At 39.1% G+C, this 72,089-nt stretch overlaps 5 protein-coding genes across 5 annotated transcripts in view; 4 read left to right on the top strand and 1 right to left on the bottom strand.

Moving 5' to 3' along the window:
* The window catches only part of mpp1 (MAGUK p55 scaffold protein 1), an 11,823-nt gene extending 11,122 nt beyond the window's left edge, over positions 1-701 (top strand). Inside the window, exon 12 of the mRNA XM_080040370.1 lies at positions 1-701. This exon is cut by the window's left edge and continues 98 nt beyond it. Coding sequence (XP_079896496.1) covers positions 1-79 — 79 coding nt within the window. The 3' untranslated portion in view covers positions 80-701.
* A 15,799-nt stretch (positions 702-16,500) lies between these two features.
* On the top strand, positions 16,501-30,211 carry LOC307260243 (vesicle-associated membrane protein 2-like). The gene is made up of 4 exons (XM_080040430.1): positions 16,501-16,595; positions 25,052-25,151; positions 25,476-25,634; positions 29,692-30,211. Coding segments are annotated over exons 1-3 (246 nt in total). The 5' UTR covers positions 16,501-16,593; the 3' UTR covers positions 25,620-25,634; positions 29,692-30,211.
* An 8,153-nt stretch (positions 30,212-38,364) lies between these two features.
* vamp2 (vesicle-associated membrane protein 2) lies at positions 38,365-43,341 on the top strand (the record flags this gene model as incomplete). The annotated part of the gene is made up of 5 exons (XM_080041478.1): positions 38,365-38,392; positions 41,957-42,053; positions 42,376-42,534; positions 43,011-43,062; positions 43,325-43,341. Coding segments are annotated over exons 1-5 (327 nt in total). The 5' UTR covers positions 38,365-38,390.
* Positions 43,342-52,703: 9,362 nt separating this feature from the next.
* Positions 52,704-59,068, top strand: pcolcea (procollagen C-endopeptidase enhancer a). Its single transcript, XM_080040553.1, has 9 exons — positions 52,704-52,976; positions 55,900-56,008; positions 56,104-56,362; positions 56,961-57,085; positions 57,213-57,349; positions 57,442-57,779; positions 57,870-57,947; positions 58,427-58,597; positions 58,720-59,068. The coding sequence occupies exons 1-9, from the start codon at positions 52,783-52,785 to the stop codon at positions 58,848-58,850; spliced, it is 1,542 nt and encodes a 513-aa protein (XP_079896679.1). The 5' UTR covers positions 52,704-52,782; the 3' UTR covers positions 58,851-59,068.
* Positions 59,069-64,164: 5,096 nt separating this feature from the next.
* tmem88a (transmembrane protein 88 a) lies at positions 64,165-68,320 on the bottom strand. The gene is made up of 3 exons (XM_080041142.1): positions 67,857-68,320; positions 66,093-66,403; positions 64,165-64,846 (listed from the first exon to the last, which is right to left on the bottom strand). Exons 2-3 carry the CDS (start codon positions 66,384-66,386, stop codon positions 64,556-64,558), a joined length of 585 nt encoding a protein of 194 aa, XP_079897268.1. The 5' UTR covers positions 66,387-66,403; positions 67,857-68,320; the 3' UTR covers positions 64,165-64,555.
* Positions 68,321-72,089: the final 3,769 nt, after the last annotated feature.

Here is a 72,089-nt window from a genome sequence, read left to right as displayed (position 1 = left end):
AAGCGTGAAGGGTTTGGAGGAGGCCTTGGAGCGCGCCATCTCCACCCCGCAGTGGGTGCCTGTATCATGGGTGTACTGACGGATGTCCAACACCGGTATAATACAGTTTTGTTTTTTTGTTTTGTTTATTTTTTGAAAAGCAGTGCAATATCACTCCTTACATGAAATTACTTAGTGTGATGTCCCACTTGTGTATGGGTTTATTTTTGTTAATTGTCACAGAGATTTTTTGCACAAGTGCAAAAAATAAGCAATATATTAAAAGGTTCATTTTCGAAAGCGAAGAACCTCACCAGGGATGTTTCATTTGATTGTTTAGACATTTGTGCTTTAGGCTTTTTGAGGGGTTAGGGGAATGTTTTGGTGCCACACACCCTTGTGATTGTTGGAATGTGAGTGAATGCTAACTAGGACCACAACTGTGAATGAAATCCTCACTGAAATGACAGGATTTTATCATTGTCTTAACATCATTTTATGGATTCAATATCCTCCTTTCTTTTTTTTCTTTTCTCACTAGATTGTGCCATGAATTGAGATTCTCAAACAGTTTGTTCATACAGTATGTGTAACTCCCTACACTACACCAAACATTTCAGTAAGTCACTTGACAACCTCACATCTCGTCTTATCAAAACTGTATACCTCATGGGGTACTGTAAAGGCACTTTTAAACAACAATAAAATTCTCAGCAACTGTTCCAACTGTGTCTTTGACTGTTTCATGTGGAAACCGGTTCTCCAGAGCCCTTCGGGAAAACTGTCAGTTATATGTCAAACCATGAAAAATTCCTTTGACTATATTCACAGACAGGAAATCATGGAGGTTTCCATGAACAAAGCTCGGAGAATTAACAGATATAAAAAGGGTGTTGTATTATTTATGCTATAGGCCTATTTACCATTACTCTTTGTTTTTTGGTAGCATTTTGCCAGTCAGTCTGTCCAGACTACTAAAGTAGAACATTTCTTAAATTTAAAGGATTTCAGATTAATCTATTTGTAGAATTTACGTGAGATGGAATTAACTGACCACAATACTATGTTAAACAACATGAATTTATCTAGTAGACTATTTAGTGTTTACTGTTCAAACTATTCCAAATGCCTTAAAATTCCTCTACTAAAATGTCAGACTTTGGACTCTGCTTCGGAGCAGAGAAATTGCGGAGGCAGGGGGAGGTTCATGTCAGCTTCAATTTTTCAGAAAGAGTCAGGGCTCAAGGCTTTGATCAATTATAGATCAAGACTTGGGTGTCTGAGCTGTACAATTCAAGAAGCGTACCTGTTTCTCCCAAACATTACAATTCCTCTCTCATTCACAGTGTGGGTGAAATAGTTACATGTTATACATGACAATTAAATGTTCACAACACAACAGCATTGCACAGTTTCCTGGTTGTGCTGGCAGAACAGTCTTAAATGAACTAAATCAAAATACGTTGTTAGAAACATTGTGTTGTGTTTATTCCATATGCCAAATTCATGAACTTGTGAACCTGAGATAATTGAATTAGAACTATTTTCTTTTTTTTATATTCAATTTAAGTGAGCATATTAAAACAAGTGGCTTAAATGAATGAGGCACACAGACTTGTGAAATTAAAACATGAGCAACTATAAATATGTGCTGTTGTGAATGACCTTGGGCTGTCTGTACACATATCTGCAATAACTTGGCATGCAGTAGCACATTTTTACAATTCTTTATTTAATGTGATTATTATTATTATTAGAACATCTCTTCAATTGATTTTTTCTGCCCTGAAGCTCTGAAAAGGAGAACTATAAAATCGGTTAGAAAAAATACGACACGACCTACAAAGTCAAGTTTTATTTGAATACACCTTTTGAAATTGCTGGAAAAGACTTGGTGATCCCAGCCTTTATCTCCACAAACACTGGTCATTGCTACATTCACTCCTTATGTCTGCTTAAAGCCCGAGTTCCCTTCCAACAGGCTTAGAGAATAAACAAGGCGTTTCTCTGCAGATAGAAAGTGAAGAGAGAGAGGACCGCCTCAGGGATGTTAACTGCCTTAAGTGCTCTAAGTTGTAGGAAAGTAAAGCTTTTGTGACATGCCAGCTGTACATTCTCCAAAATATCATTTGAGGTCACGACCATGAGGGGAGCAGCTATTTCTGCACCCATTTCTTTTTTTAAGCAGTTATCAAAGAAGCAAAGTTGCCCTATAGCACCACCATGTGGGCTCTGAGTATATACAATATCAACATCTGTCAATTAAAAGATACATCCTTTGAAACCGCACAATATAGAAATAGCTTGGGAAACTCTGTCCAATGAGCTTGCACATAAATGTATGTAATAATTATTTAGTTTCCCCCACAAAATGATATAAAAATATATTATCATAGTGTATATTAGTTATGTATAAGTAATCCTTCAAGTAAAGTGTGCAACGTGCATTGTTGCTGTGTCCCCAAAGAAAATATCTTGTTATGTGATTTTATTGATTCGGTGCTGCCTTTTTACAAGGTTCAATCCGTGATTTTCCAACTTACTTAATCGTATGAATAGTAAATCAATTATTTATTTATATCATTAGAGGCATAAACACTCGCATAAATAGAGAGTTTACCTAGGATCACAAATACACCTTTTATTATTCCTCAACAAAGAAAAGTACAACCTACATTTAGTCTTTCTGTAAATTAATTCATGTTACCCAAATTATAATGTACCAAAGCTTCCTAAAAGAAGCCTACATTCAAACAGTGTCATTGCTGACACAAGGTTCTAGGTTGATTCCTCTGTACAAACAACACTTCCCTGGAATTCCTGACGACAATACATGTGCTAATTTCCCATGTTTGAACACACTAGTGACTGAGTCGTACAAAAATATGTCTCTATCTGTTTAACCTTTTTAGTTTATCTTTCAACTTTACCATTATGTTGAACTTGCTTCATTGTCTTCATTATTCACTAGATGTCTTTTCCTCTTTCTCTCTTTCATCATTGAATATATAATATATTCTATCTATCTAAATGAGTAAACCACACGTGAACACACTGGTGTGTCATTATGGATGTTCATTCAAAGGATAACATGAAACAAAATTCTATTTTACACTGTACAAGAAAGTTGAATCCCATCCAGAAAAATAGATGGAAATGATTTGATCTAGCAGGAGTTCAATGGTGAGATCTACAAACTGACATGTGCCTTCAGCCTGTGTAATTTACTTGCGGCTACGGGGTAAAGCCAATTGCCATGTCAAGTTAGGTTTAGAAGGTTCACTGTGTTATTGTTTTTTTTTTACAGTGATTGGCTATAACCTAGTCTGGCATGACCACTTCCGCCAGCGTCTATTCGCTTGCGTCGAAAAGCTACGCAGCCCTGACGCAGCCCCCTCCTTTTCCGGTTGCTGGCTTTCCTCTATTGTGATCCCCCTCAAATTCGGAAACAATTCGCTCACAGTCAACCCGTGTGCTTATGTGCAGCGCTCTCTCTCTCTCTCTCACACACACACACACACAGGGTGTGAGAAGTCACATTACTGTAGACAGAAATAAAGTGTGGCGATACTTCGGGATAATAATATTGGCGGCGGCGGTCCGGGATGCATCCTAGCTTAGCCTAGCTGTCCAACTTCATTGTACAACTATCCCCGGGCAGAAATACCCTCATAAACTCTGGAAAATGAAGCGTGGGGGTTTGAATTGAGCACCGGACCTTATAACCAGCTAGATCAAGATCCGCCGTTCCCTTTCTTTGGTGAATTAGGGACTATGCAGCGGTGTTTTAGCGACGGGGAAAGATTCCAACGGCTTCCACTATCACCTAGCAACTCTTACGGCTACTTGCTGCAGTTGGTGTAGCGCTCACAACGTCAAAACCCTGTTCTGCCTGTAAACAGACGGACTACGGCTCTGACTACAGCGATAGGAGGTGGTGACATAAGTTCTCGAATGCTAAAAATTCTACTCGACCGCCGTAGCCGTCCTCTCAACCGCCGATGATAATGTTACCAGAGATAACACTACGTGGGTGGCTAGTTAACTCCGGTTAAGTTATCCCGTGAGCTCCTCGGGGGCTAAAGTGTATGGTGTCTTGACATGCTGGTTAGAAAGCAACACACTATGTATATTCCTTTTGTCTTTAATAGTTTTTGTGTGGCGTTTGCGGGTTTAGCCATTTCTCTGACAGTCTCTGGACGTGAAGACGTTCCATCAAAATAAGTCCCCCTCCGGCACTATTTTGCAGGACACCGCTGCTGCTTCCCGGGGTTAGCCCCGCCCTAGATGATTGTGATTGGTTTAAACAAATACGAACAGGCTAGCCCAGTTTCCCCCGGTTTCCCCACCCGAATAGACGGCTCTAAACAGAGTGCTTCCAGACCCTACTACTTGCTGTAGTTTGGTCTGGCTTTGCGAGACTAGCAATAACCTGACTAGGGATAGAACAAAGTATTTATCCTAACATCTGCATGGATTCAATGTATTATAGGAGACACTGAAAGTTATCAGTGCAATCAAAATTCTGTCTAAAAACGGTGGAACGTTTAAATGAAAATCGACACCGGCAGGACAGTAGGCTTAGTTGTAGTAAATAATACAAACCATTCAAAGATCAGTAGCCTATATATTGCTATTTTATCATGACTTTCATTATTTCTTGTTACAGACACGTTGGCGAAGCTTCTTCACATGAAATTACAGATTAAAGACAACTATCTACAAGGGCACTTCAGGGTCAAATTACATTTTTTTTCACACCAATAAATAAAGAAATACATTTAAATTATAAGTTTCAGAATTCCCTCATTGGCTTTGACTGCTGTTTTACAGAGATGGCTAAACATATGTTATGAGTCATCATACATTTATCATCATTTTATTCTACTATTTTTGTACAAAGGGTAAAGAGGAGTATGAATCATTCTAATGAGTTCAAACATTCTCAATCCATCCTTGGGGAACCAGAACACCCCTCATAAAGCCAAGCTATGGCAACATGGCATGTGCCTTAAAAGACCCTATGCTTACATGAATGAGGTTATCTCTGACCAATACAATGTATATCACCACATTGAAGGCAATGTAAATGAATGCCACCCGGAGATAATAGCAGCATTAGTCATTCCTCCAACAAAAGGTTGCATAGGTAGAGCGCTTTCAAGTGGGTTAACTCTCCACTCCATATTTACTATGAATGCTAATCAGGCAACCACCTCGCCACACCCCCTTTCGAGGAACGCCATTTTGTTGACACACAGACATGGCAGTCAAAGTAAGCAGCTTTATACAAGCTTTAAACACAAGTAAGACCACGACATGTAACGTGTGTAAAGGAAATGTGCGTAAAGTACCCATAACGACCCCCACATTGGCTATAAACAAAAACAAACTCGATGTCCCGGCCGTTAAAACGTTGCCTTTGAAGTCTCCGGACACCCATTTCAACATGAGACTCGCCGCGATTGGCGTCACAGAGCCATCTTTGTCCACCTAAGCCAGGCGTCTGTTTATTACACCTTCATTATCGCACGGACCCTGACAGCGCCGGGCCCCGTTATAGCCTGCAGGTGCCGTATATCCGTAGAACTAGGATGAGGAAGACGGGTTTTTGGTTAGTGAGGGGACGTATTTCAGAAGAGGCAGAGACGAGCAAGAATTCTATGGAAGATTTTATTAGACTTTATTGTCTGTGAAAGCAAAACAGTCTAAGAGCAGAAGACAATTGACAAATGTGTATCATGATTCACACGTATTTCACTATCCACAAACCTGTAATTTTTGACTTGCAAATATGTAGAACTGACTCTGAAAATACAAAGTCATATTTACGCATTTACAGATCCTTTTCTGCTTGTGAAAAAGGGTTTGCATATTTGTGGATTGCCTCCTGTGAGTTTGCCACATTATATTTTTACATAATTTTGTCAAACTTCTACCACCGAGATCTGTAGAACAAGCCTTACAAATGTTAAGTGCAATAATTTGTTTGTGTGTAATTGTGTTCTGTAAAGTTATATCCACACAAAGAAAAAGTGATTTGCAAATATGTAGAATTTAGGCTGTAAATGTGTATTTTAATTTAGCATAATTAAAAAAAAAAAATTATGCAAATAGTTTCACCACAAAAAAAGACATGTCAACTCCTATGTACGCATTTACGCAACCATTTCTACACGTGAAACTGGCTCTGCATATTTGTGGATCGCTTCCTGTGTGCTTACGGAATATTGTCTCATTCGTGCCGCAGAGATCTGCAAAATGAGGTCTGTAAAATGAGATCTGTATTTTGAATTCTGTAACTTTAGGTGCAGTTAGACAGGTCCACCAGCAGATGGTGAACTCCCGGCACAGCCTTTATATACTATTTATGGGCGAACCACATGGCCCCCTTGACCAATCAAAGGAGCTTGTTTAGGGGCGGCCACCTCATTGGTTCATTTGGAGGCCTGTCACGCAAACAGAGAAGCAAAAAAAAGCTCTCCACAGCTCAAGATCAGGCTCGAGTTTGTCAGACATTGTTCCTCGTGAATGAGCAGGAAAGCAGCTGGCTGCAGACTAGCAGAGCTGAGTACCGGTGATAAGAGAGGTATGTTGTTATGCTGACCCACCATTATACTATCATACAGTAGTTTGTGCGCTAGTCACCTGCGAGGGTAATCAGCATTTCTTGCTAGGCTATTTAGCGAGCTAGCTGACATGTTACAAGTGACTAAAGCATGATTATTTGAGTCTTTTGCCGTCATTTTTAGCACACAGACATGCCGCGACCCGCGACAGGCAAAGCTTCTCCCTTTCATATAATATTTCAATTGTAATACAACAATATGCCAACTAATTAGATGGTAATTTAAATGCAGGCTATACGTGTGTGGAGCAGTTAGCTCTAAAAAAACGTTTTACTCTTAGTAATATGTGTGTTGGTCACCTGTGTATCTAGTAAATGGTGTTATAGGGTTAAAGTGATAGTATTGTGAGCTTGGTGTAGTTAAAGAATTGCAGTAACATTGCCAAAGTATTGTGATCAGATGAGTTTCATGCACTTTGTATGCACTTCAGGGGAGATTGCCATTATAAGAATTTAGCATAGTAAAAAAAACATGATTAGCGTCAACTTGTTTATTTTTATATTATCCATAGTTTGCAAAGTAACACAAGCTGTCAAAGAAAGGTACTACAAGCCTCCCCCTGACTGTTATGGTGCCTTCAGCTGGACCTGCTTTTACATACAATAATGCTAAGAATACCAGGAGCCAGTACTGTAATGAGATTTTAATTACAACATGCATACTCATATGACACATGGTTGTGTAACCTATAATGTTATGGACATTATTGTAACAGAATGTATCTTTCCCCATTTAGGAAATGCTGCTGAATAGTTTTCTGGACTGGCTGCACTACAGTAGCCTGGCATTCCCAGACCTGCCACTAGGCGCTGGCAAATTAAATTTGCTGCGCGTGTTGGTCTGGACACGCTCCGTTGAAGCTTTATCAAGAAAGCCAGAAATCTGGCGGGCGCGCCAGAGCCCCTTATATGGTACTCTGGGGAGGACGTAACCGGATGACGACAGTGACGTGCATGCGACGTCGAAGCCGTGATAGTAAACATCAGAGATGGCTGCGGATATGTGTGAGTTTGAGACTGCTTTGGCCTCGACCCTTAACGATTTGGAAGACGGCACTCAAATCTTTCATTAGCAAGTAAGTGGAATGTTCTATTTTGCCGACCGACAACGGCAAACGTTTAATTTAACAGTTTAACAGCTGTTCGCTAAACGAAAGGGGCTTACGTCGCCTTGTGCATCGCTCTGATTGGTTGTAGTGCTATCCAACTGCGTGCAGTGGCATTTGAAATGCACGAGTAGGAGCCGCCCCTTGAGTTGGAAATTACTATTGATCGTCGCCAGACCCTCTATCGTTCAAGATATCAGGGTCTGGATTTCCAGGCTAGCACTACAGACCATCAAGCCCTGGACCTGGACCATCTCCAGTTCATACTGTCACGGGACCAAACCAACCTCAGTTCCCTCAAGCACATGCAAAGCACTGGCTATGTTAAAGCCACTACGAGTAACATGGCACGTTGGCGTCCCCTTTGGACAAAAGCGGTAGTATTTTTACGACGCCCGCTGTCGCAAAGCACGTGCCAGGCGCGTGAGGGTGAACTGAGAAGGGAGCAATATAGTGCATGTCCGTGTGTTGAAAGTGTGAGGACTCTTTTCGGCTCCGTGAGAGTGGTTTTGACACTGCATCAACTAATGCCAGTCACTGCCACACACACCTGATTGCAATGAGTTGAGCAGTGTCACCTAACTACTCTCTCTCACGGAGCTGAAAGATTACGTGTCCGACCATGTCCGACTCCTCACAGAAAGCGAATGAACGATAGACGGCAGTTAGTATGGATCACGATAAGGTAATGTGTTTATGTTGTTGTAAATAATTACTATTTCAGATAATGGTTATCTGATGATGGTGAAGCAAAGCAAACTTTGTGTTAGTACCAACCGCTCATTCATTTAGGAGTAAACACTGCAGTCTAGTTTCGCTCTCGTGAAATTGTCTTCACGTTGCTTGGCAACGCCCTCGTCCCCCGTAGCCTATATCACTCTCCCTTTTAGCTTTTCTTCATTGCATTCTCTTTTTTTTCTTTGATGGTTCAGCCCCGTTATCAGTGATTATGACGACAAATAACTGTATCAAACAAGGCTCCCGCTCCCCTTCCCTCACCTGGAGGGATAGGCTTCTCAATTCACGTTGCAGCGCCACACTGAAATCTGCGACCAATACGGATATGTGACCATAGAGCTTGCACGAGCGAACCGAAAATCGGACTGGGTGTGCGACCAGACCAAAAGGAGTAATAAAAACTATTTAAAAACGTCTTTCTTTGCACTGATGGTCTCGTTTGCTGTTAAAGGTAATTTATGATTATCAGAGGAAACATGAGGCTGTTTAAAAGATATTTAAATGTTACTCGTAGCCGCTTTAAGGGTCATCTTTTTCATATCCCTGTTAAAAAGACCTTATAGAAATCACAAGCAAGGACTAATGACAGTGCACTAACCTAATGCTCATTAATTGGTTATCCATGAACATTTTGACTTTATCTATTTTATATAAGTTGGAAAATTACAGAACTAAACATGTGAATGTATTTGTGAACTCATAACTTTGTTTTACTACTCCTCAGTTGTAGTTTTCTAGAGTTATCCAACCCCACTGTCATCATGCAGTTTCATAAACGATGGGTACATTCTCTGTAACTCCTATGATGACCGGGCAAGCGTAGGTTTCATGTTTGCATGTGGATGAAATGAGATGTTGCCTTTGAACCACCTCCACTCTCACGTCAGCCATGGGAATCTCCCATCCAATTCAGAATTTGACAAGCTATTCTCAGCTGCTCTTGGGACAGTGGAAGTGAAAACAACTAAAGAACAACACTAACAATGATCAAAGCACTGGAAACAGATCATTTAGTAACTGCATGCTACAGTAGACAGATGTTCTGCTAGTTTGAAAATATGGTAGAACAAAAGTTACTTGCTCTGACATGGCATTGTTAATGGGTGAAACTATTATTATTGCATACTTGTATTTTATTTGTTTTAGGTGCTAATTCGTTTTTGTTGCTGGGCCCGTTTCACAGTGTTACATTGCTTTGTCGTGTACTCCTGCCTGCTTGTTTATTTGATGTATTTCTTTACTTTTTATCCATTTCTATGGACCTATTTGTGAACCAAAAATAAAGATTGATTGATTGATTGATTGATTGATTGATTGATTGATTGATTGATTGATTGATTGATTGATTGATTGATTGATTGATTGATTGATTGATTGATTGATAGATATCACTTGAATTGGCACATACAGTATTTTGCTGGGAGTTCACTTAGTCAATTGGACAGACCAGATATCAGTACAATCAGAATATGTATTGATGTGATAGACCTTTTATATTGGTAGCTTTTCAGTGGTTATCCCCTCTTACAGCAAAAGTATGGGCTACAGTAATTAAAAGTGAGACACTGAAGGGGAATAGAATTATATTTTCATCTAAAAGATATCCTGAAACTTTTCCAGTTGATTACCTATATTAAATAAGCATTTTATGTATTACAATGTTCTCAGAAATATTTGCAGTTGGGCAATATGACTTATGCGTACATTTGAAAAAACAAAATCAAACCAAAATATTTTTTCTGGATGAAGCCAGTATGGATAAAGCCTTCAATTAAATAAAATAAACACTGTCTTAAAAATACCTTTTCATCATATTTTAAGAAGAAAATATCTCGTAAATCAGACAATGAACAACATGTGAACACATGCTGTAATAACCTCAAAAATAAAATGATTATGGAAAGTTTAGTTTATTGAAGTGTTTTAGAAGTTGATATTTTTGGTATAGAAGTAAAAAAGCTACTGTTGAGATAACCGGGAAAATGTTTACCCTGGAGATCCTCTTTCCTTCATTCAATCTGATATCTTGCTTGTGTCAGGGCAACTGACTTATAGTATAACAAGTAAAACATGTACAACAGAATTATACTATGTAATATTTACAAAACTGGCTCATATTTCAGTCAACATATGTTTTACTTGCATAAATGAACATGCACAGCAGCATTCAAAATGTGTCAACTTGGTATGTAATGTACTCCTTATGCTTGCACACAAATCAGCATCTTCATCCAACTCTGTGGGTCATTTGTGCAGCAGACTCTTTCCCACTGAGTTGGTTGTCACATGTTTGCATCTTGCACATTTTGGTGCACTTCAGACCATTATGGAGAATCTCTGGGTGTTTACACAACCTCACATACTTAAGAGAGGAACTCTAAGAGTGCATCTGCTACAATACCAGAGAGATGGACTTGGACATGAAGATTTTAAATTACACAATATATAAATAAATTCATCATTCATAGATGAAGTTGTCGTATTACATTTCTGAAAACATTGTAATACATAAAATGCTTATTTAATGTAAGTAATCAACTGAAAAAGTTTCTTGATATATTTTAGATGAAAATATAATCCTATTCCCCTTCAATGTCTCACTTTTAATTACTGTAGCCCATACTTTTGCTGTAAGAGGGGAACCACTGAAAAGCTACCGATATAAAAGGTCTATCATTTCATTTCATTTCATTTATTGTTTATTTAGCAGGGACAGTGCACAATATACAATTGAGCCAGATTATAGCCACATGGCTAATTTCCGTCTGTAGTCCCTGGACAGGAATTGGTGTTAAGCTAAAAACAAAAAGGATTAAAATGAATAATAATACAAGAATTTGATAATACAATTAAAAGGTGCCCAATGTGCAAATATAGGCTCACAATATTGCATGACCAAGAAGGCATATCTAGTTAAAAGAATACACCAAAACAAGATGTATAATAAAGTAAACATAAAACACCAAACATGAGATAAATGACTAAAAATGTTCACATCGCTGCCTTGTTTTTAGCCATTTCTTGAGACCTGATTTAAAACTACTGAGTGTGTTGCTTTGCCTAATACCTACAGGAATACTGTTCCATAGCCCTGTTGTTTTTACAGAAAAGGCACTTTGACCAAAAGTGGTCCTTCTAAACACACTTAATGAGTCCCCTCTAGATGATGCTCTTGTGTTGTTTTCACAAATTTCTTAAGAGGGGGGGGAGCAAGATCATTTACAATTTTAAAAAATAAGCAGCTGTTTGAAAAAGAAATACAATTGTCCAGACTAAATAAACCATACTTCTGTATGATGGGACAGTGATGGTATAAATTAGATTTTTTGTCCAGAATTTTAAGAGCCTTTTTATAGGATTTGCGAATCAGTGACAGGGCAGTTGTATTTGCTTGGGACCAGGTGGTCAAGCAATATGAGATGTGAGTTAAAATCATTGAGTGGAAGTAAAGTTTCGCTGCCTCTGTGGTCAACTGATTCCTTATTATCTTAAAATGTACGAGGTTCATTTTAACTCGACCATTGACCTTTTTAATATGTTTTTTAAAACTTAAATGGGAGTCAACAATGACCCCTAAGTATTTAAAATCCTCTACTACCTTGAGCCTTTCTCCCTTAACAAATATGTCTGGCTCTTGAGTGGTCTTTTTGCGTATAGTGAAATACATGCAAACTGTTTTTGACGTATTAAGTGTCAAACAAGAATTATCCAACCAGTCCGCTATCTTACTCAATGCTGCATTGAGTTTGTATGCTGCGTGTTGTTTTGTTTTTGCATATGCGTATATCACTGTGTCATCAGCATACATTTGAATGTTTACATCAGGACAAACTAAGGGAAGATCATTTATATACATACTGAACAATAGAGGGCCCAAAATGGAACCCTGGGGAACCCCTATTGAGCATGTATTTTCAGTGGACAGTATATCATTAATTCTGGTGCAATTCTTCCTACCTGATAGATATGATGAAAACCATTTAATTGTGTCAGTAGAGATGTTATGTGAAGACAGTTTAGAAACTAAAACATTATGGTTTACAGTGTCAAAAGCTTTTTTCAAATCCAGGAAAATTGCTCCAACTACTCCACCCTTATCTAAATTGGATTTCAATTCTTCCACAAAGTAGCAAAGAGCAGTATCTGTGGAGTGATTTGCCCTGAATCCAAATTGCATTGCATGCAGGGGAGCATGGCACAAATTAAGATGTTTGGTGAGTTGTTGTGGGACAACCCTCTCAGCTACCTTAGAAATAATAGGGAGAATACTTATAGGCCTGTAGTTTGCCACGTCAGTTGTCTCCCCGGCTTTGAAAATCGGAATTATCACTGCTTTTTTCCAAGCATCAGGAAACAGGCACTGTTTGATGGACATGTTTACAAGATGCGTAATGGGTTCGCAAAGCGCATTTGCATTATTCTTAAACGAGGAGGAATCAAAACCATAAATATCTTGGGCCTTAGACCCTTTAAGATTAGTTAAAATTTTATATATCTCTTCTTCATTTACCTCTTGAAGATTAAAAACTGGATGTTCATAGTTAAGTGTGGAGATAAGTACATTCCGATGACCAAAAGTTTTTGCTAATTGCTCAACTGACTCCTTAAAGAAGGTGTTAAAAGCCAGTGCAATTTCTCTATCATCACTTGAGATACTTCCATTAATATTTAGCTCAAGTGCATGGTTTCCTTTTGGCTGTTTTCTGGCCATTGTATTAAGGTGTTTCCATATGTGTTGGCCATTACCTCTTGCCTGGTTAATAAGGCCAATGAAATAGTTTGCTTTAGATTTCCGGAGCATGCTTGTTACTTTATTCCTCAGCCCTTTAAATATCCTATAATCACTATTCAATTTACTTTTTAGGGCAGTTTTAAGTGCATGATCCCTTTTCCTCATTAGGCTCCATAACTCATCATTTAACCAAGGTAGATTAGCTTTTTTATGCCCATGTATACATTTCTTAACGAATGTATCCTTCACACCACTAATAATGCTAGAGAAGAGTGTGCACTTGTCATTTAAAGGAATGTCATCATTTTTAAAATCACACCAATCTAATAGTTTTAACTGTCCCTCGAACAAGTGCATATCCTTCCTAGGTATTTTGTATGAAATCTTTTTCACATCACATCAATACATATTCTAGGGATGTATAGGATATAAAAAACACAACTATTATTTGAGCACACAGATTGTACTGATATCTGGTCTGACCCATTGACTAAGTGAACACCCAGTAACATACTGCATGTGCCCATTCAAGTGATATCAATCAATCAATCAATCAATCAATCAATCAATCAATCAATCAATCAATCAATTAATCTTTATTTTTGGTTCACAAATAGGTCCATAGAAATGGATAAAAAGTAAAGAAATACATCAAATAAACAAGCAGGCAGGAGTACACGACAAAGCAATGTAACACTGTGAAACGGGCCCAGCAGAAAAAAAGAATTAGCACCTAAAACAAATAAAATACAAGTGTGCAATATAATAGTTTCACCCATTAACAATGCCATGTCAGAGCAAGTAACTTTTGTTCTACCATATTTTCAAACTAGCAGAACATCTGTCTACTGTAGCATGCAGTTACTAAATGATCTGTTTCCAGTGCTTTGATCATTGTTAGTGTTGTTCTTTAGTTGTTTTCACTTCCACTGTCCCATGAGCAGCTGAGAATAGCTTGTCAAATTCTGAATTGGATGGGAGATTCCCATGGCTGACGTGAGAGTGGAGGTGGTTCAAAGGCAACATTTCATCCACATGCAAACATGAAACCTACGCTTGCCCGGTCATCCTAGGAGTTACAGAGAATGTAGCCATCGTTTATGAAACTGCATGATGACAGTGGGGTTGGATAACTCTAGAAAACTACAACTGAGGAGTAGTAAAACAAAGTTATGAGTTCACAAATGCATTCACATGTTTAGTTCTGTAATTTTCCAACTTATATAAAATAGATAAAGTCAAAATGTTCATGGATAACCAATTAATGAGCATTAGGTTAGTGCACTGTCATTAGTCCTTGCTTGTGATTTCTATAAGGTCTTTTTAACAGGGATATGAAAAAGATGACCCTTAACATAGCCAGTGCTGCGCATGTGCTTGAGGGAACTGAGGTTGGTTTGGTCCCGTGACAGTATGAACTGGAGATGGTCCAGGTCCAAGGCTTGATGGTCTGTAGTGCAGCCAGTCCAGAAAACGATTCAGCAGCATTTCCTAAATGGGGAAAGATACATTCTGTTACAATAATGTCCATAACATTATAGGTTACACAACCACGTGTCATATGAGTATGTATGTTGTAATTAAAATCTCATTACAGTACTGGCTCCTGGTATTCTTAGCATTATTGTATGTAAAAGCAGGTCCAGCTGAAAGCACCATAACAGTCAGGGGGAGGCTTGCAGTACCTTTCTTTGACAGCTTGTGTTACTTTGCAAACTATGGATAATATAAAAATAAACAAGTTGACGCCAATCATGTTTTTTTTTACTATGCTAAATTCTTATAATGGCAATCTCCCCTGAAGTGCATAAAAAGTGCATGAAACTCATCTGATCACAATACTTTGGCAATGTTACTGCAATTCTTTAACTACACCAAGCTCACAATACTATCACTTTAACCCTATACCACCATTTACTAGATACACAGGTGACCAACACACATATTACTAAGAGTAAAACGTTTTTTTTAGAGCTAACTGCCCCACACATGTATAGCCTGCATTTAAATTACCATCTAATTAGTTGGCATATTGTTGTATTACAATTGAAATATTATATGAAAGGGAGAAGCTTTGCCTGTCGCGGGTCGCGGCATGTCTGTGTGCTAAAAATGACGGCAAAAGACTCCAATAATCATGCTTTAGTCACTTGTAACATGTCAGCTAGCTCGCTAAATAGCCTAGCAAGAAATGCTGATTACCCTCGCAGGTGACCAGCGCACAAACTACTGTATGATAGTATAATGGTGGGTCAGCATAACAACATACCTCTCTTATCACCGGTACTCAGCTCTGCTAGTCTGCAGCCAGCTGCTTTCCTGCTCATTCACGAGGAACAATGTCTGACGAACTCGAGCCTGATCTTGAGCTGTGGAGAGCTTTTTTTTCCTCCTCTGTTTGCGTGACAGGCCTCCAAATGAACCAATGAGGTGGCCGCCCCTAAACAAGCTCCTTTGATTGGTCAAGGGGGCCATGTGGTTCGCCCATAAATAGTATATAAAGGCTGTGCCGGGAGTTCGCCATCTGCTGGTGGACCTGTCTAACTGCACCTAAAGTTACAGAATTCAAAATACAGATCTCATTTTACAGACCTCATTTTGCAGATCTCTGCGGCACGAATGGGACAATATTCCGTAAGCACACAGGAAGTGATCCACAAATATGCAGAGCCAGTTTCACGTGTAGAAATGGTTGCGTAAATGCGTACATAGGAGTTGACATGTCTTTTTTTGTGGTGAAACTTGCATAAAATCTTTTTTTTTAAATTATGCAAAATTAAAATACACATTTACAGCCTAAATTCTACATATTTGCAAATCACTTTTTCTTTTTGTGGATATAACTTTACAGAACACAATTACACACAAACAAATTATTGCACTTAACATTTGTAAGGCTTGTTCTACAGATCTCGGTGGTAGAAGTTTGACAAAATTATGTAAAAATATATTGTGGCTCACAAACTCACAGGAGGCAATCCACAAATATGCAAACCCTTTTTCACAAGCAGAAACGGATCTGTAAATGCGTAAATATGACTTTGTATATTGAGTCAGTTCTACATATTTGCAAGTCAAAAATTACAGGTTTGTGGATAGTGAAATACGTGTGAATCATGATACACACTTGTCAATTGTCTTCTGCTCTTAGACTAAACTGTTTTGCTTTCACAGACAATAAAGTCTAATAAAATCTTCCATAGGGTCCTACTACCCTAGGCTGCAGGGAAACGCCACAGTATAAACAAAGGGTGCCAGAGAGTAGAGAGGAGCACAGTATAAACAAAGGGTGCCAGAGAGTAGAGAGGAGCGCAGAAGGCAAATCCACCTCCCATCTGCATCCACTTAGCACGCGTTAACATTTCCAGCCCGGATTTCAGCACAGCTGTCCAGCCAATACTACCAGGAAAATGTAAGTAGCCTACAATATCGTGTAACAGCTCTTTTTTTTAAATCCCAATTTATGAACGAAATCCAGTTTTCGCCTCACGACTGTCGGCATTCTCAATTACGTTTGGCTGACAAACATATTTTGTCCGTGATTACGTTTTATTGAACATATTGCAAATAGGGGTTGGTGACGGGAGACGGGCGATTTATTATTATTTTTATATCCAACTGTTGTCAGAGCGGGAGTCTGGGCGGCTGCCTGAACTACACAACAACAAAACTAAAATTAATCTGTTCATATTTTACTTCATTCATTCAGCCTACATCGGGTCCCGTGCATATAGTAGGCCTATAGCCTAATAAATGATGAGGTCGGCGATCGATGTTCTGACATGACACAACTATTGTATCTTGTTATATTGTATTATATTATATTATGTATTTGTAGAGTTATATATTTGTAAACGTTAAAAAAAAAAATATATATATATAGTATATATACAGTATATGTATTTTTCTTTTATATAATTAATAATGGTAAATGAAGGTGTTAATAACGATGATTACTATTATTGTAAAAAGGGTCGGCATAATAAGCCTCGGCTTCAGCCTAGACCTTTTCGGCCATTATTTTTTTATTGATCGTATGTGATGTGCTTTGATGGACCGAAATAAATATACTTACTACTACTACTACTACATGATGGCCCCCTCCCCCATTGGGGGAAAACAAACCGCACGTGCACAGTTGCGGTCCAAAACAGCACAAAGAAAACGATCAGAGGTAAATTAATAAAAATTTGACCAACATACACAATGTCACGTTCCTTAACAACAACTCTGTCAGCTTGATAAAGTTAAACTACTGAACTGCACAGCCTGCAGGAAAAAAAGATGATCTCGTTCATTCAAACTAGGTCAGACGCACGCCCCTCTACAAACCAATCAATGTCGAGGAATGTCACGTGACGCGAAACGAGCCTATAGCGGCACTGCGGCAGCCCTGAGCTACGAAGAGCATAAATCGTTGTGAGATGATCATTGTTGTTTGTGAGAAATGAAACACAATCGTCACTCAGTAAATGTGCACGATGTAGTTTGATTTTTATCACATCTTTTTTATATCTCACCTGCACAATATGTTGCATTTTAAAAATGTTTTTATATTTTATATTTCTGTGGCCAATGTTCTTTGTTGTTTTTATTGTGCAAATAAATTAAATCTAATCAAAAGCATGGTGGTGAATTGCTTGTGTGTTTAAATGTAAAATTGTACAATCTTCACACTCTCAACATTGACACCTTTCCAGCAATGTATTCAGTTGGTGTTCTTTACAGCAAGGTTGATTTTCTGATCAATTTGAAGGCCCAATATGGAAAATTAAGCTTTTTGTTTGCTCACTTGTTTTCTTGGAAATAGTAAACCAAAAGGTGTGTCCTTCAGAGTTTATAATACAGAACCCATATGCATAATCTAAAATCCAGATAGGCGTTGTTTAAATATACCAGCATGGATGGATGGACTTATAGATGGATAATGTACTTTATTTATTGCCATAGGGAAATTGTAGCAGCAGTTATTGTGGATTGTATCAGGAATGACTTTCTGTAGTGGTCAAATAGCTGAAGGAGTAATGCTGTCCATCATCTTCAGCAGCTTGTGCATTATCATTCTCTCCTCAACCAACTATATGGGCTTAAACAGGTTAACAAGGATTTGCTCATGAAGTAGAGTCTGCTCTGTCCCTCCATGCACAACCTCCATGTTACATTTGCAGTCTGTTGTTGAATTAAATGCCCAGGTTTCTGTAGCCCTCCATCACCTCAACCTCTTCTCCCAGAATGGAGATTCAGCCTAGTCCTCCTGGTCCTTCCAAAATCCATATCCATCTCCCAACCTTGGTTACATTTAAGAGGTGTGTAGATCCTACCATGCCCGAACACTACTGTCCATCAGTTCCCTGTCCCTATACACTGTCCCGTGAACTGCACACAGAACTGACACACCTTGCATCTGCTGAATCATCTGAATATTTAATTAAAATAGGCCCATGTGAAAGTGACAGGTACTAATTGAGGTAATTGTAATCAATTTTTTTTTTATTCCCGGTAAAGGGTTTTTACTGGGAGTTTTTTTCTCAGCCGAGCTAAGGGTGTAAGGGCAGGGTGTCATATTGTATCATATTGTATCATATTGTATGAAATGTAAAGCCCACTGAGACAAATGTATTTGTGATTTTGGGCTATACAAATAAAACTGATTTGATTTGATTTGATTTGATATGTGAAATACAAAGGCAGTTTGGACAAAATAGGCTAGAGTCATTGGAAAAACTGTTATAGAGAGATCTTTACCTTATCATGCAGATTAAATCAGGGCGCTGTCAAGGCTTCCTCTCCCAATGCCACACCATAGGTCCAAACTACCCGGACCAAACCGCTCCGATCCGACCCGCTCTCGGTGGAAACGAGGCATTAGAATCATTCTAGAAACAGCAAGGACACAGTGTTGAACATTTAAAGCTTCGACATTATTCGACCGGTACTCCACAGACCGTCTTTTAGACGATTATATTTTCTAGACTGAGAAAGGCTTTGCCCCCTAGTTTACGTGTTATTTGCAACCTACAGCGGGGGGTGGGGATAGCCTAGCCTCCTACTGTATGTCGTCGAATATCGTGCGAGGGCGGACAGCTACAGGCTATCACACCATATATCAGACTGTTTGCGTCTTCAGGGGCAAATGAACCCTGTAATATTTCTCACATTTTCCTTTCTTTCAAATGAACATTAAGCACATATAGGGTGGGCTAAGGAAATATAGCTTGTGACAACCTCGTCTGTCAGTTTTTGCCTTTGCGGGAAGTAAAAACGTTGAAATAGCCTGGTGCCAACACACGACCTGTGGAAACATGCTTGTTGCTATATATATCGGAGGCTACAAGCATTATTTATTCATCGCTAAATTGTGGTCAGAATTGTCCATCCAAGTGTCTCAAAGTCTCAAATAAGAAGGAACCTCCCCGCCCTTGTCGTGTTAGCTTTCAATGTATTTACAGGCCCCTTCATGAAACGTGATGCTGTACAGGACATTATGTAGGCCTGCTGGCTCTGTGTATAGGGACGGATATCAAAGAAGAGGTGAGTGTCGTGTGTCGAGTTGCAGTTCAGGAACATAAAACAGAATGGAATAGTAAGGCGGGGAGCACAGATTCTGGTCTGGGCTGGTGTGGCGCTGTCCAGTGCTGAAATGTCGCTGTCCAGTGCTAAAGTCAGACAGCGTGCTTTTTCCTCACCAAAACACAATCTACTAGACTAAGTATATATATATATACAGTCAAGCCCGAAGTTATTTATACCCCTGGCAAATTCTGAATTAATGTCACCGTGTAGCCACCTGTTGACTTCATATAAAGAGATGCATCAATAAAAAGGATATTACTGCCCCATGTGCCATAAACAGTGCAGCATGCAGAGACAACTCTCAGATATGGTTTTCAATTCAATGTGAAGATTATGCACCCTCGTGTAACAGATTAGAAACATTGGCCACACCTGAGTGTGAATCTTCTCTTATGTCAATCCTTTGAATAAAAACAGTAGTAGGTGGTATTCACAGGATATGGAAGCTGGTGAGAAATCTCGTCACTCTTTCTAGATGGTTGTGGTGCCAGTTCAGAGGTGATAATAGCATGAAACTCGCTGCTGGCGTGCGAAAAGAGGAATACACTAATTACTAGAGGTGGGCATAGATTAATTTTTTTAATCTAGATTAATCTCATTGAATTTTGGAATTAATCTAGATTAAAATGGCTCATTTGAATTCATTCATAATATGTGTGTGCTCCCTAAATAATGACTCAAAGTAAGTCTTTGAGAACGTGTTTCTCAAGCCAGATGGCGCATCTGACCAGGGGCTCATCTCCTGTTTCCAACATGCATCACAAACTGCTTGAGGAAGTTGTTCTACTATGATAATTGGTGATGAAAATAAATAATGTTCAACAAATTCCGTTTTTTCCGTTTTAATCTCATGACTTCCGTTTTTTTACAATTAACACTCATTTCGTCATCAGAACGAGTGTCTAATTATTGCGAACAAATAATATTCTAACAATTTAATCAGATATAAGGCTAAAAATCACAACATTGCACTGTTTTTTGTGCTTTAAAAAAACGAAAAAACTAATTTGTTGGGTATAGGCTATAACAGAAAATAAAGCCATTAATTGTGTGCTTCAAGTGAAACATTAAATATTATTTTTACATAAATAATAAAGTCCTTATAAACTTTTCAAGAAGCTGGACTAGAGTGAATATTGGACAGGCTTTATAGGTCCATGGCTTATACCTGTGGGACAGCGCTTCACCTAACAGCTGGCTGCAACACCAACCTACAGTCTATTGTGCGACGGAGAGCTAGTTATCATTAGCATCAGCGTTAGCCGACAGCACGGCAACAGCTGAATAATGTAACACATTACACAAGTTACATGAAAACAATGGGCTGTAGACGCTAGAGTTATAATTGCGTGTAGGAAACATTGTTGAGACTGGAATTTCGTACCATAGCGGCCGTTCCATAATACAACACTCCCTTTAGCAATGGCTGAATATAAGACCTCCCTGTGCTGTGTATCTGCGGGAGCGAGTGGCATTAATAACTTAAAAACAGTAAACGTTTAACATGATTACGTGCTTTTAGATGCTTTAATCATATGCCAAATTTATAAACAGACCATATTATTAACAATAAATTAAGTTATGTACATGTCAGATTTACGTACATCGATACATTCATAAGTAAACATTGAATAGACAGATTTGTGAAGGGGGTTTGGCGCTGTGTGTTACAAATTCCTCCCTAGTTCTGCTTTAATTTCAACCGTGTTGTTTCCCTTTGCCTTGGAAATTGAATTTCACCAAAATAATGGCGAATTCCGTGACATTCCGTGTTAAACAGTAGATTCCGTTTTTATTGCCCAATTCCGTGATTCCGTCCGTGTTTTCGTTATCGCGGAAATCATAGGGCCCTACATCCGCGCTAAAATTCGCAACCCAACTTTGAGAATAGTGTTGTAAGAGTGGCGTAGCCCTTTTTGGGAATAGGGCATCTCACGCACCGTGAGATGCGTGTGCGCAGGTGGTGTGTGTCGTGGGCAAGTGATGGAGAGAGAGAGCGGCGGGTGTGTGAGAGAAGCTTCGCTCCTGCAATAAAGGCTCCTCAAGTGTCAACAACGGCCCCCGGCTATTATTACCCGACCAGAGAACGCACGGAAGGGGGTTCACCCCGACGGCGAACAGCCATCGGCCCTGGAGGGAACCATCTCCCCTGAGCCGAACAGGAGGTGGAATAAGAGATTAACGGCGATATTTTTTTTTATCGCCGATAAGAGTCTAGCGTTAACGCAGCACGTTAACGCCCATAACGGCCCACCACTACTAATTACACAGATCTTATGTAGGCTACTTAATTATTAGACAGTGAACGTCGACAAAACAACACAGTTCCTGCTTTGTTAACATGCTGTCACTTTTGAGTTGCAATCCCTCTAGATTCAATTAAAGCCTATCGGTCTATTATACATAGTTTTCTTTAAGACACATTATTCACCATTATAGCTATCACACAGGTAGCCTTGAGTGTTTTATACTGCCAATGCCAGCTTCTGTTAGGGCTGGTTGTCAGCTGATAGGACCACCAGCTCCACTAGGCCAACTATCCTAAAGGATTTGTTGCTGTTAGAGGATTAGTAATGTGTGAGCGTGTAAAGGTGACCTTTATACAGAGTTATGTCTCACATTAGCCTTGTAGTTTAGTTACAATGAAGGTGTATTAGTCAGATGATACAACAGCCCTTGTAATATTTCCAGTTTCAATTTCAGTTTTAGAAACAATTTCACTTTTTAATTATATTGATTTATTTGGATAAATATATTACTGATAGAAGAGAAGAGCACATGCTAACTTAAGCTAGCCTATTTCCTTCACACTACATGCTCAGCTTTAAGTAGTTGAAGCCTGTTAAACATTTCTCATTTGCTTTTTTGAATAATTGTGCTGTTAAGTTAATAATTTATTATGTTTAATAATATTTAACATCTAATGTTAAGATTTTTATTGATATTGAAACTAAGAAAATACAGGGCAAAGAGATATTAATATGTTAAGATAATCATATCTTATTTAAAATGGTTTCGCAATCAATCTATAATATTTTTGTGTTTGCTTTGTGTGTTTGTACATGTGTCTATTGTCCATGCCTGTGATGATATGCGGGGTTAAGTCTTTGTGCTAGTAGTTGTCTAAAGCAGGGGTTCTCAAACTTTTGATAGCTGAGGGCCAATTTAGGAACCCAACATTGGACCGAGGGCCGCCGAAGGAAAAAAAATTATAAAACTGAAATAATTTCAATGGCCAGCGTCTTTGCGTCTTTACAGTTTACATGTATTGGTCAGCATCCAATACTGTGTAATTAACACATTTAAAGTAATAAATGAAGGGCTAGGTCTCATTTCAACATTGGGGAACACACAATCAAAGCGGGGGTCTGGGGGTTGTCCCCCAGAAAAATTTGAGGTTCGAACACTTCATTTTGTGCATTTTGGTTAATTTTTATGCAGTAATTTGTGTCTTCTGCATTTATTTATGGTGGAAATATTAAGGAAAAGTCAACTCGCTCCCATTGACACACATCTAATGGAATATAAATCAAGGCACTGAGGCATTATGTATTGCATTCAAATATTTATTCTACTTTATTGTTCAAAACTTTCTACACATTGAAAACGTATCACCTTTTGGAGTGTTTTTTTGTAGGACTCACTACTCATGATGCAGCAGCAGTGTTAACTATTATGACACTATACATTGGAAATAAACAGGGTGGGCTATCAGCAGTCAACTAGGCAGATAGTTCCATGGCTATCAGCAGCTAGCTAATGTTAGTTTGTTAGCTAAACTTTAGGCAAAAGAGTTAGAAACCAGATAATGTTAGCATCCATCCTTAGACACTTGACCTAATCTAATTCACCTTGAATGTGAGAAAGTGCATCGTATTGGGCTTGACAAGCTCACTATCTAACAACTTACATTGGGACCACTACACTGCCTGCTGCACTGCGGGAGGCTGACCAGCCGTCTGCAACGAGAGGCAGATGCCAGCCAAACTTCGCAAGTTTAATAAGTGGGGAATGAATACAAACAATTAGGAGGGATATTTAAGTGTTTCGACCCCTGTACTGTTTTTACTGTTACGGGGGACGCATCCCCTCCGTGCGTTTCAATAAAAAAAAAATTAAAAAAATAAAAATACGATAATTTTTTTTTTTTTTTTATAATTCATAATTCAATCTGGCGGCCCGCGGGCCGCACTTTGAGAACCACTGGTCTAAAGTGTTCTAATATGGAAGTCACATGTCTCTCAAATTAGACAACTTTAACCCTTTACATGACTCTCTCTCGCTGACGTCAGTACTGGTGCACAGTGCATCCAAAGGACTAGGTCTATGCTGGGTTTGGATAGAACATGACACGACAGGTCAACTTGACTTTTGCAGAGCCAATAGTAGCTGCAAATATACAAACAACTGAGTGGGTTAAACTGCAAATAATCCAAAATAATATAGTTTTCAGCACACCAAGTAAAATATTTGTCAATTCGCTTTACCCCTTCCTTAAGAAACCGATGATTACCGATATAAAATATTATAGAGGAGGTACACATCTTAAATGACATTAGTGCAGTAGTGTATTTAAAATATTTGAGCAGTTTACTCTTTTGTAAACTAAATTAACTTGTTTTCACTAGAACATTTTCAACAGAGACAGGCAGAATAATGTATATTTATACATTTGGACAAATAGTATTTACTTTAACGGTTTAATATGAAGATGTATTAACATTCTTATTATATCTCCTCCTAATTTATGAGTTTACCAAGACAAAATACTCTCTTTTATTTTGAAAGTGGAGTTTTACAATGAACTGCAGGGATTTTTGAGCCAGGGTCTAAGATTGTGAAAGTGTTTGCTGGAAGTAGAAAGGAATGTCTGGGAAAGGAGCCAGGAACGGTCACAACGACCCTAGCAACAGTTTTGATAAGAACGACAGCTGCGTCCCTATCATATTATTGGGCTTAAGTAAGTGTCTCAGGAGCTGTAGCGGGGCTTTTCCTGCACGGCTCTCCAGAGGACTGAGTGATATCTGAGGTCCGCTCCTTTTCCCCGCATGTACCTAATCTGCTAGGCTGAAAGTGGGTAATGATTGTTTTGTGCAACGATTCAATAAAATGACCATTAGACCAAACTTCAGTATCCGGAATTGTTTCTTCTACCACAGAACCATTCTTAAAATAAAAGGTCCTGTGGGGTATGTACTATATGTTCTAGGTTTTTGTTTGTTTTTAAGGCTTTCTAAATGTCTTGTCGGATATGGTTTATCTAAGCACTCAACATGTGTATGTTTTCAACATTAGGTCTGCCCCAGCTGAAGCCCCTGCAGCAGATGCATCTACTCAACCTCCCAACCTCACCAGCAATCTCCGTCTGCAGCAGACACAGGCAGAGGTGGACGAGGTGAGTGTGCGCCTTACTGCAAACACAAACTCCTGTTGTTAGCCTCAGACATCTACAATCTCATCATTTAGAATCGTTCATTGGTCACTAACTGGTGACTCACAAACAAAAATCCACACAAACCATTGTCAGGGATGGGGGTTGACTCCAGCCATTTTATATAATGCTTGAAACCATTTTGCTTTTACATGAAACCTAATAAACATGTTTCAATCATTATCCATATGAAACAGTCTAGCTCCCTGCTGTCAGACCGCCACACAGGGTCTCTCTGTCTGTCTAGCTGATTGCACTACACTGCTGTGCGTGTCTCTTTTTACCCAGGTGGTGGATATCATTCATGTAAACAAGGATAAGGTTCTGGAGCGTAATAAGAAGCTGGCAAAACTGGACGATAAGGTTGATGCCCTGCAGGCTGAAGCCTCTAAGTTTGAGACCAACGCTGCAAAACTCAAGAATAAATACTAGTGGAAGAACGCCAAGGTGAGGACATGCACACAGGCTTTCTCCAAAAGCAATTTACTGTGTGTACAGGCTGCCATTGATGTCTGCCATGGTAGGCCAGGCAAAGTAACCCATTTTTGGGCCAAAAAACAGACAAATTGTAAAAGAATTTTTTTCAGCTCAGATAATTTCTATGAGGTGTCCAGAACAACATACTAAAAGTCCTATGAAATCCTAGTTGAGGAAATATGTTTAATTCTCATCAATCCGAGATGTGTGCCAATAAGGCGAAACACCAATAAATCCCAATAGGGCTATTTTTTTCCCTTAGTCCTATCAAAATGAAACTTTACACAATGAAAGTATCCATGAAAATAAAATAAAATTGTATTACAAGTTTCTTTGAAAATGAATTTTAATATGCAAATGAGCTATACACTAATCGTACATGCCCAAAATAAACCCAAATAGGCTTAATTTTTTCCTTTACTCCTACCACAATAAAACTTTACATAGTAAAAATATACTTGAAAAGTCACTTTTTTTGTATTACAAGTTTCTTTTTAAATGAATTTGAATATGCACATCAGCTACACAATTATTGAATATCCAATCATCCTACTGCCAATGGGTGATGGCAATGCTGCTTTTAGACTGGCCTCAAACCTGAAAAACTGCCTGGCTTACCTGCCAGGGGTGCCTCTCATGAATTAGATTTGTCTCTTCAAATGCCACTGCACGCAATTTGATAGCACTACAACCAATCAGAGCAATGAACAATGTGCCGTATTAAGCCCCGTTCATTTAGCGAACAGCGGGATTAACTGTTAAATTTAACTTTTGCCGTGGTCGTCTGCAAAACAGAATATTCCTCTTACTTGCTAATGAAAGATTGAGTGCCGTCTTCCAAATTGTAAAGGGTCGAGGCCAAAGCCGTCTCAAACTCAAACAACATATCCGCAGCTATCTTTGATGTTTACTATCACGGCTTCGACGGCGCACTGTCGTCATCCGTTTACGTCCGCCCCAGAGCACCATACATAGGGCTCTGGCCCGCCCATATCAGATAGAACCAATTGAAATGTAGCTCAGGATTTCTTGACATATTTAATGAGCTTCAATGGAGAGTGCCCAGACCAACAGGCGCAGCACATTTAACTTGCCAGCGCCTAGTGGCAGGTCTGGATTTCCAGGCTAGTGCCATTCCCTTTCCTATGCCAAATAGACGAGACGTAGAATCACAGCCTGACATGGCATGGAGAAAGAAGAGATTGTCACACACCTTGGGACCAAGTAACTCCTTTGTCTACTTTATGCACCATATCCGTCTTGTTTTTGTTGCTTTCTTTGGTTCTTGTGCCATAAACAGCTCGTGTGCATTCAGATCAGCATGATGCAACAAGAGTTCTGACAAGTCTGTGTCATCACCTACTGAGACTGTGTCTTTTGTTCTGGCAGAGGCAATAGCAGTTTGGACAATGAGCACATCTGCATCGTGCTTTGCATGGTTTGTGATATTCAATTTTTATCTTTGAAAATTGATTTTAATATGCAAATTAGCTATACTCTAATCAAATATAGGCTACCCAAAATATATTCGCATAGGCTTCATTTTTTCTTTTAAAGATCCAAGTGACTGCTGCAGATATTGCTGCAGTTGGTCGCATACACATTCAGTACTTTATGATTCCTCCTATGCGTGAACCTATTGTGTATCAGCCACTGGCTCTGTTGCCAGCAGATAACAAAGCATCACAGCTGGATGTTTTGTGGAAGACAACCCTCCTCCTTCACTCTCAAAGGCCATCATGGTCTGGTATGGTGCAGATCCTGCATCTTCTAGATTAACACCCTGGGAGAGCTTCAGTAACATTCCTTCCAATGATTGATCTTGATCCCAGTGATTAATCCTGCATATACTCAACATTGAGGTTTGTGGCAACTCAAGCTCTGCAGTATGATGTGACCCCTGTTCTGACGTTCGACCAACCCCTTCTGGAAAGCCTTGACCATTATAAGTTAACTTCTAATACAAATGTTTTACTTTTCATGTAGACTTTCATTGTGTAAAGTTTTAATGTGGTAGGAGTAAAGGTTCAAATTAAGCCTATGCGGATATAATTTGGGTAGCCTATATTTGATAAGTGTATAGCTCATTTGCATATTAAAATTCATTTTCAAAGAAACTTGTTAGACAAAAAATGGTGTATCACAAACCATACAAAGCACGATGCAGATGTGCTCATTGTCCAAACTGCCATTGCCTCTGCCAGAACAAAAGACACAGTCTCAGTAGGTGATGACACAGACTTGCTAGTACTCTTGTTTCATCATGCTGATCTTAATGCACACAAGCTGTTTATGGCACAAGAACCAAATAAATTAATTGATAGCTGTCCCCAGACAAATGTGCAACATCACATCTCTCTTCCTGAGATCCTCTGAGATTGTCTTTCCCTTTTGGCAAGTCTGATCTGTATGGGTTCACTTTGGTGGGCCTACACTGACCTGGTTTGATCTCTGTTTTATCTAGTGCCGCCCAATTTCTTTATTACATTGGTCCATTTCATCACAAATTTGGCCCACCTGATTACCAATGCAGCTCAGGGTTCACAAACTTTTTCACATACAAAAGTTGGCAAATATTTTTTTTAAATCTGTTTTAACAATTGATTTCTGGAAAAGAAAAATGTTTAATTGATAAACAAAAATCTGTTATTTCATATAAAAAATACTGGTATTGATAAATAAAATTCATAAAGGCTCAAGGGTTTCACATACTTTCAAGCAGCACTGTATGGTGCATAAAGTAGACAAAGGAGTTACTTGGTCCCAAGGTGTCTGACAATCTCCTCTATCCATGCCATTTCAGTCTCGTCTATTTGGCATAGGAAAGGGAATGGCACTGAAAAAAGTAAAAAATTACACTAGCTAAGGGAGGGGTTAATCTAATTCATGAGAGGCACCTGTTATACCCCTGGCAGGTAAGCCAGGCAGTTTTTCAGGTTAGAGGCCAGTCTAAAAACAGCATCGCCATCACCCATTGGCTGTAGGATGATTGGATATTCAATAAGTGTGGAGCTCATGTGCATATTCAAATGCATTTAAAAAGCAACTTGTAATACAAAAAAAGTGACTTTTCTAGTATACTTTTACTATGTAAAGTTTTATTGTGGTAGGAGTAAAGGAAAAAATTAAGCCTATTTGGGTTTATTTTGGGCGTGTACGATTAGTGTATAGCTCATTTGCATATTACAATTAATTTTCAAAGAAACTTGCAATACAAAAAATGTTAATTATCATGGATACTTTCATTGTGTAAAGTTTCATTTTGATAGGACTAAAGGAAAAAAATAGCCCTATTGGGATTTATTGGTGTCTCGCCTTATTGGCACACATCTCGGATTGATGAGAATTAAACATATTTCCTCAACTAGGATTTCTTAGGACTTTTAGTATGTTGTTCTGGACACCTCATAGAAATTATCTGAGCTGAAAAAAATTCTTTTACAATTTGTCTGTCGAAAAACGCTATTTTGCCTGGACTATGGGCTTTGTTCACAAGCATCATTTTGCTTGGACGTCAATATAACTGTGTCATTGGTTGCTTCGAGCTAGACATTCTACATCAAGGTTGGATTGCACAATGGCACAACGCCTTAGGAATCATCGTGCTGACATCAGAGTCAGCGCTGGGCAGCCATGTTAAAAACATCTGAGCCTGCTGGATTTTGAGGTCATTGTTGTTCATTTAGTTGTGGAGAATATGACGGCTGAGAAATTCATTTGTTAGCATAAACAATAATACAGAGAGAACTTTGGTGTTCTGTAAGGGTTACATACACTTCGTATAGTCTAAGGTTGATTTTGAATTGTGTTTTTTTGTGCTAGTTTTACAAATTATATAAGTTTGGCCAAAAAAATTTCTAATGGCTTTTTCTTAATTGTCACAGAGATTTTTTGCACAAGTGCATTGTAAGAAAAAATAATTCCAATATCATATGATGTTATAACCACCATCATTAATTGCATTTACTTTTATATAATCAAATAAAAATCATACAATTATAATGTGATCTAAATTTTCTCATTTCAGTACAGAGCATGGAGAAGGGAGGGAAGGCTCGAGCTTAGAAGAACGTTTGGTGAATGGTACAGGCCTGAGACATCTGACTAACCATAGATAAGAAGTAATATCCAAGGCTAGGAGCATAGTTTTACTTTTAACGAGAAGACAACGAGGAAGAAGAGGGATGTTCTCTGAAAACGCATGGCAACGAGATCAACCAATCAATAGACATTTTCAAGATATGTTAAAGAGACTCTGCTGTAGAGAGAGGACTCACTTTTTTTGTCCTGTCAAACTGCCTGCATCACCTGTCCTGTGATCTGACTTCATTAAACAACAACTGAGAACTGGAAACTTTTTCCAGTCATTCGTTATTTTTTACCTTCCATAATTCCGAACAAACGAACACGTATTATTATAGTTTTAATAAATTGGTGACCCCGACGTGATTCGGCGGAAGGCGGCACCTGTCGGTTGGGAAACTGCGGACCACTCACTCAAAAACCCTCAGCTGAAAAAGAAATAAGGTAAATTGAACACCTGTTGTATAAACCAAAGTTCATAAATTGACTATGCCAAATTTGTTTGAGTGATTGGGCCTGAGTTCAGACCTAAAGTTGAGTAAAATTCAGTATTTTTTGTAAATGAGCTGTTGTCCATGGGTGAAATCACAGGACGGCAAAAGCACTTTCCCTTCCTCTTTGTGTGTCTTCTCCTTTTTCCTGCATGAAATGTTGGCTTATTTAAACTTTCCCTAGTGCAGAGGCCATATAGTATGTTTTTGATAAAATTATTAAATTGTATATCATTTTTGGGTGCGTCCGATAAACTGCCTTACTGCTTTCATACAACAGGGTGTTGGCACTAGATAATTGTAAACTTATGGAAGTGAGGTTCTGTAATCCGCATTTTTAGCATGAAAATACCTCATATTTAGATGTTCCGAAGGCTGCTACGTAAAAGGGTATAGCCGGGGCCGTACAATGCTTGGATGCGTGTACAAAAGGCGGGTTCCTTAACGGGTTGTAGCAGGCTGAGCGGTGTAAAACGAATCTCAGATGTCGTCTGGAAGTTCCTCTCCCTGACAAAGTCTATTTCTCTGTTTTTCCGTAAATAGATAAAGTGAGTCCTTTAGCTAGAAATTTGTCATTGAAACAGAGAGGGACTGAAAGAGCGTGTTTTGCATAGTGGGGTTGGCGCTGCGTTATAAAATAACTTGTAAATTGATCATTTGCGTCCAAGTCGCACCTGGGTCACGACAGCTGTGGCGTCAAACATGCAGTTTAGCGGCTAAGTATGGTTGTGTGTGGACACTGTGCGTTGACAAGGTGTGTTAAAAAAGTAATTTGCTTAGGCGCAAACGTTGGCAGGGTGAATTAGCTGTTAGTTTCATTTTTTAGGGATATTTTGTTTTATGCGACCTCTGCATTCTGAGTATGGCTTTCCGTGTATAAAAATGCTGCTGTTTCAGTGATTTTACATATGGAAACCGTCTTAAATACTCTTCTGACTCTATATATATATATATATATATATATATATATATATATATATATATATATATATATGCCAGCATTTCAGTAACTGCATGTTTATGTAAATGTATAAACTACCTCATACACTCACACATAAACACACACACACGCGAAGCCTACGGAGTTGTTCTCGTTGATATGCGTGCAAGTGGCACTGTTTACATGGCTGGTAACTACAGTATTATCAGATTAAAAGGTTTAAATGTATTATATATGCCAGCATTTCAGTAACTGTATGTTTATGTAAATGTAAAACTACCTCATACACTCACACATAAACACACACACGCGAAGCCTGCGGAGTTGTTCTCGTTGATATGCGTGCAAGTGGCACTGTTTACATGGCTGGTAACTACAGTATTATCAGATTAAAAGGTTTAAATGTATTATATATGCCAGCATTTCAGTAACTGTATGTTTATGTAAATGTAAAACTACCTCACACACTCACACATAAACACACACACACGCGAAGCCTGCAGAGTTGTTCTCGTTGATGCGTGCAAGTGGCACTGTTTACATGGCTGGTAACTACAGTATTATCAGATTAAAAGGTTTAAATTTATTATATAATCCTTTATAGTTATTTCGATTGTGTCCCTTTTTAAATGTGACACTGATGTAGTTGAGCTCACAACCCCTCTCTAAGGTTTCTCTTTGGAAAAAATTTGTCCCAAGCTCTGGAAAATTAAAGGTGCACTCTGAAATGTTTTTAGGTGAAAACTAGGTCTAGTTAAAGGTTCCCCTTATTTCACAAGTTAAATAGACGCTTTGTGGTATTTCGTGTAATAAGGCCCAGTCAGCAGACACAGATAAATAGATAACATTAAAGGTGCACTAAGTTTTTTTTGTGTTTGTTTTACTTTTGTTTTCATTTAAGGCGTGGCCGGTCTTTCTGATATCTCAAATTAAAGGTGTTCTATTGGTGTCTTGATGTTAGACTCCCTTTTGGTGTGTAAAAGGTGTGATCAGAAATGTTTTGTGTAAAGTTTCGTTTAAAAAAAAAATCATCAGTTACACTCATCCTCTGTGTGTGTCGTCCCTGCTAGGTTACTCCCCTTCCTTATCACAAAGCCAGGAAATGTTGCAAAAGCATGCAGTACCCCCAGGCTTGATAGGCCCTGATACATATTATTCCTCTCAAATTGCATGACACAATTAAGCTATGCTTCATGGGTTTTATTTTTGCAAGTTTAGTAGTATACTATGCCTTTGAATTAGTAGCTTTTACTTGATTGTTGATGTTACTGTGTATTGTGTATTGTAGGTTTCGTTAACTTTTTTCTTTTATCCCTTTTAGGCCCCAGCCTTGTTCTAGTGGGCAGCTGTGTGGTCCTTATCTCTAGTTGAAAATCAATGTAATGTCTAATTGCATTTACTTTTGTCTCCTTTAAATTTCAGACTTTGAGATTCGTCACATATCTAACTAACTTAATTTTTTGTAAGCAAGTTGGCCCCTTGAAACTGGATAAAATTACAATAACGAATGGTTGGAATGGGTAAAGTACAGGCAATCAGTTTTACTGACACTGATTACTGATTGCCTGGCTTGCGCCAAGGTTAGACCCATTTTAGGTAGAGCCCCACTTAAACTGATTAATGAAACTGACCATGACGGTTTAAAATGTGTAATTAAACTGTTTAGTGTTGTTTTTACTCTGATAAATGTAAAAATGAGTCTAATATTTCCCTCTGTATCACTCACTGATTTTCCTTCCATTGTTGTGTATGTTGGTAATTACTCTTGTTGTTTTACTAGAACGTATTGAGGGTCTGATGTTTAGTATATTTACCTAATAAAGATGATTGTCAGGTGGACTAGACTTATATTGCTCTTTGTTCCTACATTTATTTAGCCTAATTAGAAATACATGACTACATATTTAAAGAGGGATTTGTAAGAAAAAATAATTCCAATATCATATGATGTTATAACCACCATCATTAATTGCATTTACTTTTATATAATCAAATAAAAATCATACAATTATAATGTGATCTAAATGTTCTCATTTCAGTACAGAGCAGGGAGTGGAGAAGGGAGGGAAGGCTCGTGCTTAGAAGAAAGTTTGGTGAATGGTACAGGCCTGAGACATCTGACTAACCATAGATAAGAAGTAATATCCAAGGCTAGGAGCATAGTTTTACTTTTAACGAGAAGACAACGAGGAAGAAGAGGGATGGTCTCTGAAAACGCATGGCAACGAGATCAACCAATCAATAGACATTTTCAAGATATGTTAAAGAGACTCTGCTGTAGAGAAAGGACTCACTTTTTTTGTCCTGTCAAACTGCCTGCATCACCTGTCCTGTGATCTGACTTCATTAAACAACAACTGAGAACTTGAAACTTTTTCCAGTCATTCGTTATTTTTTTACCTTCCATAATTCCGAACAAACAAACACGTATTATTATAGTTTTAATAGCATCCAAAAAAATAAGCAATATTCGAAAGCAAAGAACCTCACCAGGGATGTTTCATTTGATTGTTTAGACATTTGTGCTTTAGGCTTTTTGAGGGGTTAGGGGAATGTTTTGGTGCCACACACCCTTGTGATTGTTGGAATGTGAGTGAATGCTAACTAGGACCACAACTGTGAATGAAATCCTCACTGAAATGACAGGATTTTATCATGTCTTAACATCATTTTCTGGATTCAATATCCTCCTTTCTTTTTTTTTCTTTTCTCACTAGATTGTGCCATGAATTGAGATTCTCAAACAGTTTGTTCATACAGTATGTGTAACTCCCTACACTACACCAAACATTTCAGTAAGTCACTTGACAACCTCACATCTCGTCTTATCAAAACTGTATACCTCATGGGGTACTGTAAAGGCACTTTTAAACAACAATAAAATTCTCAGCAACTGTTCCAACTGTGTCTTTGACTGTTTCATGTGGAAACCGGTTCTCCAGAGCCCCTCGGGAAAACTGTCAGTTATATGTCAAACCATGAAAAATTCCTTTGACTATATTCACAGACAGGAAATCATGGAGGTTTCCATGAACAAAGCTCGGAGAATTAACAGACATAAAAAGGGTGTTGTATATGTAGTCTATGCTATATTTACCATTACTCTTTTTGTTTTTTGGTAGCATTTTGTTTATTAATCTATTTGTAGAATTTACGTGAGATGGAATTAACTGACCACAATACTATGTTAAACAACATGTATTTATCTAGTAGACTATTTAGTGTTTACTGTTCAGACTATTCCAAATGCCTTAAAATTCCTCTACTAAAATGTCAGACTTTGGACTCTGCTTCGGAGCAGAGAAATTGCGGAGGCAGGGGGGTTCATGTCGGCTTCAATTTTTCAGAAAGAGTCAGGGCTCAAGGCTTTGATCAATTATAGATCAAGACTTGGGTGTCTGAGCTGTACAATTCAAGGAGCGTACCTGTTTCTCCCAAACATTACAATTCCTCTCTCATTCACAGTGTGGGTGAAATAGTTACATGTTATACATGACAATTAAATGTTCACAACACAACAGCATTGCACAGTTTCCTGGTTGTGCTGGCAGAACAGTCTTAAATGAACTAAATCAAAATATGTTGTTAGAAACATTGTGTTGTGTTTATTCCATATGCCAAATTCATGAACTTGTGAACCTGAGATAATTGAATTAGAACTATTTTCTTTTTTTTATATTTAATTTAAGTGGGCATATCGAAACAGGTGGCTTAAATGAATATAGCACACAGATTTGTGAAATTAAAACATGAACAACTATAAATATGTTGTGAATGACCTTGGGCTTTCTGCATTTACAGATCTGCAAAAACCTGGCATGCAGTAGCACATTTTTATAATTCTTTAATGTGATTATTATTATTATTATTATTATTATTATTATTATTATTATTATTATTATTATTATTATTATTATTATTAAAACATCTCTTCAATTGATTTTTTCTGCCCTGAAGCTCTGAAAAGGAGAACTATAAAATCGGTTAGAAAAAATACGACACGACCTACAAAGTCACCCCGCGGGGTGGGGACGCACGTTGTGTGAAATTTTTGCATGACTACGTGTAACGGTGTGGGAGGAGTAGCAGCTAGAAAATGTGGCGGAAGAAATAAGGAGTAAGAAGTAAGTATGGTGGAGAGTAATAATTACGGGCCCTCAGTAAACTGAGGTCCCGTACTTAACAAGGCGTTTCTCTGCAGATAGAAAGTGAAGAGAGAGGACCGCCTCAGGGATGTTAACTGCCTTAAAGGCCTACTTCACCGGTTTGAATATGATGGTGTATTGAATTCTGAGATCCTATGTAGTATAAATGTGCGAAAAAAATTGAAATCGGTTCATCCTAGCCTGAGAAAAGGCAGAAAGAGTGTTTTTTTTAACCCTATATTTCTCTTTCTCGTGACATCACAGAAAGAGAAATATAGGGTTAAAAAAAAACTTACTTTGTAAATATTACTGTGATGTCTTTTACTGTGACATCACAGTAATATTTACAAAGTACGTTTTTTTTAACCCTATATTTCTCTTTCTGTGATGTCACGAGAAAGAGAAATATAGGGTTAAAAAAAACACTCTTTCTGCCTTTTCTCAGGCTAGGATGAACCGATTTTAATTTTTTTCGCACATTTATACTACATAGGATCTCAGAATTCAATACACCTTCATATTCAAACCGGTGAAGTAGGCCTTTAAGTGCTCTAAGTTGTAGGAAAGTAAAGCTTTTGTGACATGCCAGCTGTACATTCTCCAAAATATCATTTGAGGTCACGGCCATGAGGGGAGCAGCTATTTCTGCACCCATTTCTTTTTTTTAAGCAGTTATCAAAGAAGCAAAGTTGCCCTATAGCACCACCATGTGGGCTCTGAGTATATACAATATCAACATCTGTCAATTAAAAGATACATCCTTTGAAACCGCACAATATAGAAATAGCTTGGGAAACTCTGTCCAATGAGCTTGCACATAAATATATGTAATATTTATTTAGTTTCCCCCACAAAATGATATAAAAATATATTATCATAGTGTATATTAGTTATGTATAAGTAATCCTTCAAGTAAAGTGTGCAACGTGCATTGTTGCTGTGTCCCCAAAGAAAATATCTTGGTATGTGATTTTATTGATATGGTATTGATTATTCCTCAACAAAGAAAAGTACAACCTACATTTAGTCTTTCTGTAAATTAATTCATGTTACCCAAATTATAATGTACCAAAGCTTCCTAAAAGAAGCCTACATTCAAACAGTGTCATTGCTGACACGAGGTTCTTGGTTGATTCCTCTGTACAAACAACACTTCCCTGGAATTCCTGACGACAATACATGTGCTAATTTCCCATGTTTGAACACACTAGTGAGTCGTACAAAAATATGTCTCTATCTGTTTAACCTTTTTAGTTTATCTTTCAACTTTATCATTATGTTGAACTTGCTTCATTGTCTTCATTATTCACTAGATGTCTTTTCCTCTTTCTCTCTTTCATCATTGAATATATAATATATTCTATCTATCTAAATGAGTAAACCACACGTGAACACACTGGTGTGTCATTATGGATGTTCATTCAAAGGATAACATGAAACGAAATTCTATTTTACACTGTACAAGAAAGTTGAATCCCGTCCAGAAAAATAGATGGAAATGATTTGATCTAGCAGGAGTTCAATGGTGAGATCTACAAACTGACATGAGCCTTCAGCCTGTGTAATTTACTTGCGGCTACGGGGGAAAGCCAATTGCCATGTCAAGTTAGGTTTAGAAGGTTCACTGTGTTATTGTTTTTTTTTACAGTGATTGGCTATAACCTGACTAGGGATAAAACAAAGTATTTATCCTAACATCTGCATGGATTCAATGTATTATAGGAGACACTGAAAGTTATCAGTGCAATCACAATTCTGTCTAAAAACGGTGGAACGTTTGAATGAAAATCGACACCGGCAGGACAGTAGGCCTAGTTGTAGTAAATAATACAAACCATTCAAAGATCAGTAGCCTATATATTGCTATTTTATCATGACTTTCATTATTTCTTGTTACAGACACGTTGGCGAAGCTTCTTCACATGAAATTACAGATTAAAGACAACTATCTACAAGGGCACTTCAGGGTCAAATTACATTTTTTTTTCACACCAATAAATAAAGAAATACATTTAAATTATAAGTTTCAGAATTCCCTCATTGGCTTTGACTGCTGTTTTACAGAGATGGCTAAACATATGTTATGAGTCATCATACATTTATCATCATTTTATTCTACTATTTTTGTACAAAGGGTAAAGAGGAGTATGAATCATTCTAATGAGTTCAAACATTCTCAATCCATCCTTGGGGAACCAGAACACCCCTCATAAAGCCAAGCTATGACAACATGGCATGTGCCTTAAAAGACCCTATGCTTACATGAATGAGGTTATCTCTGACCAATACAATGTATATCACCACATTGAAGGCAATGTAAATGAATGCCACCCGGAGATAATAGCGAGCATTAGTCATTCCTCCAACAAAAGATTGCATAGGTAGAGCGCTTTCAGGTGGGTTAACTCTCCACTACATCCCTATCCATATTTACTATGAATGCTAATCAGGCAACCACCTCGCCACACCCCCTTTCGAGGAACGCCATTTTGTTGACACACAGACATGGCAGTCAAAGTAAGCAGCTTTATACAAGCTTTAAACACAAGTAAGACCACGACATGTAACGCGTGTAAAGGAAATGTGCGTAAAGTACCCATAACGACCCCCACATTGGCTATAAACAAAAACAAACTCGATGTCCCGGCCGTTAAAACGTTTCCTTTGAAGTCTCCGGACACCCATTTCAACATGAGACTCGCCGCGATTGACGTCACAGAGCCATCTTTGTCCACCTAAGCCAGGCGTCTGTTTATTACACCTTCATTATCGCACGGACCCTGACAGCGCCGGGCCCCGTTATAGCCTGCAGGTGCCGTATATCCGTAGAACTAGAAAGAGGAAGACGGGTTTTTGGTTAGCGAGGGGACGTATTTCAGAAGAGGCAAAGACGAGCAAGAAGTCCTACCCTAGGCTGCAGGGAAACGCCACAGTTTAACCAAAGGGTGCTAGAGGGTAGAGAGGAGCGCAGAAGGCAAATCCACCTCCCATCTGCCAGCCACTTAGCACGCGCTAACATTTCCAGCCCGGATTTCAGCACAGCTGTCCAGCCAATACTACCAGGAAAATGTAAGTAGCCTACAATATCGTGTAACAGCTCTTTTTTTTAATCCCAATTTATGAACGAAATCCAGTTTTCGCCTCACGACTGATGCTGGCAGGCTATCTGGGATTTGTGCTGTCTGAATGGTTTATCGTAGGCTGTATTTGCCCTCGAATAGCCCACTGAGGTTATTTTACCAGTGTTAGTTGGTCACTATGCCATTGCTAGATATTGGCATTGAATATCATTTTGCGCTTCTTTTTCTCAGATAATATGAGCCTAACGTAAACGTAGAGGCTAACGCATCGGCCTAACCTTGGGGTAGACCGATGTATTCGGGTTTATCTGTTATTTAAACATAATTGTCCATATTTTTCGCTGTTTACACGGTAGACGAGCTACGTGCTTTTCGCGTGTCTCTTTTATTGAGTCGTCTCGCGCATTTCGCCGAAGCAGATCACGCACGCATTTTTTTTTATTATCCAGTTCGGACTGGTTTGATTTGAAAAGGACACCGTCCGTGCGATTACCCAGGGGCTAATTAAAGCCACATTTAGAAAACATTATGTAGCCTACAAACAAATCCTTCATTATATCCTCAATTAACCATTTCCAGGCCTTCATTTTATGTGTCGCTGAAACCACAGGTGACGATTAGAATCATTCTAGAAACAGCAAGGACACAGTGTTGAACATTTAAAGCTTCGACATTATTCGACCGGTACTCCACAGACCGTCTTTTAAACGATTATATTTTCTAGACTGAGAAAGGCTTTGCCCCCTAGTTTACGTGTTATTTGTAACCTACAGCGGGGGGTGGGGATAGCCTAGCCTCCTACTGTATGTCGTCGAATGTCGTGCGAGGGCGGACAGCTACAGGCTATCACACCATATATCAGACTGTTTGCGTCTTCAGGGGCAAATGAACCCTGTAATATTTCTCACATTTTCCTTTCTTTCAAATGAACATTAAGCACATATAGGGTGGGCTAAGGAAATATAGCTCGTGACAACTTCGTCTGTCAGTTTTTGCCTTTGTGGGAAGTGAAAACGTTGAAATAGCCTGGTGCCAACACACGACCTGTGGAAACATGCTTGTTGCTATATACCGGAGGCTACAAGCATTATTTATTCATCGCTAAATTGTGGTCAGAATTGTCCATCCAAGTGTCTCAAATAAGAAGGAACCTCCCCGCCCTCGTCGTGTTAGGCTTTCAATGTATTTACAGGCCCCTTCGTGAAACGTGATGCTGTACAGGACATTATGTAGGCCTGCTGGCTCTGTGTATAGGGACGGATATCAAAGAAGAGGTGAGCGTCGTGTGTCGAGTTGCAGTTCAGGAACATAAAACAGAATGGAATAGTAAGGCGGGGAGCACAGATTCTGGTCTGGTGTGGCGCTGTCCAGTGCTGAAATGTCGCTGTCCAGTGCTAAAGTCAGACAGCGTGCTTTTTCCTCACCAAAACACAATCTACTAGACTAAGTATATATATATACAGTCAAGCCCGAAATTATTTATACCCCTGGCAAATTCTGACTTAAAGTTACTGTATAGTAGCCACCTGTTGACTTCATATAAAGAGATGCATCAATAAAAAGGATATTACTGCCCCATGTGCCATAAACAGTGCAGCATGCAGAGACAACTCTCAGATATGGTTTTCAATTCAATGTGAAGATTATGCACCCTCGTGTAACAGATTAGAAACATTGGCCACACCTGAGTGTGAATCTTCCCTTATGTCAATCCTTTGAATAAAAACTGTAGTAGGTGGTATTCACATTGATATGGAAGCTGGTGAGAAATCTCGTCACTCTTTCTAGATGGTTGTGGTGCCAGTTCAGAGGTGATAATAGCATGAAACTCGCTGCTGGTGTGCGAAAAGAAGCATACACTAATTATACAGATCTTATGTACTTAATCATTAGACAGTGAACGTTGACAAAACAACACAGTTCCTGCTTTGTTAACATGCTGTCACTTTTGAGTTGTAATCACTCTAGATTCAATTAAAGCCTATCGGTCTATTATAAATAGTTTTCTTTAAGACACATTATTCACCATTATAGCAATCACACAGGTAGCCTTGAGTGTGTTATACTGCCAGTGCCAGCTTCTGTTAGGGCTGGTTGTCAGCTGATAGGACCACCAGCTCCACTAGGCCAACTATCCTAAAGGATTTGTTGCTGTTAGAGGATTAGTAATGTGTGAGCGTGTAAAGGTGACCTTTATACAGAGTTATGTCTCACATTAGCCTTGTAGTTTAGTTACAATGAAGGTGTATTAGTCAGATGATACAACAGCCCTTGTAATATTTCCAGTTTCAATTTCAGTTTTAGAAACAATTTCACTTTTTAATTATATTGATTTATTTGGACTGATAGAAGAGAAGAGCACATGCTAACTTAAGCTAGCCTATTTCCTTCACACTACATGCTCAGCTTTAAGTAGTTGAAGCCTGTTAAACATTTCTCATTTGCTTTTTGGAATGTTGTTGTGAATGCTGTTAAGTTAAGTAAGTTATTACGTTTAATAATGTTTAACATTTAATGTTAATATTTGTATTGATATTGAAACTAAGAAAATACAGGGCAAAGAAATATTAATATGTTAAGATAATCATATCTTATTCAAAATGGTTTCACACTGGCAATCAATCTATAACATTTTTGTGTTTGCTTTGTGTGTTTGTACATGTGTCTATTGTCCATGCCTGTGATGATATGCGGGGTCAAGTCTTTGTGCTAGTAGTTGTCTAAAGTGTTCTAATATGGAAGTCACATGTCTCTCAAATTAGACAACTTTAACCCTTTACATGACCAACATCAGTGTAGTAGCAGATAAAAGGCTCTTGCAGATTAGAAATAGAGAGTTCACATGCAGCCTCATCAAGGAAAAATTCTAGTCCCACTATAAAACTACATTAAAATGTGATATTACTTTTGTTTGTCCTTAGTAAAGAGCTAGGCTCAATTCCTATTGTATTTTAAAAGAGCCATGTCTAGGTAATTGATGAGTCTTGTATCGCTACTGAGTTGGCAGTACGATATTTTTAGTTTATTATTGTCTTCCACTGCAAAGAGCAGAGGTAAACCTTTCACTTTTCACTTGCAAATGACATTTCACTTAAACTGCGTCTCGCTCGCTGACGTCAGTACTGGTGCACAGTGCATCCAAAGGACTAGGTCTATGCTGGGTTTGGATAGAACATGACACGACAGGTCAACTTGACTTTTGCAGAGCCAATAGTAGCTGCAAATATACAAACAACTGAGTGGGTTAAACTGCAAATAATCCCAAATAATATCGTTTTCAGCACACCAAGTTAAATATTTGTCAATTCGCTTTACCCCTTCCTTAAGAAACCGATGATTACCGATATAAAATATTATAGAGCAGGTAAACATCTTAAATGACATTAGTGCAGTAGTGTATTTAAAATATTTGAGCAGTTTACTCTTTTGTAAACTAAATTAACTTGTTGTTGTCACTAGAACATTTTCAACTGAGACAGGCAGAATAATTTCTAAATGTCTTGTCGGATATGGTTTATCTAAGCACTCAACATGTGTATGTTTTCATCATTAGGTCTGCCCCAGCTGGAGCCCCTGCAGCAGATGGATCTCAACCTCCCAACCTCACCAGCAACCGCCGTCTGCAGCAGACACAGGCACAGGTGGACGAGGTGAGTGTGCGCCTTACTGCAAACGCAAACTCCTGTTGTCAGCCTCAGACATCTACAATCTCATCATTTAGAATCGTTCATTGGTCACTAACTGGTGACTCAAACAAAAATCCACACAAACCATTGTCAGGGATGGGGGTTGACTCCAGCCATTTTATATAATGCTTGAAACCATTTTGCTTTTACATGAAACCTAATAAACACGTTTCAATCATTATCCATATGAAATAGTCTAGCTCCCTGCTGTCAGACCGCCACACAGGGTCTTTCTGTCTGTCTAGCTGATTGCACTACACTGCTGTGCGTGTCTCTTTTTACCCAGGTGGTGGATATCATGCGTGTAAACGTGGATAAGGTTCTGGAGCGTGATCAGAAGCTGTCAGAACTGGACGATAGGGCTGATGCCCTGCAGGCTGGAGCCTCTCAGTTTGAGACCAGCGCTGCAAAACTCAAGAATAAATACTGGTGGAAGAACGCCAAGGTGAGGACATGCACACGTGCTTTCTCCAAAAGCAATTTAATGTGTGTACAGGCTGCCATTGATGTCTGCCATGGGCTTTGTTCACAAGCATCATTTTGCTTGGACGTCAATATAACTGTGTCATTGGTTGCTTCGAGCTAGACATTCTACATCAAGGTTGGATTGCACAATGGCACAACGCCTTAGGAATCATCGTGCTGACATCAGAGTCAGCGCTGTGCAGCCATGTTAAAAACATCTGAGCCTGCTGGATTTTGAGGTCATTGTTGTTCATTTGGCCGTGGAGAATATGACGGCTGAGAAATTCATTTGTTAGCATAAATAATAATACAGAGAGAACTTTGGTGTTCTGTAAGGGTTACATACACTTAATATAGTCTAAGGTTGATTTTGAATTGTGTTTATTTTGTGCTAGTTTTACAAATGATATAAGTTTGGCCAAAAAAATGACTAATGGCTTTTTCTTAAAACTACAGATGATGATCATCCTTGGTGTGATAGGCCTGATTGTCCTCATCGTCGTTGTTGGTAAGAATCCTTTTGACTTTTTTACACACATAGGTTTGTAGTTATGTTAAATGTAATTTAATCAAACTGTGACACTCACATTTTCTACATAATACGTATTGTATAATATAATAAAGCATGTCCCGGAATGAAAACTCACCTGAGAACAAAATACTATTAATTTGAAGTTGTATTGATTTGATGTATGTTTTTCTGCTAATGCATTACTTTAAACTTGTTGAATAACACTTTGTCACCTTTCCTTCTTTCCTTCTTTCTACAGTGTACTTCAGCACCTAAGAAGAGTTGCTCCTACCCCAGTCTAATCCCAACATCCTTGCTACAGAAAAAAACCCTCAAATTGATTACAAAATTTAACCATGAAAAAATGATTTATTATATATATCTCCCCGTTTAGCCTCGATATAACACCCCTAAACCCCTGCAGGGCCCCTTGGCTCCCCCCCCACTTCCACCACCTCGCCTCTGGACCCCCGTCAATATTTGTCCTGTGAGTGTGTGGCCCTGTCTCCTTTCTGGGTACTCTTGGCTTTTCTAACCTGCCACACTGAGAACCAAACACTTGTGACGATGCAACAACAGAAAAGGAAACAACGATTGGCGATAATTGTTACATAACTTATATATATATAGTTCTTTGTAGAGTTTTATTCTGATATATACTGTTTTGTAGGTGTGTGTGTGTATGTGTGCGTGTGTGTGCATTTTGTATTTTTTAATTTTTGTATTAAGTTTCCGTATGCTTCAGCGTTAAATACTGCCTATTAATCAAAGTGTGTATCTTGCATGTTATCATCATCATCATCCGTCCGTTCCCTGCTTTCTCTCTCTTTTTTAGTGTACTTTTGCACAGGGGAGTTCGTCTCCATCCAACTAAGGACATACCAGTTGATTTTCTGGAATGCATTGTGTTACTCGTGTCCACTAAGACAGTCCAAAATAAGCCAGAGAACTAAAACTTGTTCCAAAATAATATCATCAAGTTACAGACATTTGAGCTATTTACACAGACAGAGATGCCCTTGGAGGTACTCTAACTTAAGCTCCACACTTGTATAACTTGATGGCATCAGACATTCAAGTCTTAGCTTCTTTGCTGGCTTTCTGAGAGAGTCAGTGCTCACTGATATTGATCATGTACAAGTTGTGTAACTAACCCCTAGTCATCATCATTCATAGTCCTTTCCATCAGACCCCCACATTATCTGAGTGTCATTTGTCCTTCTCCATTTCACTCCTCTAACAACTTTCATCTTTCAACAGTCCTTAACGCCCCGACCTTATGCTGTCTCTCAGCATGCTTGAACACCTCAATTTTTCTTCTTTCTAATTTCAATACTGCCATAGTTGGACCAATGTCTGTAGATGTTTCTATTTTTATTTAAATATTACGTAGTGTCTTATTTCGAAAACATTCCTTCATTGCAGTCTAGTGCAAATGGTCTTACCGTAGCACATGTAGGTGTAAGTATCTTTAAAAGAAAAAAAAAAGTACATGCGATGAAACTTGTGTCGAAAACGTCTGTCATACAAAACATAGGAGAAAATAGTTCTAGTGAATAGCTGTAAGAGTACATTTTGGATGGACAGGATTAGTCTTTCAGTCTGTCCAAATCCTTTTGTTTTGTAATATTGGTGATGTTATCTTAACATTACACTTACAGTATACTGTGGAGATGTCATTAATGTCAAACCGTGGATATGGGCTTGCAAAACAATGATGAAACAGGGGCCGTTACATGAATTAACGATTGAATAATTTACATAAAGCAAAGGTTAATTCTCACTGGCCCATAACCTACTTGGTCACGCAAAAAGCCTTAGTCTCCAGTTCTTTTAGTTACTGTAGAATACTTACAGTCAAACACACCCCTCGCTCTTTAAGAGTGTGCCGGGGCTGTGGGTGACTGTAGAAAATGAGAATCTGTTTAAAATGCACAAATAACCTTGTTTTTGATGGCGCTGTCTGGCTGGTCAATAGCCTGGCCAATGGAGATCCTCGTGCAGCAAAAAAAAAAACTCCACATAAAGAGCACATAAAAAAAAACAGACAACTCAGCCTTATTTGCGAAATCCAGGAGCAGGGACAGAGGCTGATCAAATTCACAAGTTGAGTTTAGCATCAGCAACTTTGGGGAAGGCTCAGATATCTACAGTCAAGGGGTTTAGTGAGAGGCAAATATTCAAAAGATAGTAGCGCTCCTCAGAGGAGTGTTTACCTCCCGCAGTGGTTCTGTCTCAGTGTTTCTCCCTATAGTTAAGGCCTTTTTTTCTTTTTTAAATATAATAGATTCTATTTTTTATTATAGTATATTTTTGTGTGAAACGGACAGGTAAAGAGGAAGTGTGCAATCAGTGCTATTTGCTGCCGACAGCAGCGAGCTCCTCTTTACCTCTGTCTGCTGTGTTTTTTGTAATTCAGCTCTGTGCGTTATACACTGCCAAGCAACAAGGGGAGAGGCTTCTATTGCTATTGCCGTTATTTCTTTCATCTGTGCCCTCACTGGTTTGGTCTTAAAAACAGTTCTTACATTTTTCTTTAGCAGGGCAGTGTGATGCACTAGTTTTTTTAATGCTCTGTCAAACTAAGGCTTTGTACACATGGACATGAGATGACAATTCAGCTCTCATGCTGCACTGCCACAAATGCCATTGGTAACAATCCTAAAATGTATGAATTAGGCTTTCAGATCTTACAGTGGGCCACAGTGACGGTAAAAAAAAAGAATGACTACAAAACCACTTACAATATTTTCAAGCAAGTGTGTGTAAAGCCTTAGTAGCCTTGTCTCTTTTCAACATGACTTTTTATCTTCCATAGCCAGCTGAGTAGACCAACCTGCCCCCCTTTTGCTCAACTCACTTGATTCTGAATCCTACGGTGTGTGTGGTTGTGTGTGTATGTGTGTGTGTGAGCACTGGTGCATCAGTGTGTGTGGTTGTGTGTGAGTTTGTGTCAGAATAGCTCTGTCTTGGGAATATCCCCGGTTTATCCCGACAGATTAGGCCGCTTAAACCTCAGAGTGAGGGCACGTTGTTTCCTTGACCACTGAAGTACACACACTGAGAGGCTACAGATCTGCCGGCCAGTTCTATTAGGAAGGACCCTGACCTTAACAGACCTAGTCCCCTGCCCGCTTCCCCGAACTGTTTTTCTCCAGATTGAGCAAAAGCAAACTGCAGAAGATTACCAAAGACCAGATTTCCATGCTTATGCTGCCAATTGCCATCAAAAACAAGCGGAAAAGAAAACAAAAGTTATCCAAACTATTCTATTCTAGTTTGAAATAGCTTATAACCCTTACTCTGTTTCTCCAAGATTACAGGACCTTCCAACAATCGCACACTATTATGATGGTGTGTCAGTCTGGCTTGTGAGTGTGCCATCCTAACATATGCAAATTAAACCAAAACATTAGGACTGCATGCTTCAAATCTCAATACAGTCTCCCCCATCATGTGTATCCAGGTCTGAAGATTCCTTAATCCGTAAACAAGTTTTTAAGACACATGATCCTGTAACTAATAATAGCACAACTCTTCTTTTTTCTGTCTCCATAGTGCTGCCAAGTTCTAAGATGAAAAGATGAAATAAATATAGTTATAAAACATAAACCAAGAAAAATCTTGTAAAAAAAATCTGCATTGTTTGGTGTTGTATTATGGGGGTGTTTTGGGGGTAGGGGGTCCTATATCCTCAGGTTTAAGGTATTAGCAATTTACCAAAATATATATGAGGACAATAACTATGTTAGCAAACAGTAAAATTGGGTTTTTGGCAATAGAATAATCATAGGGTTCCAAAAGTGGTTCTTTTAGCCATCCTACAGGAGTTAACCACACAGTGGACTGAAGTGAAATAAATAACACTACTGATTGGGGTAGGACTACTGTGTTATCCATAAATCCAACTGTTGTGAGTGCTCAACCAATTTGAACACAGTAGTGAAAATGAAGTGAGTGCTCTCTCTTTCCGTTGCTTTATTGTCTGTATGAAAAAGAAGTGTGCATTTATTTTAACAACGTGCCACTTTCTTCTGTCGTGATTTGTTCGTTTTTTGGTGGGATTGGAACATAATTCAGTGGAGAATATTGTCTTACGTCAACCTAATGGAATTGTTCAGTGATTTCAACTTAACGCTGCGTTCAGGTCATTTGGGGGTGATCCAAAATTCACAGCACGAACAAAAAAATTATTCAGGTTTGATTTATTACTCGTGAACTTGTAATTCAAATTTGGAACCGTGCAGAAATCAACTAGACTGACCGAAGATGCAATACCTTCAGCAAAGCGTTGTGTTAATAAATGCAGAGTGGGTAGTCTTCCCCAATGTGTACCGTCACCCTCAAATGGCTTGAATGCAGTCAAAAGGAGGGAACCTTTTGGAGTCTCTGAATGTTCACTGGATGGCTGTAAACATACAATATTCTACTTAATGTATGTTGTTAACATGATTTATTTTTGAACCAAATATTGTGTTTTTCTTTTTCTTCTTTTGCATCAATTTAGTAATAACTCCAGATGTCACTGAATTGTTTGTGTGTAAGCACTGATGGGTAAAGGTAATGAAAAAATGGGATGATAATGGTTGGGAAAAAAAAGTATTTTTAACTTCAATTGTCTGGAATGATTAGAATGATTCTCCAGTTTACATCAGATTTGCTGTTTGTATATCTACGAGATCTATTTTTTCTTTTAAAAAAAATCTGTTTATTTTTGAGGAAAGATTTTGATTTTTCCCTGGGACTGGGGTTTCGGGGACAAAAAAGCCCATATTGCCCCTGGTCGTCTGGCCTTACACGGAGGGACCAGACCGGAGGATCACGGGAAATGTTTTCAAATTTATTTGACCTTTTTCTTTTCCTTTGCTTTTATTTATTGATAGATTTATTGTGCTGTCATTTGGTATGGGATTAGAAACTAAACAAGATTGACTTGTCGTAAAGGAGAGGAGACTGAATGAAAAACTAAAGTACATTAAATAATTGTAGTGTAAATCTATCAATGTCTTATTATATTGATGAACATCATGAAATATATGTATATTGGAAAAAAACAGTACCTATGACTTGTACTTTTGTGTGTGCTTCATGTGCTTTGTGGGTGTGTAACAATGGGCAGATGCAATTTTGACTGCAATTCTGGGAGCTTATCTGACCTGTATGAATAAGTATAAATTTATTATCAATACAAAGATAAACCTCTTTCCTTAATTGATCCTAATTACATGGAAGTGTGTTTTAAAAAATACATGAGTACATTTCTGCATTCGCCGAGTCGCTTCAGACAGAGTTGTGTTCTATTTCAACTGAACTCCACATCCTGCCTAACAATAACACTTGAAACAACTGAAGTCTTAATTAACACTAACAGACATACACACCACTGAATTCTAAACATGCATGCACACACACGGTCTGTGCACTTAGTTTCGCTCCTAACTAATAACTATGATTGATAAATGTTAGGTCACTTTAACAATGACACTTAAAGTCAAATTATCACTGAAATATTTAAAGCATTCACATTATCTTCAATTTAATGGTATATGTCATCAACATGTGCATGCTGTATTTGCACATCATTGGGCCTATAACAGATCTCACAGAGGGACATTAAGCTAGAACCTTTAAATACTGGCACAAAAAGAGAGAAAAAAAGAAGCAATCTAGTTGTTAGAGGCCTGTTTCCTGGTTAATGTCATTACCTCATACAATCTTTGGTCTTTACTAGTCTTATCACTTCTCAGTGGAGTCGTGCAGCCACCAGTAACTGCAGTAAAAAGCTCTTAGCAACTAGTCTGTTGTACAAAGAGCCACCAGTGAGAATCGTTTCCGGCGACTTTTATTTTGAAGTAACCTAGGCCTACAACATAAATAGATAGATTGTAGCCTATATTATATCCTGTTAAAAACCCAGTATATACATAGGCCTAATGTCCTGCTTTATATTTAGTCCATGATTTATCTTCTTTATACACATCATGTAGGCCTTAATGGTTAGACGTAGCCTAGCTGGCTCTTAAAGATGCTAGTATGCCTATAGGAAGGGTTCATTGAGTGCATCGTAAGCTATTTTCATGAAGGACAGCGGACACATTGCAGCCCATTTCTCGCATCTTTTGCTACAGTTGCTTGGTTAGAGCAACATAGCCTACCCGCGATTCACTGACTACACTTTGGCTTCTTACTAAATCCCACACAGCAAATCGGACCACCGGCTAATATCAGGGTCTCAGTGGTATTAGCCAAACGCCTATAATAAGCTATCATCGCTATGGACCGCAGATAGCCTATGTCTGGTCTGGTTACATCTCATCGCTATGGAAATATCTGTTATTAGGGCCAAAGGAAATATAGTGCTGGATGTGAAGGGGAAATGGGGTTGTCCTTAGAAAATGAAAAAGAAAAAAAAAGAAAGTCGAATGAACCAACCTCTCACACAGTAGCTGTAGTTTCACGTTTTCACCACCAGAGGTCACCAAGACAGCTGTGAGTTCCTATGTAAGGACACAGTCGTTTTGTGGCCCCGCTCACAAAAACACAACTGTCTGTGTGCAAGCAGAGGGAAACATGTCAGCAAATTGTATAGGGCCTACCATAATCATCTCCCACACAAAGTCTAAATTGCATAATATTACTGAAGAAAAACATTTAGTTCTTGATTTGTGGATACAAAAAAGTGTTAAAAAGACATATCCATATAAAAAGTACAACAAATAAAAATGTATTTTAGCACTGAAAAATATGGGTGCAGCACCATGTGAAAATGGAAGTGCATACTGTTTTGTTTAAACCATAATCACAAATTGAGCTAGTAGTTTAGTTGCAATAAGATCTGATAGTATTCTGCTATTTAGGCTACTACACCAATTAGGCCTATTACATAATATATAGTCAAATAGAGACGGGAAAAAAGTTTCATCTTCATTTGTTTGTGTTTGCAAGAAGCAAAAGTTCATCACTGGCACAGCAAATCCTTTTTCCGGTGACCTCAAATAATTTAACTAAGTCACGCGTGAATATGAGGATGTGTGGAATTTCCGCTGTGCTTTTCCTTTTTGAAAATCCACAACATGTTTTGGTTCCAGAGAAGAGCAGGCTTTATAAATGTTCCCACTGTGAAAGTGATTTATTTTTCCAGCTATGACATTGTCATTAAACATCCTCTGACAACTGGCAGATGATGATGTGTCTCCTCCAGGGAAGTTGCCATGAAAAGTGGGGGAAGTCTCACAACACTGTCTAAAAAGTGTGATACAGTAGGCCTATGCTTTAACACATGCATCTATCCACAGTGTGTTTTAAGGTTCCCATTATGAGATTTCACATCAATAGAACATCCTTTCAATGCCAGATGAGGTGCTGTTAGCTTGTCAGCACATTGTCCGTACACCGAGGACAGCAAAACATATTTTCTCATGGAGTGCACAGTGAAAGTGTATCCAGGAAAAAGCTTTCATGCCTTGTTAACTGCCTTTTATACGTACCAGAGTCTACCATTGCCTGGCTCCATCTGTAATGCTGATTTATCTGATTGAAAGCAGGGCCATTATCATTTCCTGGAAAATCTTTAACTCTGCACTTGTGTTTCTATTAATGGCCAAGCTCACATGACATTTGGCCCTACAGTAGCCTACTGCATAGTGGGAAGGAGGATCTTCTTTTTTTTCAGCTGCAGGGAGTAAATTTGAGAGGAACCACAATGACGGAGAACAGACGGGTCTAAAACTGTCCTGTGAAAAAGTCATGTGCTTCGGTCCGTCACCTTCTCCGACGGATTCACTTGAATACACACATTTGTTTTCATTCTGTCATCTACCCACACAGGAGTGTCGCATCAAATAGTGCTTGCAGAAACCTTGCACACACTTGGCAGGGTAATGTGCAACAGGACGTGGGGAGTAATAGCACAGTCGTGTGTTGGCCCAGAGAGGAGACGTGAGACATGGCTAACTCCAGGGTGCATTTGTAAAAAAAAAACAGCTTCTCACTTTAGTTCGACGGCCTCTCTGTCAGATCGCTTTAAGTTTGTTTTCCATTTTTCCTGAATTTTCTAACCCCTCCTCTCCTTTACCCGTCTGTCTCGCCCCTCACACAGTCATCTATAACACCCCCGCTGCTATTCCCTTTGACTTCCCGAAAGGAATGCATGTCCAAAACGCCAAGGATTGGTCAGGAGTTATTGCACAAACCTACAGCCTTGGTTTGGATTCCTGTGAAGTGAAAAGGTCACTGTTACTCCCACACACAATGTCGTTGGCTGCACAGTTTTCTGCACACTCAGACGGCGACCCCCCCCCCCCCAAACCCCCTGCAGACTGCGCGTCAGTGCATTCCTGCCTCTGATGCCTCTTATCAGGACTCCGGGTTAACACAAACACAGCACAGCAGGAGCAGAGAATTCTCATTTCTCATGTTCATTATGAGCAGCAAAAACTAAGTCAACTCAAGTCTTTTACTTGTGGCACCAACCCTGACAACACTTAAAGTTGCACTATGTAGTTTCAGGGGAGGGGGATTTGTTTAGATTTGCAGAGCAGAACAAATGTAAAGAGCAACAGTGAAACTGTCATTTTTAAAGTAGCTTTCTAACTACAATGTTCCCGGGATCCAATTCCCTGTAAATAAAGTTTGTTTATTCAGTTATGAGAATATACCTAAGAAGATTTTAACATTTCTTGACACACACAAAGTGACATAGTGCACCTTTAAATTGTAAATTCACTGTAAAATTCTGTTTTGCTAAAGTCACAATGCCACATGTAAATAGAGACTCAACTTCTGGAAACTCTGCCTTTTGCTTTTATGAGGTGGCCATCCTCACTTTGACAAAGGTGTTGCAGCTCTGGGGTCTGTAAAAGGGGCAGATGTAATAGCAGGAGTGTAACCGCATCCCCTCCACAGGCCTCAGTTATCTTGGCAAGAGGAATCTTAACAGAATACTCCCCCCACCCCCCACCCCCCTTGAGTGTTATTCTTCTCTGGTGGATGGTGGTGGCAATAGACGCTCTCTGGCTCAGATGAGTTGGAGCGGAAGGATCCCCTGGGGCTTGGGGGAATTAGGGTAAAAGGAAAGAAATCGTAAACTTTCTTTTATGATACTTCTTTGTCTAGATCCTATTGGAGCTCGCTCTTTTTGGACCTCCAAATTTAATATTATTAATATGATATTAGTGTGTAAAATGGAAGGCTAAAGTTCATAATTTCATTAGGAAAGATTCTGTTTAGTGAATTAAAGGTTACTCTGGAATGCAGATTTATGGCCCTATACCTCGAGTACTGCCTCGGGCCCTGGCCCCACCTGTGCACCTCGCATAATGAGCAGCCACACTCTCACAGTATGGGCTTTAATAATGCAGTGAATGGCCATGCATACAAACCCAGTTTTCAAGCTTTTTTTACCTGAAGTTTCAATGGGGTGAACTAGAAACATATGTTGTAAAAAGATACGCTTCTTTCTGAATGTCTACAAAACCGTACTCTGACTGACACTATTCCCCTCTGCCCCTTTTTCCTAGATTGCCCCCTCTGTTGGAACCATGGCTATTATGGAGAAACATCTGGCTCCAATTAAAGCCTTCTCCTCCCTCCCTCCCTTACCCTGCTCACGTCATCCCCCCTTCATGCCTCTTGGTGGCTGCTGTTGTCCTTTCAGCATCTTTGTCCGTCTCTCTATCCATTCTGGAACTCTCTCATTCATTCTCTCCGCCCACTCGGATGCGAGCGTCCTCCCCCTTGCCTTTCAACCTCTTGCCTCCCGCGACCGTCTCCCTCTTCAGCGATAGTCTGCTTTGCTTGGTTCTGTGTGTTCACGTTTGCATCATGACGCATGTGGGCTGCATCTGGGGTCTCTCCTTGTTCCTGTCTCTGAGTTGGGGATGGACGAAAGCACAGCAAACCAATGACACCAGGTAATGTTGTGTTGTCTTTTTGAAATTAATTGCAATCTTCATTGATGTGACTTTGTGGCTATTTTAAGTGAGTATATGATTCTTAGTTCTAACAAAATGTCAACTAGTTGAGTTGACGAGAGTCCGTCAGCTTTAAAATGTAAAACCCCTCTGAATTCTTCCACGCTTCTGTAAGTAAATTCTTTCCAGTTCACTGTTTGGTCGGGCACATAATTGTTGGCTTTTCGGCTCACAGTGTGAGGCAGGCTGACATAGCCCCCACAGATGCGAATGCTTTTGCTGCTGCGTGTGGGGTCGTATCAGAGAAAGTTGGCTCCGGCCCTGGACATCTTGGCTGCGATCGGACTTTGCTGGGGTTCTGCATGCTGTCTGACCTTGTAGATTGTGAGAAAGAGTTTTTTCCATTGCAACTAAGAAAATGTTTACGAAATGGCAGACAGATGTTTCTCAAACTTTTATTTCTTCATGTCAGTCATGTCTTTTATATCTCAAACAACATAGTGTTCAGAGATGAGCCAAAAACTCTCCATCACACCAATAATCTGTCAAATAAAAAAAAATCATTATCATCATAACCCCAGGCATCTTCTTCATGGCTCAGCATAGAAATAGGTCTACGCATGCTGGCACCAGCCTGAAAGAGGAATGTTTCCCTTCTCAGAAATGAGCCTTTATATTCAGTGAGGTCTGAGAGTGTTTGGAAAGCAAACACATTTATTACACAAAGTATCACAGTAACAGCACGGTCATGTTGGAATGTGCTTGTCAGCTATATCTGAAAAACTGAAGATCTTTTTTTGTTCTGAATCATGTGCCTTCATTTTTATGATGCAATGATTCTCCCAACTTTTTTAAACCATGGCTTCTATCCAGACAGATTGAGTAGTTGTGAGCCGTGTCATTCCTTCACATCCAACAGGCTTTTACATACTTTATGGGGATTCTAATAATTAATTGGTCAGATAAAAATGCAGTTAAAAGAAATGTAGCCTCATTTTTTATGTAGTGAAACAGAATAAAATGTTAAACCACTAAAGGAAACCTTGCTCATCCTGTGTTCCTCCTTTGTTTTCTTCCCTGCTTCACAAAAAGTACATTTTAGTGTCCAGGATTCAGTTACCAGCTGACATCATTCAATTTTATATTATATTTTGTCAAATATCATCAATGCATTTCAACATACTGTACATATAAAAATGTGGATGGATTCAGCTTGGGTTCGTATGGAACAACCTTTACTTTTTAAACTCAGCTATAACCTCAAAATAAATTCTAACCCAAACTATAACCCATAACTATTGTATCAGCTGAAACACTTTTCATTATAGTCAGGTCATATGTACGGAACCCCAAAGTGTCCAATATAAAAAAACAAGATAAATTGATAGTATGAAATAAATCATGAATAAATTGAATAAATACGTTGTGTAAAACACTGTATATCAATTAATTGGCATTATCTGAAATTATTCAGAAGTCATTATTAGAAAATGTTTCTTCATCATTTTGTTTTTGTGGATGGCATTTTATTTTATTATTATTATGACAAGTTATTTCAAACCGCTCTTTTTATTTGTGACAGACAAGTGTGAGTTTATCATGTCACTTTCCAGGACAGTGGTTTTGTCTCCGCCCCCTCACCTTTCAGCCAATCACATGCCTGCTGCCTCTCTTCAGCGAGGAAGTTCAATGACTGAACTGCCACATTAAGCCAGTTAGCTTCTTTTAGCTAGAGCAACAACAACAACAATGCTGATCTGAGTAAGCCAGGCTGTTGCTGTAAATACACACAGCAAACGGACATTTATCTTTTTTATATATTGAACAACTTGGAGCTCCATACATAACAATAAATACCAGCACTTGGTTTTTCAAATAAAAGTGAGGCCTCGCATTTATGTTAGTGCTGTAATACAGTATTTAATGATTAAGATGGATGAGTTTAGGTAAGCAAGGGTCTTCATCTTCATCCAAACATGTTCTTGCAAAATACCTCGCCCAAAGTGTTGACAAAAAAGACTTCATGGTGGATCAACTCTTTTTCTTTTCTATGCAAGCACAAATGATGCAACGCCCTGTGTAAAGGCTAATAAATTATCTGATGCTCAAGTAATGAAAGTGCTTGTTTGTATACAGTACAATACTATCAGCATTCCCAATAATGTCTTAAATACTTCGGCGGCCTAGAAGAGTTGAAAGAGAATATCTCAGTTGAAAGACTTTTGGTAAACTCACATGTATTAAAGGGATAGTTCAGCATTTTTGAAGTGGGGTTGTATGGGGGGTACTAAGCAAAGTTATTATGTTACCTTATGGAGATGGCGGTCAGTGCAGTCATTTCTAAGGGGTTTAGGGTAAATTTTGCTGTAGCAGAAGTCAGCCACGTACTGTCGCAGAGGGGACCAGAGGAAAAACTTTTTTTTTCTCCACAAATATAAATGCTAATTTAAAACCTAAATAGCTGTACTCTAAACTGAGATTTTTTCCACAGCTTTAGTGTGCCGCCAGATGGCTGTTTGTTTACTCGTGTCTCTTGAATATTCTGCAGTAGCTCTGAGTCGAGCAGCTGATTGGAGGAGTGATGGAAAAATAAACGGCTGTCTGGCGGGGATCTGTTTTAAGTTAGCATCTATATATTTGGAGAAAAAACTTTTTTATTCTGGCCCCCTCTGCAACAATACAAGGCTGGCTTCTGCTACAGGGACATCTCCCCTTTAACTCCTTAAAATGACTGTGCTGACCACCTGTTCCATAAGGTAACACGCTAACTATGCCTAAGTATCCCATACAATCCTACTTGAAAAATACCGAACTGACCCTTTAATGCAGTTCTTTTGACCCCTAGATCACCAAAAACATTAGTACTTTTCCTAATATTCTCACCACTTTCACCCCCACTGACTTACTGTTTCCATCTTCACAGGCCAGTGTTTAACTGTGGAGGAGACCTTGTGTCGGACTCAGGCTTTGTTGGCAGTGAAGGGTTCCCAAGCTTCTACAAACCCAACAGCAAATGCACATGGCATATCACCGTGAGTCACTCACCCTGCAACATGTCTCAAGCACTGACTCCTTCCTCACTCAGTCTCTGTGTATCTGACTCATATACAATCTCTCTGCTTTCCAGGTCCCAGAGGGAACCGTGGTCATGCTCACATTCCGCATTTTCGACCTAGAGGCTGACTCACAATGCCGATACGACTATCTGGATGTTTACAACGGCCAGTCCAACTTGGTGCAAAAGCTAGGTCGCTTTTGTGGAACTTTCCGGCCCGGTGCCCTTATCTCTACCACAAACACCATGATGTTGGAGATGGTGTCCGATGCAGAGACGCAAGGGAGAGGGTTTGTGGCCTACTTCAGTGGAGCCAAGCCATATGTTGATGGTATGTGGTCACATTTTTAGAGACATTTTGCCTTTTTTTCTTTCGTGTCAAGAGATTTTCGGGACTATCATTCACAACAAAATTGTTAATTACAGAAAAAGGATATTTAATTGGAGCTTAAAGTTGCTATGGGCCAATTAAATATCCCATCATCATAACCTCTCCTAGCTTTGGAGACAGATAATGCTAGCAAACTTAAAGGGATAGTTCAGTATTTTTGAAGTAGGGTTGTATGGGGTACTTAAACATAGTTAGTGTGTTATTTCTTGATGATGGCGATCAAGAGGGAGATGTCGCTGTAGCAGAAGTCAGCCTTGTACTGTTGCAGAGGGGGCCAGAAGAAAATAGCTTTTTTTCTCAAAATATAGAAATGCTAGCCTTAAACCTAAATATCGGTTCAATTGTACACCGAACTGAAATTTATTCCACAGCTTTAGTTTGCCACCAGACAGCCGTTTATTTTTGTTTTCTTCTGTCTCTTGATTAATCCGCTCTGATTCGAGCGGCTGATTGGTGGAGTGATATAAAAATAAACCGCTGTACAGTCCATTGTTGTAATCTTTCATTGTCTTCATGGAGTGTGTACAACTTGTTTTAGACCACGAGTTCTGTGGGGGAAAGATGACAAAGGCCCAGGGAGAGATCAAGACGCCCAACTGGCCAGACAACAAATACCCTGCAGGAACCAGCTGCTCCTGGCTGATCACTGTGGAGCCGGATATGGTTGGCGACACACTCACTCTCAGCCAGAAAACATCGTCTATTTTCCAAAGTCTTCACCAACCCAAAATGGAAAACAAGTCTTTAAACAATCATTCAATTCCTATTTCTGTTTCTGTTTGGGCACCAGGCAATTCAGGTGAAGTTTGACAAGTTCTTCTTGGAGGCTGACAGCTACTGTCGCTTTGACTACGTGGCATTCTTTAATGGTGGAGAGAAAGACGACTCACGCCTGATTGGAAAATACTGCGGCGATCGGGCCCCAGAGTAAATATATACTTTATATACTATAAAGCTGTTTGTTGCTCATTATAAATCCACTACTCCTAACTCCATTTTCCTACCTGTGTCTGGACTAGGACCATTATTACCAGCGGCAACGTGCTACTGGTCCAGTTTGTGTCTGACCTGAGTGTGACATCTGATGGATTCCTCGCCACCTACAACACCGTCCCACGTGGCTCTCAAGTACCAAAGATCGACACAGGAGCCGGCACAAGGGCCATCCCCCCAAAACCTGCATTCAAACCAGTTGTACGTGAAAGTCCCGCCGCCACTGCTAAGCCACCCGCATCCACTCCCAAACATGTGCCTACCGAGAAACCCAAACCAGTCAAGCCCACCAGAGGCCGTGGAACGAGCACCACTGGCCAGGACAGGAGGGTGCCCGCCACAAGGCCAATTGGAAAGAGACCTGGTGGGTGAAGCTGTGTAAACGTTATGCTTGTGTGTGTCAGTATGCAAAAGATGTATTGCACTTCTTAAAAATTAATTCTTTATGTTCTAGTTGCTCAAAATCCACTGTGTGCCAAAGCCTGTAAAAGAGATGGAACCATCAAGTCCAGTTTCTGTGCCAGTGAATTTGGTAAGTTTTCCTCTAGAGTTCAGTCTACACTAAATATGTTATGGATCAAGTTATAATAGTGTTTGATTCCAATTCAAATCAGATTTTCCTTTTTAGGTTTAGAGAAGTTTGGAGTACGATTTTATTTTTCATATCTATTCTCATTGATAAGATAATTAGACATACCTTTTTGTACTACCTTATCATTTGCAAGTGCCTTCATCATTTCAAGTTTAAAAAACAAACCAATGTAAATTCCTGTCAAAAAATGTAACACTATGAAATGGATATCTGCAGAATTAAACCATCAACCATAAAACACATAGCATATTATTTGCTCTGTGTACAAAGTAGGGGATCTTGAGATAATTTATACATTTTTGATCAAAACCTAAATTTTTCACTTATTTGTCGAATGAATCAAGAGCGTGTGGAGAAATACAGTGTGCAAAAAGCAGCCAATCAGATGCTGTGTTCTGAATGAGCCCTTCTTTCTCCAGTGATAACAGGGAAGGTGACCTCTCTGTCCCCCGGGCCCCGAGGCACTCTCAATGTGGGCGTCTCCCTCATCAAGGCCTACAAAGATGGCCGACTGACAATCACACAGGTCGGCGAGACCATGTCGGTGAAGCTGGTGTCACAGTGCAAGAAATGCCCGGTGTTACGCAGAGGTAATGGGTCTAATGGATTTACATAGACAGACTCACATACACCACGGATCATGAGCATGTCCATGTACTCAAGAAATATAATACTGATCAATATTTCTGGTTATTTCTTTCCTTTCCCATAGGCGTCAACTATATTATCATGGGTCAAGTGGATGAAGATGGACGTGGAACCCTGGAACCTGGTGCATTCACAGCTCCGTACAAAGCAGCACATCACAAATTATTAACGAATATCAACAACCAACCTTGTTAACCTCACATCTGTCCAGCCCAGGGAATTCAGATGACATATCAGACATACAAAATGCACACAATACACTGTGAAATACAGAACTATTAAAGCACAATATGACACAAAATCATAACTCCAGTTTTATCCATCATTTTAAAGGAGTAAAGACTTACTCAAACACCTGCCAAACCTTAAATTTGTAATTTATATCTGAATAAAGGTTTTTATATCTCTTTGAACTGTATTGGCTGTGTACTTATTTTTAGTAACACGTTGCAGCTTTCTTCTCTTTCCAGCTGTTTCTCTGATGCCACCTAGTGGATTTGAAGTATAATAACACTCAGGCTAAGCTATTACTAATCTTAATCTTGTTTTCCCCAATGACGGTTTAGATTTATAAATCCTGTGAAGTGAGTAAATCATGTATTCTCAGATTAATGACCCCAGAATGTTTGCTTGAGTTTTTTAATCTATTTGGGTTAAATGGGTAAAATATGAACAGTAATTCGGTAAAATATCTTAAACCTCCAGTAGATTTCAATCAAAGTATTCATTATAGCTTCTAGCTGCTCTTTTTTTTTTTACTTCATCTACTTTGACCTTGTTACTTTCCCAGGACAGTCTAAGCCATTCTGAAAATAAATATGTGGGTGAAGGAAATGAAACTGTCACATGACAATGCTGACGTTAGCATTTAGTTCAAATTTAATGCCACACTTTGTGACATTAGTATCACTCCCATACACATCCCATATTTTAGCACATTTGAACCACTGTTCTTGTTAAAAAATAAATGAGTACAACTTGTTTTCACTTCACAACACAACAGTTTATTACAGTAAGTAAAGTAAGTATAAATAACAGTAAGTTAGTAATGAAAAAAGTAAAGTAAAGTGATTTTGAATATTCCTCTTTGCAGCAAGTCCTCCAGTGAAGCAGTCATAATAAATGCACCAAGACTTTGTTTAATTCTCCACAAAAAGTACAAATGACGTCAGTGTTTTTTTAAAGTCTCTGCAGGTTTTGGTTGGTTGGATAAAACCTGTCAAGAATTTTAAAAGAGACCTCTTTGAATTTGTGACTTTGTTGACTAATTGCCCTATTCTTAGCCAAATTTTCCCAACAGTTGTTCCAGTTACATGCTATAGTACATGGTAATTGCCACTCCATGTAATACCTTTTAAAAGGTGTAATAATGCCTAAGCTTTAAAAAAAAACTTATAAACTCAACTTTATTATGAAATTGACCATTCTGGTTGAATAGCTGACTTGGTGACAAAATATTATTGTTGAATATTATAGTGTAATATCATCAAAATTATGTATATCTCCGGAACTATCTCCGGAACAAAATCAAGACAGAGGTAAACTATATAGCCCACCAGTCCTAAACATGTTAGCATTGTTAAGAGGATGTAGGCATGCTGACTTTACCATTTTGCTCAAATCTAATGCCAGAATTTGGGACATTAGTATCACGCTCATGTGTTTTATTAGCACATCTGAACCACTATTCATGTAAAAAAGTGAGTACAACTTTGAGTTTTTCTTCACAACAAAACAGGTTTAATAAGGCATATCACACAGTGAGTAAAGTAAGTAAACAAAGTGAATAAGCGAACAGTTAGTAAAAAATCAAAAATGTACAGTGAAATCAATTAAAATATTGATTTCAGGATGCTGTTTCTGTCTGCAGCAAATCCTCCAGTGTAGCAGTCATACTGCTGGGAATAGTGCAGGCCAGCGAGGCTCGTCTTGTAAGCCGTCCATTTCATGTATTGCTCCTCTGCTTTGACAATGCGCTTCTCAAGCTTCCTCTGTCTGAAGTCCTGGTACTTTTCAATCCAAAATCCAACTGTCAGTCTACTCTGTAGCCACTGCTTGGTGTCAGCAGATTTTGGTGTTTCAGGTTTTTCTAAGGACAAAAGATGACATATTGAGCCCCAAATACAAATGTTCTCCTGTGACAATAACATTTATAATATATAAAACATGTGTATACATATTCTTGTGGACAATATACTTCTTATTCATTTATTTATAGTGGAGTATTGAACACTTTAGTGCACTATACAGGTTCAGGAGATGGAGATTTGTTTACATTTGCAGGTAGTTTACAAACATATTTCATTGTATTGTATTGTATTGTATTGTATTGTATTGTATTGTATTGTATTGTATTGTATTGTATTGTATTGTATTGTATTGTATTGTATTGTATTGTATTGTATTGTATTGTATTGTATTGTATTGTAATTCATGGCATTGAATAATTCTATCATCATAAATCAAAACAAAATTGTTTTGGTGCACCTGGAACCAACTGTTACACTGGATTATGTTTGTAAACAAAACTGTGGGCCAGGTGGCTGTAAACAACAGTGAAACGGTAACTATTAAGGTAGTTTTCTAACTTCAAAAAATGTTCCAGGGATCCAATTTTCCCGTGAGGAAAGTTTGTTTATTCAGTTGTAAGAATACAACTTAGAAAATGTTCACTTCTCTGACACGCCCAAAGTTACATAGTGCCCCTTTAAATAAGTATGGCTAAAGGACTTGTAATACCAACCTTCAGACTTGGGGTATGGCTTTGCAGCAAAGAGGAGATAGGTGGCACTAGTTGGGCAGTATATCTCTTCAATAGGATCACTGTCATCTTGGGTCTTTTGCTCGGTGCTGCTGGCTTCGTCTCTCTCCTTAAGCAGATGGCAAAACCTCTGCGGCTTGACCACCTCCACCTCCTCCAATATCACCTCTTCCAAACCAAGCCTCTCTTGCTTCAGTTGGTCTTCTTCCCTTTTCTCCAGGGCCTTTAATTCCTTTGCCCTCCTCTCTTCCTCCTCCTCTGTCAGCTTGGCCTCCTGCCTCCTCCTCTCCTGCACATATCTCTCTCTCAGTCTCCTCACACTTCTTTCTATCACTCTGTCTCTCGCCTCTCTCTGCCTATTGCTCTTAGCAATGCTCTCCCAAGCATCGCTTTCTATGCGCTGTATCTCCATTGCTTCAAGATCTCCATACATTTTTCTCCTGACCTCTGTCTTTCTCTCCTCTGGGGTCAGTTTGCTCAGGTCTTTCACAAGCCCCATTTCAGCAAGGAGGGAGTAAATGTCGTTCATCTTTGGTCGGTAGTAATAATGCTCTCTGTGTACTAGTGTAATCGGTTGGTCTGTTGAATGCTCTGTCTGTATGATAGTGTACTGGGTTGGTCTGTTGAGATGTCTTCTCTTCAGTAGGTTTGTGGTGAATGATGCCTCAGAATATGGAGTGTTCACTTTTACTTGTAAGGTGATGGAACTCTTGACATGACATCACAATTAACATTCTACTGAGAATTCTAATTGCACAAATTTCATATAATGCACGTGGCAACGCACTGTATTATACTGTATCAAATCAATCAATCAATCAATCAATTAATCAATCAATCAATCTGTATTTAATGTGCAGAATCACCATGCATGATGCAGCATGAACGAAATTCACCTTACAAATAAATACATAACAAAAATGATAAAATCGGCCATATTAAAAACATCAATACTAAGGGTTATAGCAACAGATAACATAACACAACCACAATAAAACCTCAATGTAAAAAGGATGTTAAAAGGCCAAAGTTAATCCATCAAAATCTCACTCCAGCCAGATACACACATCTGGCAACCCTGCAGTCCTACAAAGGCAAACGTCCAGGAACAAGGCCCAACATTTGGTCAAAATACTTATAACGTAGGAGGCTATATCAGACTTTTTGTCATGTTTTACTATATAAAAAAGATTTTGCCTAAGAAATGTCTTAATTATGTAAATCTTAAGTAACTGCACTCTCTCTGGCATACCAAGACAATTATTTAGACTAAAGTAAGGGGGTTTTATCAATTGATAGCTAGCTTTTGAGATAGCTTCAGCTAGCCTAAGATGAGAGTTTGCTAAGTTTAGTAATTAATTTGATCACATTTATAAGGCAGCAGCCACATATAATACATGATGGAAAAGGAAAAAGAAACAGCTAACCTCCTGCTTAAGGTAGCTAGCTTATTACATCTCAGTAGTTGCTAATGTTTTTTTATTGTAGGGAATGTAATTTGATTTGGTGGCTAAGCTAACCTTGAATTACATACCCAAATGTATTGAATTCAAAATGTGTTTATTATCTTTTTTTAAATATAACATGAATACTACTAAGGAAGATATAAACATAGCCAACCACAGAAAAACTTCATTAGTTTGAGCAATGGACTGGAAATGAATGTTACTTTTTACATTAGCTAAAAAAAAGATACCAAAGCAGCACAAAGAGTGGATCATGTACCCCTGCATTACGACCTTTCTATCGGTTTTACAGTTCCCTGGCCAGCCTGAAATCTTTAAACCTCTCTTTTTCCTGAACTTTTTTCCTTCTGTGGTACTGCTTTCCACCTTTAGAGGGCAGAACAATAATGGCTGAACATAAATATTTATCAGTAAATAGAACTCACCTTCGACGAAAAAAACTATATTTTACAAATGTATAATAATTATTAGACTGAAGATATATTTCATGAAGTAAATTCCAACTTAAGACTTTTGGTTGTGCTGTTTTAGAGGAGTGAAAATAAAATATGCAATTCTTCACAGTCACCAGTAGGGGTGGGTAAAGGTAAAAAATATTATCAGACAAAAACATTTATACCAAAACCAATTATTTGGTCTGAATCGAACGTTGTTGTTGTTGTTGTTGTTGTTGTTGGGTGTGTGTGTGTGTGTGTGTTTGTGTGTATTAGTTAACCCTTGAGCGGTGTTCATATTGTTGTTACACAGCCAGTGTTAGTGGGCCTGGTGGACGCGCTGCATTTTAGGAGTTTCAACACAATCAAAAATGTTATGTTAAATGACTTAAAGTGAACTTATATAACGTTCGGATCAAAAATGTATCTATTAAGTGTAAAAGTCAGAATAAAACTATTAACATTCCTCTGTGATATCTCTGCGTGCCTACACAGCAGTGCTAAGTGGAACTCTATGGGCCCTTGTGAATAACGAGATGATAACCTATGAACCAGAAAGCACATGCCCCGCTACAAAAGTGTTGGAAAAAGCCGAAAGGCCATGAAGACTGACTGTAGCTTATAACCAATTTGAGAATGAGATTTTTAAAGAGACTAGGCGATTTATGGTGGGCTTCCTGCTGAAGAACAGCTGAATAATGTGAAATAAAGAAAAAAGACAGGATCATGATATGCCTTTACATTCTAATGAAAGAGCCCGGCAGTTTAAGTGACACTTTATTGTAAAAAGGTACAAAATACATTCAATGCGTTGTAATTGTATACAAAAAGCAATATTCTCTTCCAAACAGACACTATAAATGATGAAATATGATGGATTTTTACAATGGCTTTAGAAAAAGAAATATAAGGGAAACGGTGACACTTTACAATAAGGGTACATTAATCAATTGTAAATAATCATTAGCTAAGCATTAACTGACCACAAATAACTGCTTAGTTAATGCTTCACGACAGCCACCTAAACAACTGTTAACAAATGAGCATTAACATTTAGTTACCGCTTTTACTAACCGTTAATAGCGATAACTAAGCATTAACTAATGTACACTTATTGTAAAAGGGTTACCCCAGGCATTTTGCTTTATAAAAAAAAAGCCAGACTCGAACAACCCAACTTTCGTCATTAAACAGGGATACATATCACAACCATATACAATTCTCCTCTCCTTCTCTTCCTCACACCCATACACTGCCCTTGCCCTCCCTATCTGATCCTCCTCCCTGGCCACAGCAGCCTCCAGCCCCGGCCCCCCGCGGGCGTGAGGCGGGCAGGTTCTTGTAGACGGCGCGGCTGTAGGGGATAAAGCATAGGCCCAGCTGGAGGTGTCGGGCCAGGCGGCAGTATGCAGCCAGAGCCAGCACCAGCAGGGGGACGAGCAGCAGGAAGCCCACCACCAGCAGAGCCACGCAGCCACCGTCATCCAGCAGGTCTGAGTCACAATACATAGTGGTTCCATGGGGCTGAACCTAGAGAGAGCAAGACAGAGGGGGATGGATGAGTATACAGGACGCACACACACACACACACACACACACACACACACACACACACACACACACACACACTCCTAAATTACCAACAGTGGACCACCGGTCTATTGACCCAAGTGTTGACCTCCATTTCTGGTCACGGAACCAACCAACCAACCACACACACACACACACACACACACACACACACACACACACACACACACACACACACACACACACACACACACACACACACACACACACACACACACACACACACATACACACACACACACATGTTTGTAAGGCTATACTTGTGAGGACATAATACCTTCCCTAGCCTCTTACCCTAACCCTAACAATCATAACTAAATGCCTTATCCCAACCCATACACTAACCCTAACATAAACGTAATTCTATCCTGAACCTTAAAACCAAGTCTTAAAACTCAAACTGCCCTTTAAAGGCCTTTTCAAAAAGGTCCTCACTTTTTAGGTCTAAAGCTCTAATTGGTTCTCACTTCTCACACAAATAGTTGTACAAGTACACACACACACACACACACACACACACACACACACACACACACACACACACACACACACACACACACACACACACACACACACACACACACACACACACACACACACACACACACACACACACACACACACACACACACACACACACACACACACACACACACACACACACACACACACACACACACACCACACAAACACAGATGGTTCTTCAATATGTTCACCAAGTTAGTCATAACCTGTTCTCCAGTTCCATTGTAGGCCTAGATAGTGTACTCAAAAAAGTCAGTCTGCAGTAGTAGATGTACTGGATTTTTAAATGTGTCCTGTCGGGTTACAATAATATCCCACAATGCATTGCACAAGGGAACCAGAGCAGCTCAGTCACAGCTGTGAAAGATTAGAATTAAGCTCCAGAAAGATCCAATAAGACCTTAGAAAACAGTATCAAATCTCTGTAAAAACATTTTGCTCCCTGTCTGTTTAATTGGCTTTGGCTTTTCCAAATCATGGTTGGTTGATCGACAGTCAAAACAACTGTGCCACCATTGTTTCATATATATATATATTAACTACAGACACCATCTAGTATGACATGTTTAATTTTGAGCTACCTCATTCCTATCTGCTGCATCCTCCCACACTTCTGTCGGTCAAAAAAGAAAGAAAGAGGGATTTCGCAGGAGAGTCTTACCGTGGAGTGGCAGAGGAAGCCGAATATGATCATGACAAGAGCCGGGGTGAGGATGGTGCCGAAAATGACGCTGGCCAGCCCGCCGTTGATCAGCGCTATGATCATATTCTGTGCAGTGACCAACACAGAGCACGCCCAGCAGTCCAGAGAACCCCTCAGCTCCAGGGGGCTGTCTGCGGCCTCGCTGCCACCCACGGAGTACGGGGGCGGCACCACCACCCCTGACCCCGCTCTGGAGGGGGAGCCCCGCTCGGACACTGTCTTCTCCAGCGTCCCGTTCCGTGATAGACTCATCTTCCCTGTGGTCTATGCTGTGGGAAAGAAAAGAAAAAATGATTCAGCTGTTTGCAGTCAATTAACTTAAATGTGCTACGAGGAACTTTTAAGTATTTCTGAAACTAATTTTCGAATTTTTCCTCTGATGATCATTAATGACATGTAATCAGTGCAATTAATGCTATTTTCATAAAGTTTTTCTTAATACCTTTATGGGTACGCTCACCTACAGGAACTACAGCTGGCATAGTAAAAACACTACCACTTTTGTCCAAAGGGTGTGCAAGAATGAACACAAACTGAAAGTCCCTTGGAGCACCTTTAATGTATTGAATTCATCTACACACTATTCTGGATTGCAGTGGCTGTATTTTGACTCTGCTGTTGGGACTGAAGGCTTACATTTAGGCTGGAATTGTGCTTATAGGATTGTGCCAAGTATTTCTAAGCGTCTGGTGTTGAAAAGACAAGACATGCATCAAATAGTTTGTCTATTTTATGTTGCACCTCCCCCCGCATTCCTTGATTCCCTGACATCTATCCACCAAAGGCACGTAGAAGCTAAAGAATAGTAAACCATTAAGCAATGGGTTCCTTAAATAATGTGGTGAAAGGTGTGGAAAGTCAACACCGATAACTGCACAGTTCTTAAGTGCGAGGAAATGGGCTCCACTGACCCCACCTCCAAACTCCAGGATAAACCACGACCCAGAACAATGAGCCAGGAGTAGCTGGAAAACGCTGAAAAATTCCGACTAATCACTATAATCTGTGTGTCTGAACAATGTTATGACTCTTGGTCTGAAAGAACAACTGCTACGTACCGTGTGACAAATTCAAAGCGATGGGAAAATGACAGAGATTGTCTTCACTACATTTTCATCACCCCTTTTTATCACCAGCTCACTTGTTAGTGATGCTCTTTAATGAGAAAACAATGACTTTAAAACAGGAATTGTCCACATTTATGATTTTAGATTTAGTATTTGATCCTCTTCCATATGATTGTTGAGAGTGACTTTTTGTGGCATTTTATATATTTTCTTATTGACTTTTCCTTAGAACTAGAAAATAGCAATACAAATTTCCATACTCATTTTTATTTTTGCCAGGCTATCATCAGTTCTGAAATAATTCTGTGGCCTAAAGAATATTTTTTGAATTGTCCTCCGTTTGAAAGGATTTTCTGTTTGCGAGAGTAATCCAGCAAAGACTTCCATTCAATCGTGGAGCAACTCAAACACTTGTCTTTTGATGACGTCATCGATATCGCCTTTTTCTTCCCAGATTGATCAGTGTCAGAAATCAAAGCTTAGCCCCACAATGAACACAAGTGAAGAAACCCTAGTCAGGATGTGCAGCTAAAAGGATGTACTGCAGGCATACGAGTAACCTGAGTCCCTTTGTTAGACGTCAGGCTTGGCATTTTTTCAGTTTCACATGGTCTTATTTGAAAGGAAATGGGGATACATTTCTTCTTGTACTCACTGTGCCAGGCAATGTGTCCTCCTGTGGTTCGATGGAGAGGCAGCAGATGATGGAACTGTGAGAGACCTGGAGAGCGGTGAGCGGTCGGAGACAAAGAGAATTTCAAGAATTTCCACCTGGTGTATGTCTTGAAAATTCAAATCTTGAGGGTGGTATCCAATTGTAGGTTGATTTCTTTTAAAAATAACTATTAACTACTAAATCTAAAATCTTGCCTTTTTCTGTTCCGGCATGAAAATCACAGCCAAAAAATACCTTCAGATATGTTACAAATCTAAACTTCTCCCTGAGACTTCCTATGGAGTGGGTCAGAAAAGAGCTCGGCAGACTTGAGGCAAATTCTGCTTTCCCACTGGCTTCAGTGCTTCCTTCCCTGACATTCTGTTTCCTCACCCGGACTCCAGTTTGAGATATGATTTAGTGTGTAAGTGGCTGCGAGGGTGTGCGTGCGTGTGTGTGTGAGTGTGTATCCTGTGTTGCCTACGATGCGTAATGCACAGAGAGCAGGCTGGTCTGTGTTAAAGGCTGCTGTCTGGGCAGGGGGAGCAGTGGAGGGTTTATGTGTGTGTGTGATAACCCCGCGATCCTAGGGGGGAGGGAGGAAAAGTGTTTATTTTGACAGATTAGAGGAGTCAGGCTACGCTGAACCAATCACAACACTTTTACACCCTCACTGAGGACTTTCTCTACTCCGCTGTCAAATTCTGATAAGGTTGGTTTCAAAATATAAAAAAACAACATACAGCCAGTAAACCCCTCTTGGCATTGGCACTCAAATAAAAGGTAGGCTTTGCAAAATGAGTCATTCGACTAAGTCTTTTATTTGAGAAACGTAAAACTGTTATTTTTAGGTTTTTCCAAGTAAAAGAGAAAAAAAGTCTAACCACTAACTTCAACCACTCTACCACTCTGTTTAACCATTAGAATTGCAACTGCTTGTTGACATATACATTATTATTAATATTCCCTTTTTAATGTATTTATTTAATAGTATTTCTATATTTATTGTTGCATTTCCAGTTATTAATTTATTTTTGTGCATATATTTTATATGCAACTTTTAAGGTTTTTGTCTTGTGCTGGTTGCTATTTATCTGTGTGTGTGTGCGTTTAGTTTTATGTCTGTGTTAGCCATTTGACAGCGAGAAGCCTTGGATTGGGGATAAATGGAAAAAAATATATATGTAAAAACGGATCCGTACTATTCCACTTTGTCATTCAATAAATAAACCATGGGTAAAAAACAATGTAAAAATGTGTAGGCCAGGCTACACTCAATGTTATACTACACTTTACTGACTGGTGGGTAAACAGTGAGACAACACTACTCAACTCCTGCTCTGTAAAATTGCAGCAGTCTGAAATAACGAAATGTATAGGGTGAGCCAAAGTGTTTAAGATTTTTGTCTGAGATGCAGCAGTAAAGGAGGATTGGCCCTTGACCTTTTGATGAAAAACAGAGCTCCGCTTTCAGAAAACATAAGGAAATGAGATTGGGTGGGGGGGGGGGGGGGGCAGAGGGGGGGCACCGGCTAATTTGGCGGGGAAAAGAGGCTATCATGAGACTGATAAGAAACCAGAGGGGCTCAGTTCAAAGGGAGAAATTAGTATTTTGATATGGAGTCTCATTTTTTCATCTCACTCCGGGCACCTTTGTTTATTTATTCCTAGACAGCGGTAGATATATACACTCCCCGGGGAGAATATGGGCACTTTTTACAGTTGTTACAAGGACAAAATGATCAAAGGGGTCCAGGGCATCAGTGCTCTGGGTGAATACTTGGGGGAGCGATGGGTGGTTTTGCCATTAACAATACCACACTGTGTTGTTTATATGTATGTCAACGTCTGAGGGGGTTGGTAGAGGAAGAGCGGCCTTCCTGTCCTTGGAACCAGGATATCCGCTGCGGCCATGTTCTGCGACGAGATGTCCCAGCATCTGCACTGCTTTGGCAATCTAGTTGTCCCTTAACCCTGGAGATTGAGATAAAAATAAAAATAGCATGCAGCCAGGAAGAAAAATCTCAGGCGTTCACCTACAAACGGTAGTGAGTCACCCTGCATGTGGCGCTCTGGACATTGTTGCGTAGGATTTCATGTTTTAAGTCTACATCTGTAATTTTATTTTGGTTTAAAACAGTTTTCCTTTTTTCATTTACAGTATAGGGGAGAGTGGCCTAAGTTGTGCAACTTTTCACTCAAAGTGACTTTAAAGTAAGGCCTTGACAGTAAAGTCTCCAACTCAAATATGTACATATGTTTCAGGGTGTTGTGCATCCCTGGCAATAAAAACGTTAGATCTGGAATAAACTGTTGAAGAAATATAGCTTTCGGAAAAAAAGTTGTCTTGATGCACAACTTGCCCCCGGTGTGGTGTAAGTTGTGCGGTTGGAGAGAATACCATGGGGTGAATTGTGCCATTGATATATATCTCATAAACTGTAATGCAAGACAAATCCATTAGACAATCACTTATTTAAGGTGTATTTAAAGTAAATAAAGTAAATAGTTGACAAAGATTGAAGGACAATTTTCTTAAACAAGGCCTAGCAGATCTAATGGTTTTACTTGCAAAGCTCACAATGACAAAGTCACCATCATCATCTTTCTGGCCATCTGAACTCTCATCAGTGGTGTCGTTAAGTGGAATTGAGATGTCACTCTCTTCTGAGCTACTGTAGACAATCACTTTCTTTTGGTGACCAGAGTATACAGCCATGCCACTGGCACAACTCTCAGAAATGTACTTTGCACTAGTTGCTCCGTGCTTGTGGAACCAACTGCCACCTGACACATGTGATTCCCCTACATTTCTGCCTTTAAATCAAGGCTCAAAACCCATATGTACACCCTGGTGTTTCCTCCCCATTAACTATCTTACCTCTGCACTACTATCTGTGTTTATGTGGATGTATGGGCTTTACGTCTTTTATTTTGGTTATTGTTATTTTACCTTCATTGTTTACCTACTGAATGCACTATGTACAGCACTTTGGACAGTGCAAACGGTCATAAATGTGCTTTTATAAATACATTTTTCTTACTTACTTACTTATAACTCACCCATGCCCTTTGGCACAAATCACCCCAATCCCAGACATTTGGATAATAAGCATGATGCAGCAATTTAGGGCTGACATTGTGCTAACTGTATAGACTCAAAATGTAGCATACCAAAGCACTAAAACATGTGTCAAATGTTTTCAAACGTGTCTATAATTGTTCAGACACAATAATCAAAAAACCTCGATTTGAAAATTTTACTTTGAAAGGCAAAACAGTTTTTTGAGCTTAAATGTGCTTATATCTTATTCCTTGTGTCTCCATTCTTTACAGGATGAGTCAAATAGATGGCTCTCCTTAAATATGTGGTCACATTTCCAATTTCTTCCACAGTTTTCTAGAAACAAGGGGTGGCACAACTTCCAAAATGCACAACTTAGGCCACTCTCCCCTATTAACTATAGGATCAGTCAAATAATTAAAGGTCACCTATTGTGCAAAATGCACTTTTTCATATTATTTGAACATTAATAAATGGTTCACCAGGGTGTGTCCAAAAGAATGAGAAAAAAACAACCCTCTCTTTTTCACCACCTTCACATTTCTGGAAGCCTATGTTCTAAAACCCCAGTCAGATTTATCTCCCCCTTAACACATCATAAGGGGAGAAGCCATGCATCACCTATTATCATTCTGACCTGCCCAAACCTGTAATAAGCACAACCCCAGAAACCCTGGATTCTAACTGGCAGTTAGATTCAAACCGGCAAACCAGTGAAGAATAGTTTTTTTTTGGAAGGTGGGGCTTATAGAGACAGGCTCTAAAACAGAGCGTTTCAGACAGAGGCTGAGAAGATTAGATGCTGCAACTGCACTGTGAGAAATATAAAGTTTTTTTTGGACGTAACATAATGGAAACAGTTTCTGGTAGAAACCCAAATTACAATTTTGAACCTGAAAATCAGCATAATATGTGAACTTTAATGTCGCACTAATCACCACAGACCTTTGGTTTACTGTGCTTCTTAGCTAAATGCAGCAGTCACCAACCCAGCTTTGACATGGTGATATTTTAGGAAAATGTTGGAGAAAAAAAAATGTGTTCCCTTGTCCATCCACATCAACTCTGCAGGTAGCCCCAAGCAAACTGTCATTGTGGAGCCACCCAGTGGCCGTCTGTAGACTGTGACTAAAGAGCAGCTGCTACATATTACTGTTTGAACTATGTGA

The sequence above is a fragment of the Ammodytes marinus genome (genome assembly GCF_949987685.1).
Source record: "Ammodytes marinus genome assembly, chromosome: 14".
NCBI classification, from domain to species: domain Eukaryota; kingdom Metazoa; phylum Chordata; class Actinopteri; order Uranoscopiformes; family Ammodytidae; genus Ammodytes; species Ammodytes marinus.
Note: the sequence above shows the minus strand (reverse complement) of the source record. Positions and strands in the feature narration are given on the sequence as shown.

Excerpts from the sequence above, each read along its gene's own strand:
- pcolcea (XM_080040553.1), top strand. The coding sequence starts at position 52,783 with ATGCGAGCGTCCTCCCCCTTGCCTTTCAACCTCTTGCCTCCCGCGACC. Across the intron at positions 57,780-57,869 it reads GCCAATTGGAAAGAGACCTG|TTGCTCAAAATCCACTGTGT; the intron begins GTGGGTGAAGCT and ends TTTATGTTCTAG. Across the intron at positions 58,598-58,719 it reads ATGCCCGGTGTTACGCAGAG|GCGTCAACTATATTATCATG; the intron begins GTAATGGGTCTA and ends CCTTTCCCATAG.
- LOC307260243 (XM_080040430.1), top strand. Across the intron at positions 25,152-25,475 it reads CACAGGCAGAGGTGGACGAG|GTGGTGGATATCATTCATGT; the intron begins GTGAGTGTGCGC and ends CTTTTTACCCAG.
- tmem88a (XM_080041142.1), bottom strand. The coding sequence starts at position 66,386 with ATGAGTCTATCACGGAACGGGACGCTGGAGAAGACAGTGTCCGAGCGG. Across the intron at positions 64,847-66,092 it reads GCTTCCTCTGCCACTCCACG|GTTCAGCCCCATGGAACCAC; the intron begins GTAAGACTCTCC and ends TGCTCTCTCTAG.